This window comes from Salvelinus namaycush, chromosome 16 (genome assembly GCF_016432855.1).
Source record: "Salvelinus namaycush isolate Seneca chromosome 16, SaNama_1.0, whole genome shotgun sequence".
Classification (NCBI taxonomy): domain Eukaryota; kingdom Metazoa; phylum Chordata; class Actinopteri; order Salmoniformes; family Salmonidae; genus Salvelinus; species Salvelinus namaycush.
Genome location: NC_052322.1, coordinates 3763040 through 3835128, shown reverse-complemented (window position 1 = coordinate 3835128; position 72089 = coordinate 3763040). Strand labels below are relative to the sequence as shown.

At 43.9% G+C, this 72089-nt stretch overlaps 1 protein-coding gene across 1 annotated transcript; it reads right to left on the bottom strand.

Annotated features, from left to right (window-relative positions):
* Positions 1–27653: 27653 nt before the first annotated feature.
* On the bottom strand, positions 27654–67741 carry LOC120060582 (calpain-15-like). The gene is made up of 11 exons (XM_039009954.1): positions 66089–67741; positions 51864–52072; positions 43988–44171; positions 41904–42127; positions 39585–39710; positions 39191–39343; positions 33584–33745; positions 33228–33460; positions 32662–32825; positions 32124–32302; positions 27654–27831 (listed from the first exon to the last, which is right to left on the bottom strand). Exons 1-11 carry the CDS (start codon positions 67739–67741, stop codon positions 27654–27656), a joined length of 3465 nt encoding a protein of 1154 aa, XP_038865882.1.
* Positions 67742–72089: the final 4348 nt, after the last annotated feature.

The following is a 72089-nucleotide window of genomic DNA, read 5'->3' as shown; positions in this document are numbered from 1 at the left end:
GTCAACATCAATGATGTAATGGAAATTACAAAAATAATAAGAACTAACTTTAAACTCCATCCTATCCAATGGTGTAGTGTAAGAGTAACATAAAGTAGGATATTTTATCCAGGCTGGTATGCAGAATACTAATGAATCATTAAGTGATCTTGCGAGACGGCTGCACTACACCCCTGATCCTATCCCATCTCCATCATCTGGAAGAGGAAAAAGAAGAGAAGAAAGGTAAGAGATTATTCAAAGTATATTCACAATATTCAGAGACCTAAATTAAATAAATAGTTGCAAAGATTGGTCCATTAACAACCAAGTCAAAGTAATATTTGCTGTTGAAATCATACTCTTCTCTTGGGGCACCCGGCAGGCCCTCAACCCTGACTTCTTCCCTTTTGTGCAGGGTAACAGGGAACGTCAGCTCCTCAAACTGTCACGCCCTGATCTGTTTCACCTGTCTCTGTGACTGTCTCCACCCACCTCCAGGTGTCACCCGTTTTCCACATTAGTCCCTGGGTATTTATTCCGGTGTTCCCTGTTTGTCTGTTGCCAGTTCGTCTTGTCAAGTCAACCAGAGGGGTTTTTCTGATCTCTTTTTGCTAGTCCTCCCGGTTTTGACCCTTGCCTGCCTTGACTCTCAACATGCCTGCCCGACCATACTGCCTGCCCTGACCTCGAGCCTGCCTGCCACTCTGTACCTCCTGGACTCTGACCTTGTTTATGATCTTTTGCCTGCCCACGACTATTCTCTTGCCTGCCCCTTGGATTATAATAAATATGTGAGACTCAAACCATCTGCCTCCTGGATCTGCATTTGGGTCTCGCCCTGTGCCATGGCAGACTGGCCATGTACGAACTGGCCATTGGCAGACAGAGCAGACTTGGACCAGCTCCGCCACGCTGTCTCCCTGCAGTGAGCCACCACTGGGAGGCATGAGGAGCTACTACTGGACCTTTTGGAAGGGCTTCCTTCCCTGACGGAACGCCACGACCAAGGGTTCAAGGTTATTTTGGAGCAAATCTGGGAGTTAGCTCATAGGCAGCCCACCACCTCTGAGACCCTCCCCCCAACCACCCAGTAACCTTTTTACTATTAGTGGTGGGTTTGTACAGCCTACCCCGGCTCCCCGAGAACCCTGCCTAACACCTCGGAGAGATATTCTGTGGATCCAGGAACCTTGCTGGGGTTTTCTTTCTGTGCTCCCTCAGTTTTGAGCTGCAGCCATCCTCGTTCCCTTTGGATCGGTCGACGATGGCGTATATTATTATGCTAATGTCGGGAAGGGCGCTCTCCTGGGCTACGGCAGTTTTGGAGCAACAATCCGCTATTTGTCGTGATCTGGAAGACTTCATGGCAGAGGTGAGGAATGTTTTCGATTCTCCGGTATCCGGGAGAGAGGAGGCCCGAAAACTACTTGAATTACGTCAAGACTCCCGTAGTGTGGCAGACTACTCTGTAGACTTTCCCACGTTGGCCACCGAGAGTGCCTGGAATCCGCAATCCCTATTTGATACCTTCCTTCACGGATTATCAGAGGTGATAAAAGATGAGCTAGCTGCTCAGGAGTTACCGGTGGACCTCGATTCCCTCATCGCCCTAACCATTAGGATTGATAGATGTCTATGGGAATGCAGGAGTGAGAGGAAGTCTGGCCTAGGTCACACTCGTCCATCCGCCCTAGAAATGGGTTGGACCACTGACCGGGCCCTCTCCTCCACCTGGAGGTTAATGGCTCTGAACCGAGAAAATGTGATTGTTATAGTTACACCATTATTGGAACATTGCAATGGGTGCTCTAACAAAACAAACATGTCAAGGGCATTCTTTCATTGACAGGAGGTGGGAAAAGGGATGCTAGATGTTAACACAGCACCTTTAACATGGCATAATGTGACTTTATACAAGCCTCTTTGACTTAAGACTTACCGGAACACCTCAGTTTCTTTCTTCACAAGGATGGTGCCCTGGTCCATCCTGATGTATTGGCTAATTGTGTAGCTTTTTCCCTCCAACGTAGGGCTGGCGTCTTCAAATATAGTTGCCTTCAACCCCTCCCCATTGGTAACTGGGCTGCACATTGTTGTGTCCTTGTACAGTCCCACAGTGACATTCCCATCTGCCAGAAAACCATAAGTGACGGCTCGACACACTTGGGCTTAAGGGCTTCTCGTAGGGTCTAGATGAGTGTGCCATCCGGATGTGAAAATACTGCCCCCTACCCAAGAGAGGTTAAGTACTGCAATGCATCTCCTCCTCATGGACTGACCATATTTGCCAGTTCTTGCTGTGAGATGTTACCTCACTCTTCCACTAAGGCACCTGCAAGTTCCCGGACATTTCTGGGGGGAATGGCCCTAGCCCTCACCCTCCGATCCAACAGGTCCCAGACGTGCTCAATGAGATTGAGATCCAGGCTCTTCGCTGGCCATGGCAGAACACTGCCATTCCTGACTTGCAGGAAATCACGAACGAGCAGTATGGCTGGTGGCATTGTCATGCTGGAGGGTCATGTCAGGATGAGCCTGCAGGAAGGGTACCACATGAGGGAGGAGGATGTCTTCCCTGTAATGCACAGTGATGAGACTGAGCTTGTTGTCATTGCAGGCAGTCTAACGATGCTATGACACACCGCCCCAGACCATGACGGACCCTCCACCTCCAAATCGATCCCGCTCCAGAGTACAGGCCTCGGTGTAACGCTAATTTCTTCGATAAACACGAATCCGACCACGACCCCTCGTGAGACACTGTGACTCATCACAGAAGAGCATTTTTTGCAAGTTCTGTCTGGTCCAGCGACGGTGGGTTTGTGCCCATAGGCGACGTTGTTGCCGGTGATGTCTGGTGAGGACCTGCCTTACAACAGGCCTACGAGACCTCGGTCTAGCCTCTCTCAGCCTATTGTGGACAGGCTGAGCACTGATGGTGGGATTGTGCGATCCTGGTGTAACTCGGGCAGTTGTTGTTGCCATCCTGTACCTGTCCCGCAGGTGTGATGTTCTGATGTACCGATCTTGTGCAGGTGTTGTTACACATGGTCTGCCACTGCGAGGACGATCAGCTGTCCATCCTGTCTCCCTGTAGCGCTGTCTTAGGTGTCTCACAGTACGGACATTGCAATGTATTGCCCTGGCCACATCTGCAGTCCTCATGCCTCCTTGTAGCATGCCTAAGGCACGTTCATGCAGATGAGCAGGGACCCTGGGCATCTTTCTTTTGGTGTTTTTCAGAGTCAGTAGAAAGGCCTCTAGTGTCCTAAGTTTTCATAACTGTGACCTTAATTGTCTAATTGCCTAGTGTCTTAACGACCGTTCCACAGGTGCATGTTCATTATTTATGGTTCATTGAACAAGCCCTATACAATGAAGATCTGTGAAGTTATTTGGATTTTTTACGAATTATCTTTTAAAGACAGGGTCCTGAAAAAGGGACGTTTCTTTTTTTTGCTGAGTTTATTTGAAAACTATCATGTTTATCTCATAGGAAGGAAAAAGGTTCTCTCTGCTTTTAGAAATCTTGCTCTATTAAATATTGGCCTGCACTAATATATATATATATATAGTTGACGTCGGAAGTTTACATACACTTAGATTGGAGTCACTAAAACTCGTTTTTCAACCACTCCACAAATTTCTTGTTAAACTATAGTTTTGGCAAGTCGGTTAGGACCTCTACTTGGTGCATGACACAAGTCATTTTTCCAACAATTGTTTACAGACAGATTATTTCACTTATAATTCACTGTATCACAATTCCAGTAGGTCAGAAGTTTACATTTCTGGAAAATTCCAGAAAATTGTCATGGCTTTAGAAGCTTCTGATAGGCTAATTGACATAATTTGAGTCAATTGGAGGTGTACTTGTGGATGTATTTCAAGGCCTACATTCAAACTCAGTGCCTCTTTGCTTGACATCATGGGAAAATCAAAACAAATCAGCCAAGACCTCAGAAAAACAATTGTAGACCTCCAAGTCTGGTTCATCCTTGGGAGCAATTTCCAAACGCCTGTAGGTACTACGTTCATCTGCACAAACAATAGTATGCAAGTATAAACACCATGGGACCACGCAGCCGACTTACCGCTCAGGAAGGAGACGCGTTCTGTCTCCTAGAGATGAACATACTTTGGTGCGAAAAGTGCAAATCAATCCCAGAACAACAGCAAAGGACCTTGTGGAGATGCTGGAGGAAATAGGTACAAAAATATCTATATCCACAGTTAAACGAGTCCTATATCGACATAACCTGAAAGGCCGCTCAGCAAGGAAGAAGCCACTGCTCCAAAACCGCCATAAAAAAGCCAGACTACGGTTTGCAACTGCACATGTGAACAAATATGGTACTTTTTGGAGAAATGTCCTCTGGTCTGATGAAACAAAAATAGAACTGTTTGGCCATAATGACCATCGTTATGTTTGGAGGAAAAAGGGGGAGGCTTGCAAGCCGAAGAACACCATCCCAACCGTGAAGCACGGGGGTGGCAGCATCATGTTGTGGGGGGCTTTGCTGCAGGAGGGACTGGTGCACTTCACAAAATAGATGGCATCATGAGGAGGGAAAATGATGTGGATATATTGAAGCAACATCTCAAGACATCAGTCAGGAAGTTAAAGCTTGGTCACAAATGGGTCTTCCAAATGGACAATGACCCCAAGCATACTTCCAAAGTTGTGGCAAAATGGCTTAAGGACAACAAAGTCAATGTATTGGAGTGGCCATCACAAAGCCCTGACCTCAGGGGCAGATCTGAAAAAGCGTGTGTGAGCAAGGAGGCCTACAAACCTGACTCAGTTACACCAGCTCTGTCAGGAAGAATGGACCAAAATTCACCCAACTTATTGTGGGAAGCTTGTGGAAGGCTACACAAAACATTTAACCCAAGTTAAACAATTTAAAGGGAAATCTACCAAATACTAATTGAGGGTATGTTAACTTCTGACCCACTTGGAATGTGATGAAAGAAATAAAAGCGGAAATAAAATCATTCTCTACTATTATTCTGACATTTCACATTCTTAAAATAAAGTGGTGATGCCAACTGACCTAAGAGGGAATTTTTACAAGAATTAAATGTCGAATAGTTTTTCAGTCTTTAAATGTATTTGGCTCAGGTGTATGTAAACTTCCGACTTCAACTGTATATATAAACCAAAGTCATGCTATTTGTCCATAAAACCTATTTTGTGTGTTTCCACAGAGTAAGTGTTGTAGATCCCACTGAACTTTGCCTAGCAGTGACACAGCAGCAACTACCATCCTGGCCAAGGAGATTGCAGTCCTTAGATCAAACCCTTTGGCTCCCTGTCTCCCAACATATTGATTACAAGATCCTCCTCCTGACCTACAATGCTCTTCACCACCATCCCCCTCCTTAGCTCTCTGACCTTTGTCTTGGCTACCAACTTCCACACTCACTCCGTTCTGCTACAGCAGGCCACCTTGTCGCTCCTAGGTCCACAGAGCTTTGGTGACTGGGCCTTCTCCAGCGTTGCTCTATATTTTTTTAAAATCTTTTTTTGTGAAGGTAATGGATTTGATCCAGTGGGTTGGATCTAAGGACTGCAAACACCCCTGCTCACTCACTCATACACTGACACGTCACCCTTTTCCCATTTAAGCTTGACCACCTTCACCTTGTTCAAGTTTTGGTTTCTTTGTGTGTGTCAACTTTGGGTCGTTGAAAAATGCCTTTTTAAGTACCCATATATAATATTTATTACAATCTCTGCTTTAGACTGGCGTTTGTCTTCGAGGATGCTGACAACCTGGGTCTCTGAAGAATCACCACATTAAGCATTATCCTCTTAACATTATGATGATATCCTGGCCTTAAGATGACTTTTCCTTTTCAGGCTCCTTTGACAATTTCATGTTCAATGTGGTAATTCTTTGGACTGGTGGCTTCAATGTCCTCCTTCCTCCGACAGGGGGGACATCTTTTCTCTGTCATGATGATGGTGCCGACCTGTAAGCGAGAGGGAGATATTAAAGAAACAACTGAGTGTCGTCTCATCAATATTAGAAATCAACAAGTGTCCAGTAACAATTGTCTTTCAAGTTTCTCTTGTTACCTACCTTTAATGAGCAATAAATGATCTCATTCTTTATCTCATGGTATAATAGTACATTGTTGAACAGAAGTGTCACATTGCAGCATATACTCTTGGGAAACACTTGCATTTTCAAATCAGAACATTTGAATAGATATTGCAATTGAAATTACTGTGATGAGCTCTATTATCAAAATGTCACCATAGTTGATACATGCTCACCAACAGTAACAATGTCCTTCCCTCCACCAGCAGTGGAGGTAGATCGCCCTGGTTGAGCTGTGCAGGGTGTTGCTTGCCTTCTAAAGTACTTTGGTAATGCCCCTGAGGTTCTAGGGATATTACAGCGTGATTTATGTTAGCTAGCCACATTGTCATGCACATCAGGACTACTACATTGTTTTATTCATGTCTTTGTGTATATGGCGACATCTAGTGGACTGAAGTGCCTAGCAGGCAAGTTCAACAACAAATAGTACCTAATGGAGAATTCAGTAATGCATTATGCAAGCAGTACCTTTTCTGTCTTTTATCATCAACTTAAACTACGCAGCAGGAAAAAAGGACTCAATTATCTTTACTTTTATTTAAGTATCAAAAGTAAAAGTATAAATCATTTCACATTCCTTACATTAAGCAAACCAGACAGCACGGTTTTCTTGTTTAAAATTTTACAGATAGCCAGGGGCACACTTCAATACTCGGACATAATTTACAAAGCATTTGTTTAGTGAGTCTGCCAGATCAGAGGCAGTAGGGATGACCAGGAAGGTAATCTTGATAAGTGCGTGAATTGGACCATTTTCCTGTCCTGCTAAGCATTTGAAATGCAACAAGTACTTTTGGGTCTCAAAATGTATGGAGTAAAATTGACATTATTTTATTTAGGAATGTAGTGGAGTAAAAGATGTCATAAATATAAACAGTAAAGTGTAGATACCCCCAAAAAAACAACTTAAGTAGTACATTAAAGTAATTTACTTAAGATCTTTACACCACTGCGTAAATGCCAGTCAGTGTTCGTCTTGCTGCTGTCATGACGTTGGCCTGGGGGTAGGTTTATGACAGTCATAAATACCTCTCCCCCCCTTTTTCCTCTCTCTACCCTACTGATGTGACATTTGAAAATCCCTTGGTTAACATAGAGATTCTGGGAACATCAGAAGGTGGGGGGAAATGAACCATGTTTTGGTAATCCGACCAGTTTAACATATGGGTTGGTACTTAATGAATATGGTGTCAGTTCGGTTGTCATCTGAGACATTCTCATCAATGACAGGATGACATAAACTCTACAGTGGAAATTCTACACAGAGTTATCAGATTCACATGGAATTGTTGGGCAATTTAAATGTTTGAATATAAAATTATTGGTGAAAAGATGAAATGTAATTTTAGCTTCCAAATGAGAGATTTGGGTTTTCATAAGGTTAGGGCTCTGCTCAATCAGTGGCCCGCCCCTGTGAAGAGACATGGGTGATAAAACTATGAAGACACACCCTTCTCCCTCCACTATATAAAGCCTTGACGAAAATGTAACCTCCTGTTCCAAGTACGCGAGGTCTGCAGCCTCTGCGTTAAAAGGGCAAATAACTTGCTGTTCCGGGTACATTAGGATGACGATCCGATGTCAGAATGGTTCAGATAATAACTACAGAACTAAGCCAACCTCAGCGTGAGCTTTGGTTGCGAATGGTATGAACTTTGAACTCTTATTCACTACAGAAGTGATACCTCCTAGCCGTTGAGTTAGCAACAGCAGCTGCAAACGTGGGCTAGGGAAGAACAGACAGAGTATCCCGTCTACCACAAAACGACGTTACTACAACGTAATCCAATTTACCAGCAGAGACTTTCTTCAAAGGACTCTGTTGGGCAACACGGCCTTCCATCTACCACCAACCTACCGAAGCGCAGCTCAGAGTAAATATTTATTGCATTTTCCTTTTCCAAATGGGCGGTAATTTAGAATGCATAAGATTCTGTATTTACGATAGAGTAGCTGCCTACGGCCCGATAGAGACATCGCTTCTCCCTTTGTTCTTCAGTCTTCCCGCTCTTTCACTCAAACCCAACCCATTTTCCTTTGTGTAACCAGCTGTCATATCTGCTCCGTCCGCTAGGGACGTTTTCATTTATGACATAATTTGTAATCAAGGTATGATTCATTCTGTGTATATGTAATTCTGTGTGATTAGTTAGGTATTTAGTAAATAAATAATTAAACCCAATTTTGTATTGCTGATTCAACTTGTTAGCCAGGGTTCGTGAAGATAACCAAGAATTTACAACTTTCAGATGAGACTGAAATAAGGTGACGATTAATATTGACTGCTATTGATGTAAAATATTACTAGGTCTTTAAGAGTTTATTCGGAAGATAACAGCTCTATAAATATTATTTTGTGGTGCCCCGACTTTCTAGTTAATTACATTAACATGATTAGCTCAATCAGGTAATATTAATTACAGAGAAAGGATTTTATAGAATAGCATGCTATATCACTTAATCCGGCAGAGCCAAAGACACGACACTGCCATCAAACTGAATGAAGAGGATCATAATAATGAAAATATGGGTAATACTATTACAATAATATCATGTAAACTATGATATAAATAAATACAAATCTAGAGGCACATTTTTTATGGTGTTACATATGGAAAAAGTATAGCATATAGGCCAATGCATATACTGTATGTTTGCAAAGGCAGCCCACAGAAAATGTTTTGAGACTGCAATTAAGCAGAAGGCAGTAAAATCCTAAGGGGCAGGCAACAATGACTGAAAATGTTTGTCTGTACTAAGGTAACTTTTTTTAAACAAAAGTTATAAATTATCTTTACCATTTAACATGCAATCACTTCCCTTTAGTGGTGTTATGGTAGAACTTGCCTCAAAAGTCATATTATATCATGTTAATCACCAATGGCGGAAAACTGACTAAAAGGATATTTTGTGAGTAAAATACACAAAATCGTGTCAACTATTATTGAAAAAGATCCCTCATGGTTGAAATTCTCCAAATTATACCGCCATTCTGTCCTTTAGTAGTTGTATGGTAGAAATTGCCTCAAAAGTCATGTTATATCATGTTAACAAGTGGTTGAAAACTTTTGGAAATTATGTTTTGCTGTTAAAACTTGTCAAATTGATGTCCTCAAATATTGAAAAAGATCTCCAAGGTTGAAATTCTCCAAAAGACATTTCCTTTCAGTCTTGTTGTAAGTCTCTCCAAGATGGCGTAGCAGTCAGACGTCTTTGTCCTTTGTCTTGCCGTGTCCCATGTGTATATATCTTTTTAGATATTTTTCTTCGTATATATTTTTATATTTTTCTAAACCTCAACTTCAAAATACTCTCCTGCAACCCGCCTCACCCAATGTGGTGTGGATCTGTTTTTTCTAAAGTATTTTTATTTACCTTGGAACCGGAATCCCCCAACAGAAGCTAGCCAGCTCACTAGCTACTAGCTAGTAGTAAGCTAACCACTGCTAGCGGTCATCAACTAACCTTTAGCTCGGAAAGCTCTCGCCAGTTTGTGCAACACGACTCAAACCAGAGCATACCGGACCTATTTTCTCTCCATATCCCTGGATTCCTACCGCAAGCTCTGAACCTTTTCACCTGGAACATCGCAGCTAGCTAGCTGCAATCCGAGTGACAACTCCTGGCTAACTTATGTCCCGAAGCAAGCACCAATTAGCCTGGAGCTAGCCCATGCTAGGCCCATTCTCCCGGGTAGCTGAAGAGGCCCATCAGCCACTCCTGGGCTACAATACCCGGACCCCTTCTACTGCCGGTACGGGGCACGGAACTCCGCTGATCCTTCACGACTGGACTACCAACGTAATCTGCTCAAGGGGGTACTCAACTGGCCTCTACGTCGTGACGTCCCCTGAATGTCCATCTGCTAGCCGCGGCCCGCTAGCTGTCTAGAGAATATTGGACTGTTAGCTGAATAGATCCACTGGCAAATTTCTTGGGCCACTGTACCTATTTTGCCAATTGGACTTGGACCCCTCCGCTACTCGGAACCCTAATAATCCATCACGACTGGTCTATCGATGTCACCGCACGAGGAGGCTAAAACAGACTTTCCTCCACCGCGACATCCCTCCAAGGCCCTTCTGCTAGCTTGCTAGCCCCGGCCTGCTAGCTGTCTGAATTGCCGTGACTCCAGCCAGCCCAACCACTCACTGGACCCCAATGATCACTTGGCTACGCATGCCTCTGCCTAATATCAATATGCCTTGTCCATTACTGTCCTTGTTAGTGATTACTGTCTTATTTCACTGTAGAGCCTCTAGCCCTGCTCAATATGCCTTAACCAACCATTTAGTTCCACCTCCCACATATGCGGTGACATCACCTGGTTGAAAGAACTCTAGAGACAATATCTCTCTCATCATTACTCAATGCCTAGGTTTACCTCCAATGTACTCACATCCTACCTACCATGTCTGTACATTATGCCTTGAATCTATTCTATCGCACCCAGAAACCTGCTCTTTTACTCTCTGTTCCGGACGTACTAGTTCTGATAGCCTTTGGCCGTACCCTTATCCTACTCCTCCTCTGTTCCTCTGGTTATGTAGAGGTTAATCCAGGCCCTGCAGTGCCTAGCTCCACTCCTACTCCCCAGGTGCTCTCATTTTTTGACTTCTGTAACTGTAAAAGCCTTGGTTTCATGCATGTTAACATTAGAAGCCTCCTCCCCAAGTTTGTTTTATTCACTGCTTTAGCACACTCTGTCAACCCGGATGTCCTAGCCGTGTCTGAATCCTAGCTTAGGAAGACCACCAAAAACCCTGACATTTCCATCCCTAACTATAAAAAGGTAAGTGTATGTGTGGCCGGTGGACATGGACATGGAGGGGTTGAAAAGGGATCCAATATAACATTTTTTAAAAGGGGGGATAATACATCAAAGGCAAATGTATTAGCCAGGGATCAGACCCCAATTCATATCAGATGGGATCAAATTCCATGTCAAACAAAGTCAATTCATGAATTGAATGAAACGTGTCTTACAGCCATTTTACACTGTTGTGCTACCCAATCCGAAGGACCACTTCTGACCACTGAGGCACAGATCCCCTATTTTTAGAATGGAGCATTTGGCCTGCCATGTATGGGGAGAGTTGAGGGAGGGGCAGAGGTAGGGAGGTTCAGGAAGCATGGCCCATGAAACACACATTACAATGTATTTAATATAATAAAGCCTTGAATAAGGCCTACTTTTTCAACTTGAAATATCAGTAGAAAATATATAGTTCTGTTCGATATGTTATTGGAAACAGATCCAGATGAGAATGTTTTCTAAAAGCATGCACATAATGGAATGGCATATTCCTTTTAGTATGAAAAATATTACAGCTTATAAGTAAACATGTTAACTGTGACAATAGAGTTACGAGACACATAAAATCATCATGGCCTTGACCACATCTGAATCAGTCACTCGTGTGACTATTGTCCTGGTCCGCAATAGTCATTGTAAAACCCATGGGGACGTTCAGTGTATACATTTTGGGATAACAGCAACACGAGGCAGGAGAGAGACCATGGACACATGATAGGCTACCCGGTAATTATCTATCAATAAATTATCCATCAATAAAATCAATTACCTCTTGGTATCGGTCATTCTAACCCTTGAAGTGTAAACACACGTTGCTGAATGACTCTTCTTGCGGAGTTTGCTTGAGTCGCAGACTCCTTTGAGTCGCTATGGAGTTTTTTTTTTTTTTAATGATTATTATAATTTTTTTACCTTTATTTTTCTAGGCAAGTCAGTTAAGAACAAATTCGTATTTACAATGACGGCCTGCCAGGGAGCAGTGGGTTAACTGCCTTGTTCAGGGGCAGAATGACAGGTTTTTACATTGTCAGCTCAGGGATTCGATTCAACAACCTTTCAGTTACTGGCCCAACGCTCTAACCACTAGGCTACATGCCACCCTACTGTCGATGCTTCAAAATGTAAATTCTTAAACCCTTACGTGTACCTATGTTAGCTCTCTGTTGTTGCGTGCCTTTCGTGTGCCTTTCGTTTGATTACATTTTTATAATAAACATGTAATCAAATACAAACACAGACTGTTTCCTTGTTGAGATTCAATTGACACGTGTATTAGCGCTGATTAGGAAACAGGTGGTTGCATTTGATTAAGGATTTATTAAACAATATGGATTTCGGCAAACAAAGAAAGTCACGTAACAACAGTGGACAGACATAGGTACATGGTAAAGGTTAATCAAAATGTGCATTTTTAAAGTATCGACTGCATAGTGACTCGAAGGAGCCAGAACTGGAATCTGCGCTCAAATCCGTGGATGAAATCATCGTGGAGTTGAGGTACCTGGAAAGATTTTTTATGTGCTTTACATAATCTCCAGTTTAGATATTATTTTTTCTGTAGGCCTAAATACCCTTAGTGAACCTTTTTAAAATAGCCATTTTAAAATTGTACTTTATCAGACAGATAGGATTTTTGACCGTATACAAGAGTGCATTTACGATTTTAATCCACTAGAGAGAGATGTAGATCTATTCAAGATTGAGTCAATGTGATGGAATGGATACCACATATGCACTCCTCATTTTCGACACAGAATGATTCATAATTCAACTTCAGATAACAATGGGCAATTTTCACACTTTTGGAACGTTCACTTATTTGTGTAAGATGTTTATAGTATAAAAAAAAACATGCATAAATGTTTTAAGTTTCACTATTCAGACGCAAATAACATAACATGTAGGCTTTAATAGCAAACAAAGTGAATGATTAAGTATTAAAACTAAATACACAGGCACCACAAAGGTACAGAGCTTCATTAGTTTATCATACACAAAAGATACAATGGAGATGAACACTATGAGATGGGAACAGGGGCATCGTTCCCCCATTATTTTATTTTTATGTGGGGTCTCTGCGTCAGGCTCCATCTTTGCCATGATGATGTCACTATTTACTCCTTTATTAGCTGTCAACCTGACCTCTCTCTATTTTTCTCTGGGGAGAGCAGGGGACCATGGGAACAACAGGCACTTCTTCCGGTTGGATCTGTAGCTGGTCGATATGTCAACCATTACTCCGTTCTACCTCACTGTGCTTTGGATGTGGAACAAGACTATCTGTTTACAGAGACGTTTCACGGCCAGGAGCATGGATAATGGAGGAGCCACTGTTTCACAACCCACTTATCGGGACCAGAGTGGTGACCTCTGCCAGCTTGCTGGCCAGGCTTGTGAGAGCAGGGCTCACTGAGGGGTGACCTCTAAGAAATGGCTGGGTGGAAATCTGCCGGCGACATGGCTTCCGCCATAAAGTCCACCAGGCTGCTGCAGCAGGTGGTTTAATGGGTACTTGCTGCACTGCCAGGATCGTTCAGAGAGCTGCTGAGGAGTAGGCAGAGACTGATGGCGCCAAAGAGGATGGCTGACATTTTACATGCTCCTAACCAACTGTGCTATTTTGTTATTTTTTTTGCATTGTTTGTAACTTATTAAAACATTTATTTTGCACATAAAGTTGTTGCTACCATCTCTTATGACCGGAAAAAACTTCTGGACATCAGAACAGCGACTACTCACCTTGAACTGGAAGAAGTTTTTTACTTTAACGAGTTCGACGAGAAGGATATACTGCTTTCCTGGGAACAAGCCCAAATCCCCGTCATTTGCGTGAAGAAAAGACGGAACAAAAAAACAGGTCGGGCTGCCTTCTGAGAATCCGTAGGGGAACGAGTAAACTCCCACTGCCATTCGTTCTACTGGCAGCATGCAATCATTGAAAAATACAATTGATGACCTACGATTACGATTATCCTACCAACGGGACATTAAAAACTGTAATATCTTATGTTTCACCGAGTCGTGGCGACGACACGGATAATATAGAGCAGGCGGGATTTTCCATGCACTGGCAGAACAGAGAAGAAGTTACGACTGGTAAGACGAGGGGTGGGAGTGTGAGTCTATTTGTCAATAACAGCTGGTGCGCGATGTCCAATATTCAAGAAGTCTCGAGGTATAGATCGCCAGAGGTAGAGTATCTTATGATAAGCTGTAGACCACACCATCTACCAAGAGAGTTCTCATCTATATTATTCGTAGCCGTCTATTTACCACAACAGATCAATGCTGGCACTAAGACTGCACTCAACCAACTCTTTAAGGCAATAAGCAAACAAGAAAATGCTCATCCAGAAGTGGCGCTCTTAGTGGCAGGGAACTTTAATGCAGATAAACTTAAATCAGTTTTGCCAAATTTTTACCAGCATGTTACATGTGCCATCAGATGAAGAAAAAAAAACTCTAAACCACCTTTACTCCACATATACAAAATCTCTCCCCCACTCTTCATTTGGCAAATCTGACCATAATTCCATTCTCCTGATTCCTGATTATAAGCAAAAACTAAAGCAGGAAGTAGCAGTGACTTGCTCAATACGGAAGTGGTCAGATGATGTGGATGCTACGCTACAGGACTGTTTTGCTAGCACAGACTGGAATATGTTCCAGGATTTATCCAATGGCATTGAGGAGTATACCACCTCAGTCATCGGGTTCATCAACAAGTGCATCGACGACATCGTCCCCATAGTGACCATACGTACAGAACATATCCCAACCAGAAGCCATGGATTACAGGCAACATCCGCATCGAGCAAAAGGATAGAGCTGCCGCTTTCAAGGAGCGGGACACTAATCCGGACGCTTATAAGAAATCCCGCTATGCCCTCCGACAAACCATCAAACAAGCAAAGCGTCAATACAGGATTAAGATGGAATCCTACTACAATGGCTCTGACGCTCGTCGGATGTGGCAGGGCTTGAAAACTATTACGGACTACAAAGGGAAACGCAGACGCGAGCTGCCCTGTGACGTGAGCCAACCAGACGAGCTAAATGCCTTTTATGCTCGCTTTGAGGCAAGCAACACTGAAGCATGCACGAGAGCACCAGCTGTTCTGGATGACTGTGATAACGCTCTCTGTACCCGATGTGAGCAAGACCTTAAAAAAGGTCAACATTCACAAAGCTTCGGGGCCAGACGGATTACCAGGACGTGTACTCAAAGCATGCGCGGACCAACTGGCAAGTGTCTTCACTGACATTTTCAACCTCTCCCTGACCGACTCTGTATTACCTACATGTTACAAGCAGACACCATAGTCCCTGTGCTCAAGGAAGTGGAGGTAACCTGCCTAAATGATTACCTCCCGTAGCACTCACGTCAGTAGTTATGAAGTGGTTTGAAAGGCTGGTCATGGCTCACATTAACAGCATCCTCCCGGATACCCTAGACCCACTCCAATTCACATACCGCCCCAACAGATCCACAGATGGCGCAATCTCAAATCGCATTCCACACTGCCCTTTCCCAACTGGACAAAAGGGTTACATATGTGACTGCTGTTCATTGACTACAGCTCAGCGTTCAACACCATAGGGCTCACGAAGATCATCACTAAGCTAAGGACCCTGGGACTAAACACCTCCTTCTGCAACTAGATCCTGGACTTCCTGATGGATGGCCCCCAGGTGGTAAGGATATGCAACAGCACGTGTGCCACACTGATCCTCAACACAGGGGCTCCTCATGTGTGTGTACTTAGTCCCTTCCTGTACTCCCTATTCACCCACGACTGCGTGGCCAAACACGACTCCACCACCATCATTAAGTTTGTTGACGACACAACAGTGGTAGGCCTGATCACCAACAACGATGAGACAGCCTATAGGGAGGAGGTCAGAGAACTGGCAGTGCGGTGCCAGGACAACAACCTCTTCCTCAATGTGATCAAGACAAAGGAGCTGATCATGGACTACAGGAAAAGGCGAGCCGAACAGGCCCCCATTAACATCGTCAGGGCTGTAGTGGAGCGGGTCGAGAGTTTCAAGTTCCTTGGTGTCCACATCACCAACGAACTATCATGGTCTAAACACACCAAGACAGTCGTGAAGAGGGCACTACAAAACATTTTCCCCATCAGGAGACTGAAAAGATTTGGCATGGGTCCCCAGATCCTCAAAAAGTTCTACAGCTGCACCATTGAGAGCATCCTGACCGGTTGCATCACCGCCTGATATGCCAACTGCTCGTCATCTGGCCATAAGGCGCTACAGAGGGTGGTGCGTGCGGCCCAGTACATCACTGGGGCCAAGCTTCCTGCCATCCAGGACATACAGTTGAAGTCGGAAGTTTACATACACACATACACATCTCCTTTGTGCATGACACAACTCATTTTTCCAACAATTGTTTACAGGCAGATTATTTCACTTAATCACAATTCCAGTGCATCAGAAGTTTACATACACTAAGCTGACTGCCTTTAAACAGCTCGTAAAATTCCAGAAAATGATGTCATGGCTTTAGAAGCTTCTGATCGGCTAATTGACATCATTTGAGTGAATTGGAGGTGTACCTGTGGATGTATTTCAAAGCCTACCTTCAAACTCGGTTTGCAACTGCGCACGGGGACAAAGATTGTACTTTTTTGAGAAATGTCCTCTGGTCTAATGCTGGAGGAAACAGGTACAAAAGTATCTATATCCACAGTAAAATGAGTCCTATCGACATAACCTGAAAGGCCGCTCAGCAAGGAAGAAGCCACTGCTCCAAAACCGCCATCAAAAAACCAGACTACGGTTTGCAACTGCACATGGGGACAAAGATCGTACTTTTAGGAAAAATGCCCTCTGGTCTGATGAAAGAAAAATAGAACTGTTTGGTCATAATGACCCTCGATATGTATGGAGTTAAAAGTAGGAGGCTTGCAAGCCGAAGAACACCATCCCAACCGTGTGAAGCATGGGGGTGGCAGCATCATGTTGTGGGGGTGCTTTTCTGCAGGAGGGACTGGTGCACTTCACAAAATAGATGGCATCATGAGGATGGAAAATTATGTGGATATATTGAAGCAACATCTCAAGACATCAGTGATGAAGTTAAAGCTTGGTCGCAAATGGGTCTTCCAAATGGACAATGACCCCAAGCATACTTCCAAAGTTGTGGCAAAATGGCTTAAAGACAACAAAGTCAAGGTATTGGAGTGGCCATCACAAAGCCCTGACCTCAATCCTATAGAAAATGTGTGGGCAGAACTGAAAAAGTGTGTGCTAGGAAGGAGGTCTATAAACCTGACTCAGTTACACCAGCTCTGTCAGGAGGAATGGGCCAAAATTCACCCAACTTGTTGTAGAAGGCTACCTGAAACGTTTGACCCAAGTTAATCAATTGAAAGGCACTGCACCAAATACGAATTGAGTGTATGTCAACTTCTGACCCACTGGGAATGTGATGAAATAAATAAAAGCGGAAATAAATCATTCTCTCTACTATTATTCTGACATTTCACATTCTTAAAATAAAGTGGTGATCTTAACTGACATAAGACAGGGAATTTTTACTAGGATTTGAATGTCAAGAATTGTGATAAACTGAGTTTAAATGTATTTGGCTAAGGTGTATGTAAACTTCCGACTTCAACTATATATAATAGGCGGTGTCAGAGGAAAGCCCATAACCTTTGTCAGAGATTCCAATCACCCAAGCCATAGACTGTTTTCTCTGCTCCCGCATGGCAAGCGGTACCGGAGCGCCAAGTCTAGGACCAAAAGGCTCCTTAACAGCTTCAACCCCCAAGCCAAACAAATGCTGAACAATTAATCAAATGGCCACCGGAATATTTACATTGACCCCTCCCCTCCATTTGTTTTGTACATTGCTGCTACTCACTGTTTATTATCTATATATAGTCACTTCACCTCTACCTACATGTACAAATTACCTCAACTGACATGTACCCCCGCACACTGACACAGTATCGTTAACCCCTGTATATAGCCTCGTTATTGTGATTTTATTGTGTTACTTTTCATAATTTTTTACTTTTGTTTTTTGGTAAATATTTTCTTCACTCTTTTTGAACCGTATTGTTGGTTAAGGGCTGGTAAGTAACCATTTCACGTTAAGGTCTACACTTGTTGTATTCGGCACATGTGACAAATACATTTTGATTTGATTTTGACTCGATTGTCTAACCCTGAATGACACTGACCTACCTACCTCCTTTCACCATAAGGCGTGGAAGACCAGGAAACATGAGTGGTGTACAGCTCCATACCTCAGTGCTCTTAGCTAGCTCGGCAAATAGCCTTCCCGTCGACTGAGCCGTCCGCATGGTCCTAAAACCAACCTACCAATCACGCTAAACTTCATTTGCCTTCTAATCGGGATTCGATTGTTTTTAGTAGCCAGTCAAATTAATTCAGAAATTATTGCACTCACACAAATACGCTTCCTCCCCACACAGATCTCTCTTCTCCCTCTCACACCAATTTTTCAGTTTACTCTCCATAATGGTTGTCACTAGTTCAAACAGCCACAAAGTCATAATTATAGCTAAACCCTGCCCATTTCTACAATTTCTTCTTAAAATCAGATTGTAATCCTAACCTTAAATGCCTAATCCTAACCTTAAATTAAGACCAAAAAGCATTTTTGTTGTTGCCAGTTTTTACTTTGTGGCTGTGACATCTGACTTTGTGTCTGTGATATCTAGTGGAAACCCTCCAAAATCCAACTTGCTCTCTCAACTGCTGACTATCATCACAGATGATCCATTATATTGACCAGACACTTGTGGCTGCTCTAACAATGAAAATAATGGGAAGGCAGTTGGCTATATCGTTAAAAAAAACATTTAAACCAAAATTTGCTTTTTGGTTTTAAGGTTAGGCATAAGGTTGGCAGTGTGGTTAAGGTTAGGGGTAGAATCACATTTGAAGAAGATCAATTGTAGAAATAGGCTTAAAGGTTTATGAATTTGTGGCTGTGGTAACTACGTAGTGACGATCAGGCACGCCGATATAAAATGTTTTTTTCTCAAAGTTGCCTGGGATGTTACGTGTCCTACTTATATCAGTACACTCATAACAACCTAATCATTACGAAACTTCTATTCAATCAAATTAGCCACACTTAGAAGATAAGGCATGCATTTTTTTGTTAATAACCAAATTTGACACTCATTGACCTCCATGCAAAAACTGCCACCGGCTGGAGAAGACGGATTTTGGTCTGTTATCCCTCTCGCTTCGCCTCGTCCTGTCTGCCATGATTTTATAACAGGGGAAAATTCTAGCTAATGAACCCAGTAGCAGCAGTCTACTGAAACACAGTTGGTCAGGCTCTCTTACTGGATTTTTGACCACAGAAGATGAAAGGGGTCGTTGAAAGGTGAACAATCGCTGACAATACAGAGGTAAGTTCGATTGCGTTTAAGTAGAGAAACCAACCAACTAGCTAGCTTATCAACTATGATTTCAAAGTTGAAATTGAAGTAGGTAGATATTTATTAAAGCAGGCTATTGATTAGGCAAGCTAGGTTAACGTCAGCTAGCTAGGAAGCGAACTAGGTAACGTTTAACTGGATAAAACCTGTGGTTTAACCAAAGATGGTTTTGTTTGCTATACCGTCTTTGGTTTAACTAAGAGCATTATAGCTAAGTCAACGAGGGGTTTAGTAGAGGAATACTACTGGGAAAGAGTGGCAGAGGAAGGGGGAGGTATTGTGAAAATATACAGGGAAGGCAGTCACTGTGGTAGAGGGCCGTGATTGAGGAGGGGGAGCCAAGAGAGGTCAGGCTCTGACCCAAATAATAGCCAATGTGTAAACTGGTAACTGCATACTTTGAGATAGTCATATTGAAATACAGATTTGATCACTTTTACTGTGTCAGTTTTTGTGCAGTATTTTGTGTATGCCAGTGACCCAAAATCTCAAATAATCTATTTTAAATTCAGGCTGTAGCACAACAAAATGTGGATAAAGTCAAGGGGTGGGTCTACTTTCTGAAGGCACTGTAAACTGAAGGGCGGTAACTGGGTCTCCCCTATCCTATTCTTTCCTATTCGGATGCACTGATGACAGAGTTCACCTAACAGGATGGCAATACCCTGGTAATGGAAACCCTGGAGAACAGAGCTCCATTAGGGAACAGCAGGAGATACCTCAGAAATGACGCGACCAGCCTGTGGCCCTTGACGCCAAATCCCAACTGCAACAATGAGTCAATCCCCCCTTGGCCACTTGCATTAGCGTGTGTAACATATTGCAGGGTGTGTACTGTCAATATCAATATAAGGGTGTATTGTCAGTCTCTAGACCCACCTGAAAAGGTTTACATGACTGTATAACAATCTATACACTAAATATATACATAGAATTACAGGGATGCCAAAAATATAGAGCATCAATTTATAAAGATTTTGTATTTTATTTTTGTGGAGTGCATTCTATATAGTATTTATTACAGAGTACATAACATGCATAAAACTTATGTTGTAAGTTATTCTGTAAAATACAAATCACCTTTATCTATAATAATCACATTGTAATAACAAAGTTATATTTCTACACAGTATTAGAAAATACATTTACATTATGCCGTGCAATATACTGTATATTTTGATATTTATTGCTCTCTTAGAAAAGTTTGATATAGAATGAGGCTTACAGAAGCTTGGTGAACATGAGAGGGTACACCCTGAGAGTCTTGAAACTCTATATTTGACAGGACTGGCTCCAAAGGCACTACAGAAATGAATTAAAGGCTAAATTAACTTGACATGCTCTGGAGTATACGTCTACCCACATACTGGCTATACCGTGTAGGCCTGTGTAACTTTGAACTGTATAGAGGTACAGAAGTTCATTACTGGAACTTCACATACACTGCTTCACACTTCTTTGAAACTGTATCTTAGTCAGAATAAGGCATATTCATATGCAAAAAAATGCATTGCATAATTAATTCAAAAGGATCAAGGCACAAGGCGAAACAGTGTTTATTCATCCAAAGGGGTAGGCAAGAGAACGGTCGTGGACAGGCAAAAAGGTCAAAACCAGATCAGAGTCCAGGAGGTACAGAGTGGCAGACAGGCTCGTGGTCAAGACAGCCAGAATGGTAAGGCAGGCGGGTACAAAGTCCAGAAACCGGCAAGGGTCAAAACCGGGAGGACTAGAAAAAAGAGAATGCAAAAAGCAGGTAGAATGGGGAAAATGCTGGTTGACTTGGAAACATACAAGACGAACTGGCAGAGAGACAGGAAACACAGGGATAAATACACAGGGGAAAATAAGCGACATCTGGAGGGGGTGAAGACAATAACAGGAACAGGTGAAACAGATCAGGGTGTGACAAAACTAGATTTTTCCACCCTGAAAAAACCCTGGTCCTATCTTTAATTGAGCCAAATTGAAATAACTCAGTATATTAGTATTTTTCATATCTACAGGGCACAAGGAGAGCAAAGCATATTACATTTCCCACAAGAAGAAGTTTTATTTCTCAAGTGACCACGAAGTTGATACCATAGTCTAAAATCACTACAGACAGGCTGTCCATTCTAAATCACTAAACACATTACTGTCCTGAACCACTATGCAGACAAATTATAACAATGCTGGGAAACTTGTAAACCAACCAAAATGTACAATACCTGGTCAGGTCTGTTTCAGAGGAAAGTGGTCTAGACTTTTCTTCTTCACTTGGTCTCTTTCTAGTCTCTTCCTCACTCGAGACTGCTCCTCAGGTTAGGTGGTGGTTGTGCAACGCTACCACCAAACAGTGGGGCCGGTAGTGAAAACCTATTCCCCTCCGAGCTGGGCTGGGGGGCAAGGCAAAGCGCTGAAGCCTGAGCTTTGAGGTTCAGTGACAAACAGGGGTGGAGGTTGGGAGGGGTAGACGGTAAGAGGGTGGTTAGGGGGTTAAGTGGTTTGGGAAGGGGTTCCCGGGTGACATATGATCTCGTGTTCATGGTTATCAAGGCACATTCCTCTGCCCCAGTCTCACATGCTGAGGTGCTTTCTAGTGGACAAAGGAAGAAGAGTAGGGCAACTGATTCTGACGAGCAAAGTGCACATGTCTTCGAACTGTGGCCAGTAAAAACAGAGAATAATATTGACATATGGTTGTATGCTATAAATGTACTGCAGCCAAATGTACAATGCATGCAGACATTTTGACTACATGTACTCTCTGACTGAACAGTAGAGTAGTTAGAAGAGAAAGCTGATACATAAGTAGAGGGACATATTAAGGAACTAACAGTTGTATTTTTTTTTTTTTAATAGTTTTTATTTATTTGGTCCATCGGAACCTGAGATGAAAAATTAAACATACATCGTTTTTTTTAAAGATATAGATTTCTCCTCAAAATCAATAAAATACTCTATACAGTATATAACATTCCTGCCCAAATAAGAAGAGTTCCATTTTTTGTTACAGCAATATGTTGGATTAAAACGGTCGGTTCACTGTATCAGTTGGTGTGGATTATAGCGTTGAAGTCTGTGCAGTTTACAACGAAAGAACCAGATAGATAGACAGAGACTGTGAATCGTCAAAGGGTCGGTATTTCCACATAGTCCACACCACTGGCCATAGCCTATAGAGAACACCAGGGTCACCCCTTCTGCAAGGAAGAGTCACTACGACCACAACTCAACACGAGGTGAATAGAATGATCCAATGGAACAACACAGAGACCGAGAGAGAAAAAGCGAGAGAGCGAGAGAACACGAACAATAAAAACATTTATCAACAACAAAAAACATGTAAGCACACAACATGTAAAGTGAAGTCACAGAGCTTCATGACGCTGACATTTGAGGTGCCTTTGATTTCAGGCATTTTTCAGTGCAGGTTTCAGTTTCTGACAAAAGCCAGTCCCACTCGGCTAAAATATATAAACATTCATTTTTCTGTCACCTATCAATCAATCAATGGATGTTCACAATGGCTGTACTCGTCATATCCACAGATTACGCACTCATGCATGTACAGTATGTATCCCATCTTACTTGCACACGTTTTACATTTGCGATACAGCAGGTTCTCTTGTGCTTTGATCAAATCCTTTCTTACTATAATAAATGAACACACAGAATGGAAATCTACACGGCTGAAATCACAGAGAGCGAACCAACATGATCCTGAAAGTGTTCTGGTACATGTTAGAATTTGACTAAAACAGTGGACTACTTGAACTATAGTATGGTCATAATGCCTACAGTACTGACAATGTCATGAGTATGCTATTTAGGCAACTAGTTGGCTATGCAACAAGTTAGAAGTAGTTTTATTGCACGAGACAGCATGTATCATGATGACGTTGTCAGGCTATTTATTTGCCATGACTGGTGTCAAAACAGCCATATTATTAAATCATGGTGAAGACTTGGTCAGCTCAAGATCTTATTCCATAATTCCATTATTTCCTGGGACACTACATTCGAACACATGCAAAGTTTATAGAAATCATTACCCCCCCCCCCCCCGTGTTTTAGAATTTCGCCTCTTTCAACCTCTGGCAGGAGAAGGAACAAGTGAATTGTTTCAGCTTAAAATGTGGGATTTGTGTTGTGAAGTCTGATAGCCTGGTTAAACCAGAGTGAACACTGTACAGTGTCAAACAGGCTAGAAGTCTGATGACTACAGCGTAAAACATGAATAATAGTTGTGACATCACATAGTCTCACATCCCTCACTGCTCCCTGTGCATCCTGGGAATTATGGCACACAACGCACCAAGATTGCCGGAGAGGGAAGAAAACACTACATTCCGCCATTGCATCACCATTTTGCAGGGGCCTCTTCAGTGTATGTGTGTGTGTGTGAGAGAGAGAGAGAGAGAGAGAGAGAGAAAGTGTGTGTCTGTGCTTGTGTCTTTGTGTGTGTGTGTGTGTGTGCACGTGTGTGCATGTCCAATAAAACATCTAATTTGTTATTAAAAAGCAACATCTGTTCTCTAATGTGTTGGCGCGTCCCTTAGGGACAGCAGTGCAGATGCTCTGTTATCGGAGGTTGACGCACCAACCTAACTAAATGCTCAAACAACTCCCCCAACGCTAAAACAAACTCACTTCCTCTTCAAGATCCTGTTCATTAGAACGGGCAATGAAAAACGGAAATGATCATTCCTTATTGGACAAGTCCAGGTAGTCCCTCCCCGTTTCAGTACATTTTCTTCCATCTGATGCCTACTAATTATATATGTATGTTAGTACGTCTTCTCCTTAAACTGGAGACTACTAACAATTCAGGAAGACCTACAATGGAGACTTTAAATATGACAATGATCCATTGACCTCCACAGTTGTATTTTCCCAACGGGACTTTAAACTAGCTTTGTGTATCTGAAGAGTTGGATGTTAATGCCGGAGCGAGACTTGATGTACATGTACCAAATGTGAGCAGACAGGCGGACTGAATCTGCAAAGTCAATCAACCTCGGGGAGACAGAGCAGGAGATTGGGAAAATGATCTTGCCTCCTCCGACATTGATTGCTTAACCGAGGGAGAAAGTAAGACGAGGAAGAAAGAGAGAAAATAGGAGGCTAAGAGGTTACATTTCCTCTTTTCCACGACACCCAGATAGACTCAATTTGCTGATCTGTACCATAAGCTCTCTCTCTACCTCTCTTCCCCTGTACTCAAAACTAACAGCTAACACGGATGAAAAGCAGCTACCTTCCCAAACCCGTCGCCTCATCCGGAGTGACGGATGGCATGGATAACGAACGGCAGTGTGTCTGAGTTAAAATAGCGAGGTCCCAACAACTTGAAGATTCTAGCTATGCTATATGTACTGTACAGCTAACTGTATGTGGAAAACTGTATATGAAACACATTGATTCTGTAAAATGTCAAATCAAAGTCCAGCTTTTATATGAAGTGGATGGGATTTGCCTTGCGTTTGAGAAATAATAACGGAGCATTTCAACAGCAGAGAAACTGGGGAGGGCTCGGACAGATGACCGTCAGACAGACAGACAGGAAACAGAGAGATGGGACACAAGATGGCTTGTTAAACGATTCAAGCACACATACAAAATACAGTGAAAATAAAAATAAAAAAGAGACTGGCAACGACAACATGGCTTCTAAAAAATGTAAATGATTGTGGTAAAATTGGTAGTCGGGTATGGCTCACGTAGTACCAGAGTGTAGAATAGAGGATCAGAATTGTACCCCCGTCCCCATCCTGTTGATAGTTGTCAGCTCCACAGGTGCAGGGTGCAGGAGGCAGGACAGGAGCCTGGGGGAGAGAGCACCTAACCCTCTACCTCCCTCCCTCCATCCCAAACCAAACCGCACACAGCAGAGCCTATTGGGAGTAGGACACAGTTTCCCCTAGGTATAGACGCTGATCTAAGGTACATTTTTGCAGTTCTTCCGCCAATGGTAAAGGTTAGGCTATAAGGAGGGGAAGCTGATCCGAGATCAGCTCAAGGCAACTTCTACCTTGAGTATGGTGAGTTGGGTCCATAGACCAAGAACAGTGGGTTCAGGTGGTCAGGTCATGTAGTGGTTAGCCCCAAGGTGGCTCAGTAGCTACATCACTCCACCCTCACCTCTGAATGACATTTAACCTTTGAGATGTGGGGTCAACAGTCAGTCTTCCTGGGCATTCGTTGACATCTGTTGGGGGTTAGGGAAGGAACAGGCGCAGTTCTGGTCTGGTTAGGGTGTCTGTCTGTGTAAAATACAGTTGAAGTCGGAGGTTTACATACACTTAGGTTGGAGTCATTAAAACTAGTTTTTCAACCACTCCACAAATTTCTTGTTAACAAACTATAGTTTTGGCAAGTCGGTTAGGACATCAACTTTGTGCATGACACAAGTCATTTTTCCATCAATTGTTTACAGACAGATTATTTCACTTATAATTCACTGTATCACAATTCCAGTGGGTCAGAAGTTTACATACACTAAGTTGACTGTGCCTTTAAACAGCTTAGAAAATTCCAGAAAATGGTCATGGCTTTAGAAGCTTCTGATAGGCTAATTGACATAATTTGAGTCAATTGGAGGTGTACCTATGGATGTATTACAAGACCTACCTTCAAACTCAGTGCCTCTTTGCTTTACATCATGGGAAAATCAAAAGAAATCGGCCAAGACCTCATAAAAAAATTGCAGACCTCCACAAGTCTGGTTGATCCTTGTGAGCAATTTCCAAACGCCTGAAGGTACCACGTTCATCTGTACAAACAATAGTACCAAGTATAAACACCATGGGACCACGCAGCCGTCATACCGCTCAGGAGGGACAAGCGTTCTGTCTCCTAGAGATGAACGTACTTTGATGTGAAAAGTGCAAATCAATCCCAGTACAACAGCAAAGGACCGTGTGAAGATGCTGGATGAAACAGGTACAAAAGTATCTATATCCACAGTAAAACGAGTCCTATTGACATAACCTGAAAGGCCGCTCAGCAAGGAAGAAGCCACTGCTCCAAAACCGCCATAAAAAAGCCAGACTACGGTTTGCAACTTTTATGAAAAATGTTCTCGGTTCTGATGAAACAAAAATAGAACTGTTTGACCATAATGACCATCGTCAAGCCGAAGAACACCATCCCAAACGTGTGAAGCACAGGGGTGGCAGCATCATGTTGTGGGGGTGCTTTGCTGCAGGAGGGTCTGGTGCTCTTCAGAAAATAGATGGCATCACGAGGGAGGAAAATTATGTGGATATATTGAAGCAACATCTCAAGACATCAGTCAGGAAGTTAAAGTTTGGTCGCAAATGGGTCTTCCAAATGGACAATGACCACAAGCATAATTCCAAAGTTGTGGCAAAATGGCTTAAGGACAACAAAGTCAAGGTATTGGAGTGGCCATCACAAAGCCCTGACCTCAATCCCATAGAAAATGTGTGGGCAGAACTGAAAAAGCGTGTGCGAGGACAGAGGCTTACAAACCTGATTCAGTTACACCAGCTCTGTCAGGAGGAATGGGCCAAAATTCACCCAACTTATTGTGGGAAGCTTGTGGAAGGCTACACAAAACATTTGACCCAAGTTAAACAATTTAAAGGCAATGCTACCAAATACTAATTGAATGTATGTAAACTTCTGACCCACTGGGAAGGTGAAATAAAAGCTGAAATAAATAATTCTCTCAACTATTATTCTGACATTCACATTCTTAAAATAAAGTGGTGATCCTAACTGACCTAAGACAGGGAATTTTTACTAGGATTAAATGTCAGGAATTGTGAAAAACTGAGTTTAAATGTATTTGGCTAAGGTGTATGTAAACTTCCGACTTCAACTGTAACTGGTCCATAGTCAGACATACAGTACAGCGTTGTAGTTGACAAGGCTAGATATATCGTTCTTCATTGTTGGTTGGAGGTTGAAGGATCTCAGGCTCAGGACCCCTCTAGTCACCCAGAAATGCCGATTTAACCTGGGAGGTGTCCCTCATCCCCCATCACATCCAAAATGGCACATCAATCCACCCCCTTCTCCTAATTCCCAACTGGATCCAGGTGCGTTTGGCAGGGTTGAGTCCTCATCCTTCAGGGATCGAGGAATTAGAGGAAAAGGTAGAGGAGGAAAACCACCCGTATTCTGTCCAGTCATCCTCCCCAGCCATGTCTCCACAATTACTCCCTCTCTCCAAATGTTATGTGTGTATTCCAGCTTGATACAGCCCCCTCTTTCCGCACGTGTTCACGTATGTGTGTCATTAGCTTGTGTATGTGTGTGAGAGGGGGGGGGGGGCCGTGGTCATAGGGGCCGTGGCCGGTGCAGGCCGTCAATGTCGGGGGTGAGCTGGGGGCTGTGCGTGGCCTTGGTGGGGGTCCAGTCCCCTAGGGATGCCTGTGCGGCCTTGCGGTGGGCCAGCCGGTGGGTGATGGAGAAGCCTGCATTACCCTCCAACTGGGATAGCACCACCAGCACCTGCCTGCAGGGGGAGACACAGTCAGAAAACACGGTCAGGAAACATGGTCATGCATGACCGTCTTCAACAGGAAGATGTGGTATATGAATAGTGGAGAATATGACCGGGAGAGAACATTGGCCAGAAAACATTGCAATCATTCCGTGAACAGTGAGGTGGTATATAACGAAGTATGGATTCTAAAAATGTATTTCTAAGGAATGTAGAAAACTATAGCCTACTCATTTTTAGGAGGTACAGTTCTTTGGAAAGATAACTGCCTCGTGCTTCTCCGCCCATGCATAGCCAGCCTACTCTATTTCATTGAGACCACACATATACTAGGTGTACTTGATGTCACGCGCCCAACTAAGAGAAGAGAGGTAGGCTACTTAACTTGAAGCAGTGAATTCGGAGTGTGTGAATGTGACAAAAATGTGTTTTTAATACAATCGGTAGGCTAACGCATACAAAGCAGAAAGATGACTATTTTCAAACAATCTGCAGGACAACTAAAATATTTTAATCTCAAAAATTGTCTGATCTGACCTCCCGCTCCCAACGCCGACCACACCGCAACGACCTCTGTCGGGAAAGAAGGTCTACACCTGGGGCCTCATTTATAACCATACATTTACCACTAAATATCCGCGTGCACCATTTCTGAAAACACTGCACACGCACAGAAATATCCGATTTATAAACTTGGCGAACCCCATACAGTACATACCCATGTATCCATATAAATTAGACCTGCACGCGTGAACGAGCATTAGATCTCCGCCAGAAAACGCCCATCATTCACCTTTTATGGTGTATAGTTTGAAAGTATTGGAATTAGACCAAGACAGTATCTAAAGGAAATAGCAATGGCAAACTTGATCAAATGTCTTTGGAGGTCATGGCAGAATGTTTTCTTTTGCAGTGTCCATTTCTGAAAGACAAAAAACAATTGCAAATTGTTGTGGACCTGTAAACAGATTCTTTGAATGCAATAATGTTTTGCATCCATTTTTTCCCGAACCTAAATATGCCTCACTGCCCGCGAATTCTGAAACATTGTCTACTCTAAAAGAAAAAGATAAATACAGTAGGCCTACTTACAGTGGTAGCCTACACACTTCAATGAAACATATCAACTGTCTGTTCACCAGCTAAATTCTACTGTATGTTATAAACTGTGCTCCCTGTCGGATGCATAGAGCAAAAACGTGAAAATATAATAGCCGAACTAATAGTACCAATTAATTGAGAGATGCGCATGGTAATTTGGTGTATGGCTACTATGGGAATATCAACTCATGGCCAGAAAAGGAGAGGAATTTATTCTGCAATGGTTATGATATACAGTGGGGAGAACAAGTATTTGACACACTGCCGATTTTGCAGGTTTTCCTACTTACAAAGCATGTAGAGGTCTGTAATTTTTTATCATAGGTACACTTCAACTGTGAGAGACGGACTCTAAAACAAAAATCAAGAAAATCACATGGTGTTCAGAGCATCGTTTGGCAGTGGCAACAAGTTGACCCTGGGCCGGCTGCTGGCCCACAGCAAGCGGGCCGTTAAGAAGTTTGTGGGCTGTGAAGTGATGCTGGAGCCGGGCGAGTACGCCATGGTGTGCTGCGCCTTTAACCACTGGCAGATGAATATCAGCGGAGTGGGGCTGCCCACACACAACTTCTTAACGGCCCGCTTGCTGTGGGCCAGCAGCCGGCCCAGGGTCAACTTGTTGCCACTGCCAAACGATGCTCTGAACACCATGATACACAGGTCCAACAGGTGGCTGTCTAACCCCAAGAACACCATCCCAACCGTGAAGCATGGAGGTGGAAACATCATTCTTTGGGGATGATTTTCTGCAAAGGGGACAGGACGACTGCACCGTATTGAGGGGAGGATGGATGGGGCCTTGTATCACGAGATCTTGGCCAACAACCTCCTTCCCTCAGTAAGAGCATTGAAGATGGGTCGTGGCTGGGTCTTCCAGCATGACAACGACCCGAAACACACAGCCAGGTCAACTAAGGAGTGGCTCCGTAAGAAGCATCTCAAGGTCCTGGAGTGGCCTAGCCAGTCTCCAGACCTGAACCCAATAGAAAATCTTTGGAGGGAGCTGAAAGTCCGTATTGCCCAGCGACAGCCCCGAAACCTGAAGGATCTGGAGAAGGTCTGTATGGAGGAGTGGGCCAAAATCCCTGCTGCAGTGTGTGCAAACCTGGTCAAAAACTACAGGAAACGTATGATCTCTGTAATTGCAAACAAAGGTTTCTGTACCAAATATTAAGTTCTGCTTTTCTGATGTATCAAATACTTATGTCATGCAATAAAATGCAAATTAATTACTTAAAAATCATACAATGTGATTTTCTGGATTTTTGATTTTAGATTCCGTCTCTCACAGTTGAAGTGTACCTATGATAAAAATTACAGACCTCTACATGCTTTGTAAGTAGGAAAACCTGCAAAATCGGCAGTGTATCCAATAGTTTTTCTCCCCACTGTATGTATTATGTTCATAAATGAAATATTGCTTATGCTAGAAATTAACTTGACAGTACTCATATGTAGCCTACAAACATCAATGGAAAAGGTGAACCGTCTGTTCTACCATTAAACTGCGCTTAAGATCGGATCGCATAGAGCAAAAAAGACTACTTGAAATAGATTATCTATTTACTACTGTGAAGTGGGTCGAATGGGAGATGGGACGAATGCTAACCTATCCTAACTTGTGTGCCTATAGGCTATTTTGTGAGTAGCCTATGAAACCATCACAGTCCGAAAAGGTGAGGAATTTATTCTGCAATGATCATGGACATGAAATAAATAGTAGGAAATATGCCTATTTCAAATGATTTTAGAATTCAAAGATAAATCGATTTGCTTTTCTCAATAATGACGAATGATTGAATCTTGTAATTTAGCTAGGCCTACCTGTTCTTTTGTTATCAATAAGAGTGTCATCTTATATTCCCCATTTACACAAGGACACTTTTTTTGCCTTCTTGCAATGAAATACTTCAACCACGAGAAACTGTGCGTACCCATAGTCTAAAGTTTGCGGGAGGATAAACACATTCTCACGTCAAGTTAGTTTTATATAAATGCCGACTTTTGTGTGAAAACTGGTGCACGCATGTTTTGGGTCCACTTCTGATTTCATTGATCCTTTTCATATTTCCGATAGGCCTAGTTTGGGTGAGTTAAAATTATATACTTCAGTGGTGGTACTGGCTTTATGTCTAAAGATGGCTGTAACATCGCACAACCTTCAATACTTATGGGATGAAGATGTAACATTCTGGCGAATTAATGATGTTATTTCTGAGGAAGAAAAAGGCTACAGACAGATCATGTTTCCCATCCGATCCTGCAACCTCCGCTGCACAGGCCCACAGGTAGGCCATATGATCCTGTTTGCTCTGGACTGACAACGTGACATGATATTCCTAGTTGAAATTGACTGCTAACATCAATGACTTTCTACTCAAAATGCAGGTGTAAAACGCTGTTTATTTTTTCTCTATCTTGCTTTTTGAAAATGGTTTACCATTTATGGCTGCTACATTTGGGCAGCGATTGCATGCGCGTGATCGCCCTGTGCACGTGTGCGGGGGTCGCAAGCTTTGAACCACTCCTTTTTGGGGGGTTTCGGGTCAGAAAGCTTGAAAACCACTGAGCTAATGACCCGATTGCAGATTTGATGTACAGCTATAGGATCAGATGCAGCGCAAACATCACATTGTAGGGAGAGAGGATTACCATAAATGAATATGCAGCTCCAAAAATTGTTTGGTGATCAAGAATTTGAACTGTTTACTTTGCTAGTTCACCAGCAATGGGGCATCAAGCAACAATTACTAGCACAGGCCTACTGATCATTTGGTATGTCAAAATTGCTTGAAATTGATCATTTACTTATGATACTTGCATTTTGAATTTGTTGTTAAAATTTATTATTATATAATCAAAATGTGTTGTCGACAAAATAATGAAAAGGGCCGTCTTGTAGCCTCAATACATAGACACAGATTTGTAGTTGAATAAGTCATTGCCTGTAGCCTATAGTTTTTTAACTTGACTTGAAAAAAACTTGTGACTCGACTCGATCTTAGAATGCACGACTTGGACTTGACTCGAGACTCGACCGGTTGTACTTGGGACTCGACTTGAGACTTGGACCTTGTGACTTGAGACTTGCTTATGACTCGAATCATAGTGACTTGGTCCCACCTCTGCCTACTAGCACCTGTGTAAGCTTACATTCTAAAAATGCCTATATGAACAATGTACTGTGTGGTGTACAGTAGTACCTGTGTAGAGGCGGTACACTGTCGATGGTCTTGAGGCTGCCGCGGGTGGACACTACATTGAAGCTGTCTGTACAGTCACATGACACGTGGAGGTAGTACTTGGGGTGGCGGTTCTCCACCACCACGATCAGTCCCGCCCAGCCGTGGGTCAGGTAGTAGCATGTCATCCCCTCGCGACCCTGCAGAGACATACAGAGACAGAGAGACAGGCACGCACACAGGAACACAGAGGCAGACACACACAAAAAAAATGCAGACAGACAGAAACAAAGATACGGACAGTAACACAAACAGACAGACACAAATACATTGTAAATAGTACATACATAAGATGCCATTTGAGTTACACATAAGCCTGTGACACAGTCTCTCTCTATTAAATCCACCTACTATGTTTAGGTAATGCCCGTTTCTGATTTCTATAACTGGACGTGTTTCGTCTCCAGTAGTGAAATGCCCTCTTTGCCGTCGCTGTGCGAGTGTGAGTGTGTGTCTGTTACAGAGTATGTGTATGTGGTGTATGCTACTCCCTCCTCACCTCGTGTCTCTCTCCCTTGTTCTCGGTCAGTAGGATGATGGCGTCGGCCAGCGTGGTAGCGGTAGCCTCCACCTGCTCCACCATCACCTGACGGGAGCTGTAGATGGCCAGAATGTAGCCTGGGAAGTCTTGGCTGGGACGCCGTGCACTTGTGGGGCTCGACACTAAAAGAAGACGCGAGAAGATTCCATTTTGTTTCCCATTGTGATTGGCTAGGTTCAATCCACAAGCTAGCAGGTTAACTACAGGTGTAAGCATTAGCACTTATGGAATGGACAACATAGCTAGTTTTTGACAATACATGGTCCTTGGGAGTCTATAATAGATGAATCAGTTCATAGGCATATTCTCCCTATTCGGAACGTCTATGTTGATTTTGAATATGTGTGTGTGAATGTTTGTGTATGTGAAAATGGAAATGTATGCGAGAACACAAATTTGTGTGTGTGTGCGTTAGCTTGTGTGAACCTAGTGTGGGCAGTACTCCTCCACCATCCATTCATGCTAATCTGTAGAGGGATATACTGTATGTATGTGTGTTTGTGTATGTGTGTGTGTGTGTGTACCTGGTGTGGGCAGCCCCACTCCGTTGATATTCATCTGCCAGTGGTTAAAGGCGCAGCACACCATGGCGTACTCGCCCGGCTCCAGCATCACTTCACAGCCCACAAACTTCTTAACGGCCCGCTTGCTGTGGGCCAGCAGCCGGCCCAGGGTCAACTTGTTGCCACTGCCAAACGATGCCCTGAACACCATGATACACAGGTCCAACAGGTGGCTGTCTGCTGTGTCCGACCGCCTAGAGGACGGAGGGAAATAGAAATTCAGAAGTTTAAAATATGTAATTTTCATTCCAACAGGTGCCTGTCGAGAAAGAGAAAAAGAGAGAGAGAGAGTAGAGAAAGAGAGAGAGCGAGAGTACCTGCTGCCCTCCTGGAAGAGGGCGAACTCCAGCGCGGTCCTCTCCAGAACGGTCAGGGCCGTGACCGTAACAGGACCAAAGGCTCTGCTGGGGAAACAGCCCTGTAACCGCACCTCCTGCCAATCCGAATGGATCTTACAGATGTCCACCGAGTCAAAGTACCTGTGGGGAGAAACAAAAAAAATACACTGTTAGACAGGATTAGAATCTCTGAGTAACAGAGTCAGTTCAATCCTGACCAGGACGTGATCTTACAACCTTATGCACACACTCGTCGCTCAAAGCCAATTGCGCTGTTGTTAATGGCGCCAGAGGGGATGGCTGCCGTTTTACTGGCTCCTAACCAATTGTGCTATTTTGTGTTTTTTCCCCGCATTGTTTGTAACTTAGTTTGTACAGAATGTTGCTGCTACCGTGTCTTATGACCGAAAAGAGCTTCTGGATATCAGAACAGAGACAAAGATTTTTTCTTTAATGAGTATGATGCAAAGGATATACTGTTTCTCCCGGACCAGGCCCAAATCCACGTCACTTGCATGAAGAAAAGAAGGAGGTACTGTGGGCGCAGATCCGGGTCCCTTGTGAGAATTCATCGGCGCGTGGGTGACCCGCGTCTACCATCCGTTCTATTGGCAAACGTGCATTCACTGGAGAATAAACTGGATGAGCTTTGTTTGAGACTATCCTACCAACGGGACATTAAAAACTGTAATATCTTACGTTTCACTGAGTCGTGGCTGAACGACGACACGGATAATATACAGTTGGCTGTGTTTTTCGTGCATCGGCAGGACAAAACAGCTACGTCTGGTAAGACGAGGGGTGGTGGTGTGTGTCTATCCCTCTCTCTGGTTTCAAAGCTGAAAGTAAGTGCAAGGGCACATGTGGAGAGATTTTGATCTCTTTCACCTCCTTCCCTCTTATCCCTCACTTCTTCTGGGAAAACGAAAAAGAAAAGCAGACAGATGACTGACTAAGAGGAAAATAGGGAGAGATACCTCCTCCTCTTCTAAATCATTGTTCTCTTCTGGACATCTGAAAAAATCTGATGTATGACCTGTTGGGCACTGAAACGTGCACTCATGGCTTCAGCAAAGAGAGAACTGGGGGGACTGTCATCTGCAGCACCTATATAGCCTTTGACTGCATTCTCCATTAGTAAACAATAAATATTTATTTGGTCTGAAATTGTTTTTATTTTGTCTGTGAACTTGAGTCGTGTGTTGGGGTCGTGGAGGGGTCGTGGAGGGGAGATGCTGCACATGCACAAGAAAGTTTTAGTTTTGTCTGAGTTCAATCAGTAGCACAGAGTCTCAATTTCTCATTGTGTGTGTGTGTGTGTGTCTTTGTGGTTTTTGTGGTGTGTAAATGATTTTATAACTGCCGGGTCAAAAATGACCCTAAGCCAATCTTTATACCCTGGTGGTGTACAGCTTTCATGGAAATATGAACAAAGGCGATGTTTCACTTTTTCTAATGTTGGGGTCACTCTAGGAAAAGATGTCAAATTTCAAGTTGAAAAAATATAATTTAGGGGGTTTTGTCTGCTGTTTAACATAGTGGGTCATTTTTTACCCTTAAGACAACACAAAGGTTAATCCTATCAGTCCCGAAAGCCCAGCAAAAAACGGGTTTTCATTTATCTGCATGTCCAGCCTTTACAGTTGAAGTCGGAAGTTTACATACACTTAGGTTGGAGTCATTAAAACTCATTTTTCAACCACTCCACACATTTCTTGACAGCAAACTATAGTTTTGGCAAGTCGGTTAGGACATCTACATTGTGCATGACACAAGTCATTTTTCCAACAATTGTTTACAGATAGATTATTTCACTTACAACTCACTGTATCACAATTCCAGTGGGTCAGAAGTTAACATACACTAAGTTGACTGTGCCATTAAACAGCTTGGAAATTTCCAGAAAATTATGTCATGGCTTTAGAAGCTTCTGATAGGCGAATTGACATCATTTGAGTCAAATGGAGGTGTACCTGTGGATGTATTTCAAGGCCTACTTTCAAACTCAGTGCCTCTTTGCTTGACATCATGGGAAAATCAAAAGAAATCAGCCAAGACCTCAGAAAAAACATTGTAGACCTCCACAAGTCTGGTTCATCCTTGGGAGCAATTTCCAAATGCCTGAAGGTACCATGTTCATCTGTACAAACAATAGTATGCAAGTATAAACACCATGGGACCACACAGCCATCATACCGCTCAGTATGGAGACGCGTTCTGTCTCTTAGAGATGAACGTACTTTGGTGCGAAAAGTGCAAATCAATCCCAGAACAACAGCAAAGGACCTTGTGAAGATTCTGGAGGAAACAGGTACACAAATATCTATATCTACAGTAAAACGAGTCCTATATCGACATAACCTGAAAGGCTGTTTAGTAAGGAAGAAGCCACTGCTCCAAAACCGCCATAAAAAAGCCAGACTACAGTTTGCAACTGCACACGGGGACAAAGACCGTACATCTTGGAGGAATGTCCTCTGGTCTGATGAAACAAAAATAGAACTGTTTGGCCATAATGACCATTGTTATGATTGGAGGAGGGGAGGCTTGCAAGCCGAAGAACACCATCCCAACCGTGAAGCACAGGGGTGGCAGCATCATGTTATGGGGGTGCTTTGCTGCAGGAGATACTGGTGCACTTCACAAAATAGATGGCATTGTGAGAAAGGAAAATTATGTGGATATATTGAAGCAACAGCACAAGACATCAGTCAGGAAGTTAAAGCTTGGTCGCAAATGGGTCTTCTAAATGGACAATGATACTTCCAAAGTTGTGGCAAAATGGCCTAAGGACAACAATGTCAAGGTATTGGAGTGGCCATCACAAAGCCATGACTTCAATCCTATAGAACATTTGTGGGCAGAACTGGAAAAGCGTGTGTGAGCAAGGAGGCCTACAAACCTGACTCAGTTACACTAGCTCTGTCAGGAGGAATAGGCCAAAATGCACGCAACTTATTGTGGGAAGCTTATGGAAGGCTACCCGAAACGTTTGACGCAAGTTAAACAATTTAAAGGCAATGCTACCAAGTACTAATTGAGTGTATGTCAACTTCTGACCCACTGGGAATGTGATGAAGGAAATAAAAGCTGAAATAAATCATTCTCTCTACTATTATTCTGACATTTCAAATTCTTAAAATAGAGTGGTGATCCTAACTGACCTAAGACAGGGAATTTTTACTTAGATTAAATGTCAGGAATTGTGAAAAACTGAGTTTAAATGTATTTGGCTAAGGTGTATGTAAACTTCCGACTTCAACTGTATATTTACCTCTCTTATCCTACCTCATTTGCACATGCTGTATGTCACGCCCTGACCGTAGAGAGCTTTTTAATGTCTCTATTTTGGTTTGGTCAGGGTGTGATTTGGGTGGGCATTCTATGTTCCGTTTTATATGATTTTTATTTCTGTGTGTTTGGCCGGGTGTGGTTCTCAATCAGAGGCAGCTGTCTATCGTTGTCTCTGATTGAGAACCATACTTAGGTTGCCTTTTCCCAAATATATATGTGGGTAGTTGTTTTCTGTTTTGTGTCTTCACCAGACAGAACTGTTTTCGTGTTGTTCTATTTTTGGTTATTTTGTCTGTGTTCAGTTTTAATAAAAAAAGCATGAATACTTACCACGCTGCGCTTTGGTCCACACCTTCTTCAACAGACGACCGTTACACTGTATATAGATTTTCCTACTGTATTATTGATTGTATGTTTGTTTATTCCATGTGTAACTCTGTGTTGTTGTATGTGTCGAACTGCTTTGCTTGATCTTGGCCAGGTCGCAGTTGCAAATGAGAACTTGTTCTCAACTAGCCTACCTGGTTAAATAAAGGTGAAATAAAAATAAATAAATAAATCAATTTAGCCTGACAATTACATTTTTTTTATCATTTTCTTTTCATGACCAGGGCCAAGTAAAACACAAAACAATTTGACATGAACAGTTGCATTGATGAGTTTTATTGACAAAGCAAATCCCTGATCAAAATGAATTTATATGAATGCTGTAAGTACAGAAACTGTTTGCTCAGTGGGAAATGAATATCCAACTAGTCAGTGACAACTGTGCAGAGTTTGGTGTTTGTGACAGCAACTAGGTGTGTTTACTACAGTATTATAGAGTCTATGGAACTAGGAACATAAGCATTTCGCTACACCCACAATAACATCTGCTAAATATGTGCATGTGACCAATAACATTTGATTTGATGTCCTTGGATTTCCTATTATCTGTCACGCCCTGACCTTAGAGAGCCTTTTTATGTCTCTAGTTGGTTTGGTCAGGGTGTGATTTGGGGTGGGCATTCTATGTTTCGTTTTCTACGTTTCTTTATTTCTATGTTTTGGCTGGGTATGGTTCTCAATCAGGGACAGCTGTCTATCGTTGTCTCTGATTGAGAACCATACTTAGGTAGCCCTTTTCCCTCCTTTCAGTGTGGGAGGTTATCTTTGTTAGTGGCACTTAGCCCTGTAAGCTTCACGGTTGTTTTTCGTTTGTTATTTTGTTGGCGACATTTTAAATAAAAAGAGAAATGTACGCTCACCACGCTGCACTTTGGTCCACTTCTTTTGACGGCCGTGACATTATCTTCTATGTTGAAGAACCCCTTACCTTCCAATTACTTTTGTGTAGCTTGTGAGCGTCATGTTACATGTGCGTGTTCGTGAGAGTCTCAGCTTTTCATATATGGCTTGGAATAGTTCTAGCTCAAATTATTCGGACTCCATAGACCCAGGCCGGGGCCCTTTGGGATCTGCCCTCGTCTCACAAACACTGATCTACCTCAGTTCTCGTTAATCACACAGACGAATGGTTGGTACCAACGGACGCAGAAGAAAAAGACAAATCCAGTGGTACAGTGTGTTTCAAAAGGGGTTAGAAGTCCAAATTGCGCCGGGGTCGATGTGGGACTCATTGAGTTAAACGCTGCGAGGACTTCACCTTGCTTGTCCGCCATTTATTCGTCTGTCAAGTACTCTTTACCTTGCTGTATGCTGAGCAGAGTTACTGGGTTCTCTCTCTCTCTCTCTTCTTTCAGATACAGTATATAGACAGACTCTAGATTCCATTGCTCATTTACTTAACGGAGAAGATGAATTTAACAAAGACAGGCAGACAGACAGCACAGAGCATTGGGCCTTGTACCCTACGTTGCAACGTTCCCTTAATTGACAGAAAGGAAAACAAGCTGAGAGTCAGGAAGGGAGGTGCATCCTTGTTGCAGCATTCACTTGTTGGACTACCAGGTACTAAGTTTAACTCATGCTACTCAACAAGCTAGCTAACCACACCAAAAAAACTAAATCAACCAACCAAATAAAACAAAAACACTTGGCATTAACAAGGCAAGCAGGACAGGAGTGGGTCAGTGCCTCTCAGTTTAAGTCTTACCTACTAATGATTATCTGCTGAGCCAGCTAATTAACTACCAATTCGTCCATTACCTGAAATACCGTCTAATTGACTCTTGTTAATGGCACTTGTTGGTTTTAGTGAGAGCACACCCAGTGGGTCTCCAACATCGTAGTCACCCATCCCTGACCTCGTCCTAGGTCCTTGGGTGATTGGCACATTAAGACGGGACCTACTTGATGAAGTCTCCGTACTCCATCCAGAAGACGCCCTCGCTGCTGCCGTGGGCCATGAGCTCGTGGCGGAGGAGCTGCGGCCAATCAGGCCACTCGTCTGACCAGCTGCCGTTCCACGAGAAGCGACCCCACGGGTTCCTCAACCGCAGAAGTCTGAGAGGGAGAGCGAGAGCATGTCGTCAGCTGAAGCAATTAAAAGGAACGCAATTGGGAAGGACGGAAGGACCCTTATCAGGGTTTGAAAAAAAAAAAACGTAAAGGATAACAATAACGGGATTACCCGAAAAAGAAAGATACATGGCCCTTTTCAACAATAACGTATTAGCCCCACCCCCTTATCACGTGTGACCAATTAGCCACACCCCGTCCCACCAATAACCCAATCAGCTCTCACCTGTAGCCCTGTACGTCCCGCACGTCCAGGATAGAGTAGGCATGGCGAGGGCGGAGGCCCAACGACTCATACACCACATCATCCACCTTCATGTTCCCTCCTCCGCATGATGCCCCCATCAGAAACCTACCCACCACACACACAACATAGATAGAGACGCATTCGAATAAGTCAGAGTCCATTTCCATCACCTTAAACTTGGGGCAGTTGCCAAAGTGGACCCAGATATAAGCCTACTCTTGGACTAAAAAAGTATTCTCCATTGAACATGCTTGTTAGTCAAGGAGTAAGCTTAATCAGGGCCCATTCAATAAGCCTCTTCATGTCTTTTCAAATGAATGATTTGTTATTGACCGAGACCAGGGATGGGCAACTCTTTTATAGGCACGCGGACCAATAAAACACCGACCGGCATGGCGCCCATAATTAGAATTTATTAGGGATCCCCATTAGCTGTTGCCAAGGCAGCAGTTACTCTTCCTGGGGTCCAAACACATTAAGGCACTTACATTTCCTATAGAACATCATATAACATTATTACACCACTCCATATCTACAATACAAAATGCATAATACCACCATACAACAACATTACAATGTACGTGTGTGTAAAGTGCATGTGCTAGCAGTTGTGTGCGTATGCGTGTCTGTACCTTTGTGTGTGTCTCTTTAGGTGTATTTTTCCCCTGATTCTACTGCTTGCATCAGTTACCTGATGTGGAATAGAGTTCCATGTAGTCATGGCTCTATGTAGTACTGTGCGCCTCCCATAGTCTGATAAAGAGACCTCTGTTGGCATCTTCTGTGGGGCATGGGTGTCCGAGCCGTGTGCTAGTAGTTTAAACAGATAGCTTGGTGCATTCAGCTTGTCAACCCTTCTTAAAAAAACAAGTAGTGATGAAGTCAATCTCTCTTCCACTTTGAGCCATGAGAGATTGACATGCATATCATTAATGTTAGCTCCCCGTGTACTGTTAAGGGCCAAGCGTGCTGCCCTGTTCTGAGCCAATGACCACACGACTGAACAGTAGTCCAGGTGCAAAAAAACTAGGGCCTGTAGGACCTGCTTTGTTGATAGTGTTGTTAAGAAGGCAGAGCAGTGCTTTATTATGGACAGACTTCTCCCCATCATAGCTACTGTTGTATCAATATGTTTTGACACCAAGCAGTTTAGTCACCTCAACTTGCTCAATTTCCACATTATTCATTACAATATTTAGTTGAGGTTTAGGGTTTAGTGAATGATTTGTCCCAAATACAATGCTTTTAGTTTTTGAAATATTTAGGACTAACATATTCTTTCCCACCCATTGCAGTCATTTCAGTCGCTGTAGAAGCTGACGTGTAGTGTTGAGTCATCCGCACACATAGACACACACATAGACACACTTTTTGGCTTTACTCAAAGCCAGTGGTATGTCGTTAGTAAAGATTGAAAAAAGTAAAGGCCCTAGACAGCTGCCCTGGGGAATTCCTGATTCTACCTGGATTATGTTGGAGAGGCTTCCATTAAAGAACACCCTCTGTGTTTTGTTAGACAGGTAACTCTTTATCCACAAAATAGCAGAGGGTGTAAAGCCATAATACATACGTTTTTCCAGCAGCAGACTACGATCTAAGTTCCAGCAGACTAAGTCTAACAAAACTGCCCTGACAATCTTTTTATTATCAATTTCTCTCAGCCAATCATCAGTCATTTGTGCTGTGCTTTTGAACGTCCTTCCCTACTGGTAACTGATTGGTATACTATTTGAACCAATAAAGGGGGCTTTACTATTCTTGGGTAGCGGAATTACTTTTGCTTCCCTCCAGGCCTGAGGGCACACACTTTATATTAGGCTTAAATTGAAGATATGGAAAATAGGAGTGGCAATTTCGTCAACTATTATCCGTTGTAATTTTCGATCCAGGTTGTCAGACCCCTGTGTCTTGTCATTGTTGACAATAACGATCATTTGTTCACCTCTTCCACACTCACTTTACGGAATTCAAAAGTACAATGCTTATCTTTCATAATTTGGTCAGATACACTTGGACGTGTAGTGTCATTGATAATCAGTTACATAAAAAAACTGCAAACATTTGCCTTCATCCTATGGCAAAATGTGTAGAATTGCAGGAAATGTGCTTTAAAACTGCGTAATTTTTCTCTCCATGGGGGGGAGTATGGATATGGGTACACAGACACACAAGCCACTACAGCCCCCCATGATGAGTTCCGAGTAATTACTTCTTTCCTTGTCCCATTTGTGCACATCATGATACATCTCAGAGAATGATTGACTTTCTCCAAAGACAAATCTCCTCTATTCCACTCACCCGGCCTCCTTGGAACTGAGCATCTTGGCCCAGATGAGGTCCGTGTCGATGGGCTCCTCGCGGGGGTTGGTGGAGCTGACCTGCAGCATGAGGGAGTCGCACGGTGCCCCTGTCAGCGTGGCCAGGCCCTCGATGGCGCGCCCTGCCTGCAGGGCAAAGTAGGAGCCGTGGAGCTTGGCAAGGGCCTTCTCTATCAGGGCCACCCAGAGTTGCTTACGCTGGGCCTGGGAAGGGAGAGAGAAAGGAGCGAGGGAAGGAGAAAGGAAGAAGGAAAGAGAAAGAGAAGAAAATAGGGATAGTAAGAGGGAGAGGGGGATATAGGTGGATAAGAAGGGAGGATGGAGAAAGGAAGGTGATAGAGGGAGGGTGGAGAAAGGGAGGGAGAAAGGTGTGAAGGGGATAGAGGGAAGTGCATGATGGAGAAAGGGAGGGACAGAACAGTAGGAAAGGGGATAGACGGAAGGAGAGAGAAGATAGAGGGAGAGAGAGAGAAACAGAGAGAGCAAGAGAGAGGGAGAGAGAGAAGGATAGATAGAAGGAAGGATTGGGATAGAAGGAGAGAGTAGGATGAGATAGAGAGAGAGTAGGATGGAGAAAGGGTGGGAAGGGGATAGAGAGAGAGAGAGAGAGAGAGAGAGAGAGAGAGAGAGAGAGAGAGAGAGAGAGAGAGAGAGAGAGAGAGAGAGAGAGAGAGAAAGGGAAGAGGTCAAATGTTTGTGTAATGAATGAACATACAGGGAAGAAAACATTCAGAGTTCATTTTAGCTGTGAAGGTCTATTCCATTTCTGTAGCCTTAGGTCCTGAAAAACTGTTCAAATGTCATTAAATAGAGAGAAATGATCTTCTCCAATAACAATAATAAGACCTTCAGTGGTTCATTAAGTGTCCCTACATTTACATTTTAGTCATTTAGCAGACGCTCCTATCCAGACTGCATTCATTTTAAGATTGATAGGTGGTTGTCCCACCTAGCTCAGTCATACACTATCATTCAACAGTTTGGGGTCACTTAGAAATACCCTTGTTTTTGAAAAAGCTATTTTTTGGTCCATTAAAATGACATCAAATTGATCAGAAATACAGTGTAGACATTGTTAATGTTGTAAATGACTATTGTAGCTGGAAACGGCTGATTTTTAATGTAATATCTACATAGGCGTACAGAGGCCCATTATCAGCAACCATCACTTCTGTGCTCCAATGGCACGTTGTGTTAGCTAATCCAAGTTTATCATTTTAAAAGGCTAATTGATCATTAGAAAACCATTTTGCAATTATGTTAGCACAGCTGAAAACTGTTGTTCTGATTAAAGAAGCAATACAACTGATTAAAGAAGCAATAAAACGCCTATGTAGATATTCCATAAAAAAATCTGCCATTTCCAGCTACAATAGTCATTTACAACATTAACAATGTCTACACTGCATTTCTGATCAATTTGATGTTATTTGAATGGATGAAAAATGTGCTTTTCTTTCAAAAACAAGGACTTTTCTTAGTGACCCCAAACTTTTGAACGGTAGCGTAGCTACTTTATTGAAGAAATAATGACGTACTATCAGGAAAAAAGTAAAGTGTGAGTGTTAGTTTACGAGGGGGGTGACGTGGGATTATTTAAGATGCTCTTTGAAGAGGTAGGGTTTCCCCTCTCTTCATTATTTCCTCTAGGACATTTCTGAGAAGCTCTGTCTCCACCACAGGTGATATTTGAAAACCTTGGAATGAACTGAACGAGTGTGTGCGTGTGTGTGTTTACTCACCAGTTGGAATATCAGGTTGCTATATTCACTGCATAACAGTGTGTGTGTGTGTGTATGACTAATGACAGTGTTTGAAAATGTGTGTGTGTGTGTGTGTGTGTGTGTTTTCACTCAACCATAAAAGTATTAGGTTGCTATAGTCACTGCATGACAATTCACTGCATGATCATTTGTTTGTGTGTGTGTGTATGCGAGTTTGAGAGAGACAGAGAGAGTGAGTGACTAGACAAGATATAGTTATGTGTGTGTATACAGTGTGTCTGCGTGCATACTATATCCATACGCATGAGTGTGTGTGGTGTGGTGTACCCCCCCCCCTCACCTGGGAGAAGAGCAGGTATCCATACTCGTCGCAGGGCAGCATGTCGTCCACTAGGACGGTTATCCAGGTACCATCCTTACACAGCCTGACCTGGTAAGCCCCCTCCTGGCAGATGCCCCTGGTGATCATCACCCTCTCCACCAGCTCTGGACGCTCTGCCAGCACCGCCAACGCACTAAGGAACCTACAGGGCGGGCAATAAGATAGACAGTCAATTAAACTAGGTGATAGGAGAAAAAAATCTATCCAGTATCGCAATATCATTTCCCCCCGATATTATAAATCGATTCTATGACTCCGTTTAATGTTAAAAAGCACTAGTCGGCTGTACCTGTGCCAAAACTCCAATATTTCTCCTTCTATAGCTTGATCTCCATCTTCTTCTCAAATGGTGAGCCAACATGTTTTCAGCACTTTTCTTTTCATGACTGATCAAAACTCGTTTTCTCATGGCTCTCTATGGTCCCTCTGCAGCAAATATATAGTGAGCAATATGTTTGCAATACACATATAAATCAGAATGTATGGAATCGCAATACATAGCGTGTCGTGATAAAATCGTATGGCGAGGTCCCTGGCAAATTCCCAGCCCTACAATCATTCAATCAGTCAGTCATTCAATTATTAAATTAATCAGTTAGAAAGTTCATAAATATCAAGTAATTCTGCAAATTGTATTCATAGCTATTTGTAGTGGAGGTAAGCTGGTCTCACCTTCTGTACATCACCTTCCGTGACAGAACCACTGACCTTTTATGGTCTAGTCATGTGGTACTGATGGTGGACTTAACAGCAACTGTAAAGGGCAAGTGGAGGCGACAGCAGCCAGAAAAACCTCTACATGTCGGAAGACAACAGTCTGAGGAAGCAGACTAGAGCAGGCCTGGGCAAAGGTCGATTCAACGCGGCCCGCGGAATCAAGCTCAGATCACATAAAGAATTTGCGATAGTAAAGTTTTGAAAAACGTATTTGTTATTCAAATTAAAAGCCCAATGAATACTCGCCTTTGTGTAATGATTCAACTCCCACCGCTTGTGGGACATTTATTTTGAAGGCACGTATAAATAACAACGGCACGAGGACAGAGTGACTGACAGGCTGACACACACGTCACAGTTACAAATAGTAGCTAGCTAGAAAAAGCGCTAAAATTAGTTGTTCAAAGATTTCACAGAAAAGGAAAGTAGACAATGAATGTAGGGTGTTCCAGCAAGAGTGGACATTGAAATATTTATTTATTGAGGCATCAGGGAAAGCTGTGTGCTTAGTGTGCAAAGAGAGGATGACTGTCTTGAAAGACTACAACTTGTCCCGATACTTCTAGACGAAGCGTGCAGAGAAATATAGGAATATGTCTTCTGAGCAGAGGGCAAGTGCATCGAAAGAGTTGCTTTCTCAGCTGCAAAAGCAGCAAGGACTTTTCACAAAACTGCATTCAGCAAACAATGGAATTGCAAGAGCTGTCCCATGTACTGTCCCACAAGATTGCTAAACATAGCAAGCCATTCTGAGGGTGAATTCATTAAATAATGTTTAATTGACTCTGCAGCAATACTTTGCCCCGACAAGAAAGAGCTGTTTGAAAAGGTTTCCCTGTCAAGACGAACAGTGACACGGCGTGTTGAGGACATCGCAGAGAATATGGAACACCAGTTGAAAGACAAGGTAAAGGATTTCCCCTATTTCTCCTTGGCCCTGGATGAGAGCAGAGAGGCACGTGACACAGCGCAGTTGTTGATATTCTTACGAGGCATAACCCCAGACGTTGAAATGACAGAGGAGCTTGCTTCAGTGCAATCAATGAAGAGCACAATCACAGGGACATATTTATTGGAGGAGGTTAATAAGTGTGTGGCAAAGCTGGGACTGAATTTTGAAAAGTTATCCAGTGTGACCACTGATCGGTGCCCAAACTCGACAGGAAAAAACATTGGCCTTTTGAAAAGGATACAAGATCAAGTAGCTGAACGATTATTTTCCTGCATTGCATTATTCATCAGGAGGTGCTCTGTAAATGTGTTCTGAAAATGAGCCATGTTGTGGATACAGTCACTAAAGTGGTAAACTTCATAAGAGCAAAATCTTTAAACCACAGGCAGTTTGTCTCACTGTTGGAGGAGACAGAGTCGGGTCATGCAGATCTCCCCTACCACACAAACGTGAGATGGCTGAGTTTGGGGAAGGTGCTTAAAAGGGTGTGGGACCTGAAGTCGGAGATTGCTGAGTTTTTGCAAATGAAAGGAAAATATGTGGATTTCCCTCAACTGCAAGATAAAGAATGGTTGGCTGATTTTGCCTTCACCGTGGACATCATGGCCCTCATGAATGAACTGAATTCCAAACTACAAGGGAAGGGCCTTTTTGCATATCAGACGTACAGCCTTGTCAAAGCCTTCAAGGGACAATTACTCCTCCTTTTCCGCCAAGTAGAAGTCAACAATCTCACCCACCTTCCGACACTACTAGTCTGTTCTCTATCAGATGACCAGCAGTAGAAGTATACATCGCTGCTGCGTGCTTTGAACGGTGAGTGTTCTCGTCGTTTTGAGGAATTCAAAGTGTCGGAAAATGACATGCTGTTGGTTTCCTCTCCTTTCACCTTCAATGTGGATAACGCTCCCACTGACCTGCAACTTGAGCTTATCAATCTTCAGTCTGATGCAGTGATTGGAGAACTATTCAAAACAATGTCACTGACGAGGTTCTATGCATCTCTCGATGAACAACATTTTCATGCTCAAAAAGATGTTTGTACTGTTTGGGTCGACCTATGTATGTGAACAGACATTTTCAGGGATGAAATATAACAAGTCAAGGCACAGATCATCTCTTACTGACTCTCACCTCTCAGCAATCCTGAGCATAGCAACGTCAGAAACTATACCTGACTTCACTGCTCTAGTCAATGCCCATCAGTGACTTCACTCTTCACACTGATTGAGTAGTTTAAATGTCATGTTTAGCTCTCTCTCTTTCTTGTGCTTTTGTGCATACCCGTTAACAAGAGCTCTGTCCGTGGTGCTGAATGCACAGTGTACTTTTCCCTCCGTGTAGTTCACTTCATGTTTAATAATGAAAATACCTACCAAAAGGAGAACATGGACGTGGTTTATTTCTGTGCATGTTAAAAAAGTAAAATAAGTAGCATATCTGGACGTGATTTACAGTAGATATATCTGTCAACACAGTCATACACGATGTACAATTCTGTAATATGATTCTGGCCCGGGATGGCAAAAATATATTCTAATGTGGCCATCCATGGAAAATAATTGCCTGCTCTAGACGGAGGTTCGGGGAAGCTGAAAATCTCTTTGCAAATCTCTCCTTCCTAGTGCAAAGCTCCATTTATTTGAGGCCTTACTCAACACCTTACTGAACAAGCACCTCGCCACATGACCTGAGATGTTTGTGAGAGAATTTGTGTGTGTGTGTGTGTGTATAGGGATGACGACAAGGCCCAAGGACAACCAAAACAAGTACATGGAGAGAACTGTCTGTGTCCAGACCTACATTCCTCTGAATAATCCCCCAGTCAGGTGATGTATCAGTACATCTGGCCGCCTCACCCCTCCTCTCTCTCTTTCTCTCTCTTTCTCTCCCCAGTTCTTTCTTGGTTTATTCTCTCTGTCTCTATCTATCTCTCTCTCCTTTAAACCTTGGCCTACAATGGTCGTGCCCGAGGAAATCTAATTAACATAATACAAACAAATCCCCATAAAAATCGGTCTTTTTAAACTAGACGCAGTATGCAGGTACAGAGGACACAGAGCGGGTAGCCTCGTGAGGATCCGCAGAAGGCGAGTGGGAAAGCTGCCGTTACCGTTAATATTACTCGCTAACGTGCAATCATTGGACAATAAATTAGACGAGGTACGATCACGAATATCCTACCAACGGGACATCAAAAACTGTAATATCCTATGTTTCACGGAATCGTGGCTGAATGATGACATGGATATTCAGCTAGCGGGATATATGCTGCACCGGCAAGATAGAACAGCACACTCTGGTAAGACGAGGGGGGGCGGTCTGAATGTTTGTAAACAACAGCTGGTGCACGAAATCTGAGGAAGTCTCTAGACTTTGCTCGCCTGAAGTAGAGTATATTGTGATAAATTGCAGGCCACACTACTTGCCTAGAGAGTTTTCAGCTATACTTTTCGTGGCTGTTTATTTACCACCACAGACAGATGCTGGCACTAAGACCACACTCAGTCAGCTGTATAAGGAAATAAGCAAACAGGAAACCACTCACCCAGAGGCGGTGCTCCTAGTGGCCGGAGACTTTAATGCAGGGAAACTTAAATCAGTTCTACCAAATTTCTATCAACATGTTAAATGTGCAACCAAAGGGAAAAAAATTCTACATCACCTGTACTCCACACACAGAGACGCGTATAAAGCTCTCCCTCGCCCTCCATTTGGTAAATCCAACCACAACTCTATCCTCATCATTCCTGCTTACAGCAAAAATGAATGCAGGAAGCACCAGTGACTCGGTCTATAAAAAAGTGGTCAGATGAAGCAGATGTTAAACTACAGGACTGTTTTGCTATCACAGACTGGAACATGCTCCGGGATTCTTCCAATGGCATTGAGGAGTACACCACATCAGTCACTGGCTTTATCAATAAGTGCATCGAGGATGTCGTCCCCACAGTGACTGTAAATACATACCCCAACCAGAAGCCATGGATTACAGGCAACATTCACACTGAGCTAAAGGGTAGAGCTGCCGCTTTCAAGGTGCGGGACTCTAACCCGGAAGCTTATAAGAAATCCTGCTATGCGCTGCGACGAACCATCAAACAGGCAAAGCGTCAATACAGGGCTAAGATTGAATCATACAACACCGTCTTATGTGGCAGGGCTAGCAAATTATTACAGACTACAAAGGGAAGCACAGCCGCGAGCTGCCCAGTGACACGAGCCTACCAGACGAGCTAAATCACTTCTATGCTCGCTTCGAAGCAAATCAACACTGAGGCATGCATGAGAACACCAGCTGTTCCGGACGACTGTGTGATCACGCTCTCCGTAGCCGACGTGAGTATGACCTTTAAACAGGTCAACATTCACAAGGCCGCAGGGCCAGACGGATTACCAGGACGTGTGCTCCGGACATGTGCTGACCAACTGGCAGGTGTCTTCACTGACATTTTCAACATGTCCCTGATTGAATCTGTAATACCAACATGTTTCAAGCAGACCACCATAGTCCCTGTGCCCAAGAACACAAAGGCAACCTGCCTAAATGACTACAGACCCGTAGCACTCACGTCCGTAGCCATGAAGTGCTTTGAAAGGCTGGTAATGGCTCACATCAACACCATTATCCCAGAAACCCTAGACCCACTCCAATTTGCATACCGCCCAAAAAGATCCACAGATGATGCAATCTCTATTGCACTCCACACTGCCCTTTCCCACCTGGACAAAAGGAACACCTATGTGAGAATGCTATTCATTGACTACAGCTCAGCGTTCAACACCATAGTACCCTCAAAGCTCGTCACTAAGCTAAGGATCCTGGGACTAAACACCTCCCTCTGCAACTGGATCCTGGACTTCCTGACGGGCCGCCCCCAGGTGGTGAGGGTAGGTAGCAACACATCTGCCACGCTGATCCTCAACACTGGAGCCCCCCAGGGGTGAGTGCTCAGTCCCCCCCTGTTCACCCACGACTGTATGGCCAGGCACGACTCCAACACCATCATTAAGTTTGCAGACGACACAACAGTGGTAGGCCTGATCACAGACAATGACGAGACAGCCTATAGGGAGGAGGTCAGAGACCTGACCATGTGGTGCCAGAATAACAACCTATCCCTCAACGTAACCAAGACTAAAGAGATGATTATGGACTACTGGAAAAGGAGGACCGAGCATGCCCCCATTCTCATTGACGGGGCTGTAGTGGAGCAGGTTGAGAGCTTCAAGTTCCTTGGTGTCCACATCACCAACAAACTAGAAGGTGATTGACCGTCATCTTGACCTTCTTCCATTTTCTAATAATTGCGCCAACAGTTGTTGCCTTCTCACCAAGCTGCTTGCCTATTGTCCTGTAGCCCATCCCAGCCTTGTGCAGGTCTACAATTTTATCCCTGATGTCCTTACACAGCTCTCTGGTCTTGGCCATTGTGGAGCGGTTGGAGTCTGTTTGATTGAGTGTGTGGACAGGTGTCTTTTATACAGGTAACGAGTTCAAACAGGTGCAGTTAATACAGGTAATTAGTGGAGAACAGGAGGGCTTCTTAAAGAAAAACTAACAGGTCTGTGAGAGCCGGAATTCTTACTGGTTGGTAGGTGATCAAATACTTATGTCATGCAATAAAATGCAAATTAATTACTTAAAAATCATACAATGTGATTTTCTGGATTTTTGTTTTAGATTCCGTCTCTCACAGTTGAAGTGTACCTATGATAAGAAGTACAGACCTCTACATGCCTTGTAAGTAGGAAAACCTGCAAAATCGGCAGTGTATCAAATAATTGTTCTCCCCACTGTATGCATAGTCACTGTAACTATACATTCATGTATATACTACCTCAATTGGCCCGACCAACCAGTGCTCCTGCATATTGGCTAACCGGGCTACCCTATCTGCATTGTGTCCCGCCACCCACCACCCCCTCTTTTACGTTACTGCTACTCTCTGTTTATCATATATGCATAGTCACTTTAACTATACATTCATGTACATACTACCTCAATCAGCCCGACTGACCGGTGTCTGTATGTAGCCTCGCTACTTTTATAACATCGCTACTGTATATAGCTTCGCTGCTGTTATTTTTCACTGTCTTTTTACTGTTGCTTTTATTTCTTTACTTACCTATTGTTCATCTAATACCTGTTTTGCACTGTTGGTTAGAGCCTGTCAGTAAGCAGTTCACTGTAAGGTCCTGTTGTATTCGGCGCACGTGACAAATAAACTTTGATTTGATATAGATGTGTTTTTTTGCATATGCGGTGAAAGGTGGCAGAGCTAGAGGGGTGTTAGTCAGACAATGACACATCCCGAAATTCGGTCTTCTCACAAAAATGTCTGTAGCGTCCGAACGGTGTAGCCTACAAACTATTGTGACCACTCTCGCTGAGACTCTCATGAACACCATGGTTTTGCTCTCCGTTTTTCACTAGGACACACACACAAGACTCACCTGAAGGTCCCCGGTACCAATTTAAAAAAATTATGGAAGTATTTATGGAGATAGTTAGTGCCTAAAATAAGGGGACAAATACATGTAAAACAAACAAAAAAAATGTTTCCTGATCTTTCTTATACTGTATCTCAGATATAGGGCAGACCTTAGGGTCTTAAAATTTTAAATCAAATGATCCTTGGAATGCCCATCTTAAAACAATTCCCCCCCGGCTTAGACTCTAGAGGGTTAAACTCCCCCTCTCCCTCTCCCTCTTTACATCTCTCTCCCCCCCTCCCACCTTCTCTATCTGCTTTAGGCCCAGAGAGTACATCTATAGTCACTGCTCAATGATAAACTACACGGGCCACCAATGTGCTTGTTCATTCTTGCTGTTATTCCCCCTGACCTTTAAGACAAGCGATGAGAGATCACCTCTCATATGCAGAGTGGAGTTGGTTTATTCATTCAGAAACACATTAGGAATAGCCCAGGGAGGACTGAGACAAACACGGTGTCCAAGAAGCACAGCAGGCACACTGAACACGCATGCCACGTGGATACACTTCTACACACAAGCCACAGACACACAAGCATGAACACACGCTGCTTAAGGTAGATTGTACACTGTTTGGTACCCACACAGACACGTGCACGCGGACGCACGCACACATAGCTGAGCTACAGATACTAAGACACTGTACATGTTCAGTGACGACAACTCACCAACAGTTTCCCAGCAGGCCTTGCAGGATGTCCGAAGGCCGCGGGGTGCGGAAGACGGACCATTTGACACCCCGGTCCTTGAAGTTGTTGCAGTTGATCTCGTGGGGGCGGAGCCACTTTTTGATTCGCTGCTGGACGCTGTCACCCTCGGGGAAGCCCACGGAACACGGGCCTGGGGGGAAGCTGTCGTCCACGAAGTTCACCACGTTCTAAAAGAACGAGAGATATAAAACTCTGAGACAGAGGATTCATAACAGTCCAGCTGAGAAACACTCAAAGATCAGTAGTGTCTGATGAAGTAAGTTACTGCCCTGGCATGAAACATTTGCTTGGAGAGGAGAAGGCTGAACAAGGGTAACATCATACTGGCATCAAGACTAGTCGAGACAAGACTAAGTCACCACACTGAGAGAAACCGTGTATGTTGGCTGCACTCTGGAAATCCCACAATATATTGGAAATACAGTATGTGTGAACTAACAACACGTCAAATAGCCTAAACATGACACTATCAGGGATCTAAGGTTAGGCCTATAAGCCATTACAGCCCCTAGCCTACAGTTTTCTGTCTGATGTCTGTGTTAAACGAATGATGATTAATTTGGAGCCCTGCAGGCCACTGCAGGAGTCACAGGATGCTGAGACAAGCACAAAGACAACCACCAGCACTGAGTGTTCATGTGGCTAAAGGAGCCTCCCCCTGCTGCACACACATAAAGACGCACACGCTGCATGGAATGTGCTGTGCTATCATATATCAAAACGCATCTCCCGAGATCAACAAGACGGCACACTGAACTACACCGTGACGCTTCGAAACACGGACCCGCGCTCCCCGTGAAGAACTTTCAAGCGCTCACTCGGGCTAAACATTGCTTCGCTGAAACACACCAAAAATGTCTACTTCAACATAAACGTAAGGGATCCCTGTTCAACATAACAGTTTGCATTTTTGGCTAACTGACCTACAGTACACACCCTGTGTGTCACACTATGTCACTGCCAAAACCCTGCTCGACAAACCCGAGAGGACACATACAAAGACTAGTCTATCCTATTTCCTCTGCTCACTGGTGGCAGCAGTTGGATCCCGTATCCTGAACCAGTGGAAAGTACTGTAAGCACCCCCGGCGTTGCACAGTCGGTGGAGGGAAATTCATTCGTCGCCCAACACAAAAGCCACTTCTGTCGCCCTCGACACTGTGCCAGACATCGGCAGCAGCACTTTGGCCCCTGTCCCCATTTCCCATCATGCTCCAGCAGATTTAGCCCCCCCGGGGGCTGTCAGTGACTCAGTGGCTCAGTGGCTCTGTAGTTCAGAGGTATACACCGCCTTGTTTGTTGTTGGGCTTAGCCAGCAACCGATAAAGTTTTCTTTGCTTCACAGCAGTTGGGAGAGCTTTCAGCTTTGGCCCTACAGACCTGCAAATAGAGAGGCCTTTTGTACTTTAGTTCCAAACACCACTCGCCGACAGCTCCGGACCTCACAGAGACGGTAGGGTATAAGAAATTGGATAAACATGTATGAGGAGCGTGTTCACTTTCTGCACACGTCGAAATCAAAGGCAAAACGAGGACGAAGAACACGAGTCATCATGACCCGTGTAAGAAATAGGACAGACTGCCACAGCAAGCAAGCCAGACAGACAAGACACAAGCAGTCACATGCAGCGTTAGTGTCCCTTCACCTATTCTCGCCAGGTCCAGCTGTCTGAGGCCTGTTGTGAGGGCCACAGCGTAACACAGTGCTGGACTGCCTGACTGTCTCCAATAGAACTGTGTTGGGTAATTCTCAAGGCTGGGCCAATGCCTGAGAGCACTCACAGTTCATGGCTAGACTATTCCGGCTAACAAAGCAAACAGCACTCCAGCTGTCTGAGTCTCTATAGAAACCTGAATCAGTACTGGGACGTTTGAATGCAGAGGGGGAGTGACTGGCACTCACTGCAACCCAGTTCGACGCTACAGCCAACCTATTGATCGTGGTAACAGTAGCGACGGATGGCTATTGAGCCGACGTGACAGTGGCACACCGCCATCACATAAAAAGAGCACCGATAACCGGCGTCATTTACAGTGGCTTATTGTAAAACACGAGCCGCTATGACCAGTTAAATCGTGTGACGGTTGAAATTTGTCCAAGTGGAAAGTGGTGGTGCGCCTTGTCGCTGTTGCTTTCAGTTCAAATCCACATGTATGCCTACTGTGTGAATTGTGCTGTTATAAAGCCTGGGCTATTTCATGGAAAACAGAAGGGACAAGAGGAACATATGATGTTGTTAACAGGAAACAATTCATATGTTCAGTTTACTCTGCACGCTCCAAAAGTTGTTGGTGGTAGCCGAGAAACAATGTTTTCACCACACAGGGCTTTACAGGTTAGAGAGACTGCCAACCTGCATCAGTGTCGTTCCTCTGTATTAAATTGTACAGTGGATGGGCACACTTGGGGCTATTTCTTTATTGCTTAAAACCTCAAGTGGAAGACCATGGAGGGATATTGTCTATGTGGATTGTTGCCTTAGTTTAAGGACAATCTATCTCAACACCATCTTTGCTGCACTCTCATATAGCTTCCGATCTTGATCTCCTTGTCTGTGACTGGAATGGCTAGACAGGAGATATGCCTCCACAGCATTGTACTCATCGAAGCTCTCTTCTCTTTGACCAAGAAGGACACAAGACCACGTCAGGAAATCCAAGACGAACCGCTACATCCTGTATCTATAGAGTGGCTTTGGAGTGGCCTGTGGCGCTCTGTGCATGCCAACTTCTGAGTGGTAGCCCTATCGTCTATATACCGGAGGAAGTATTTTATCATCTTGTGTTAGGCTGAGGCAGTCATGACGCACCCCAGGGGAGATAGATGCACTGCATGGGGGGGGGACAGAGTGTGCTTAGCCGACTTCACCCTCCATAAACTGAGATGTGCCGCTCGATGCTCCCCGCTGATTACATTCGCTTTAGGGAAGTGGATAATTGCTGTTACTCTACTCCCCCGTTTCTAAAAATAGAATGGCCCGTGTTCACCTTGCGTGTGCACATGGGTAGTGCCACAGCCACAGAGGAAAGGGGGGGGGGGGGGGAGTTATGGTGCACGGGAGAATAGAAGTGAGAGGAGGAAGAGGAGGGTTATGATATTGGAAGTGAGGGATGAGAAAGAACATATGAAGGATTACAGTTTAAGTCGGAAGTTTACATACACCTTAGCCAAATACATTTAAACTCAGTTTTTCACAATTCCTGACATTTAATCCTAGTAAAAATTCCCTGTCTTAGGTCAGTTAAAATAAAGTGGTGATCCTAAGAATGTGAATGTCAGAATAATAGTAGAGAGAATGATTAATTTCAGCTTTTATTTCTTTCATCACATTCCCAGTTGGTCAGAAGTTTACATATACTCAATTAGTACTTGGTAGCATTGCCTTTAAATTGTTTAACTTGGGTCAAACATGTCGGGTAGACTTCCACAAGCTTTTCACAATAAGTTGGGTGAATTTTGGCCCATTCCTCCTGACAGAGCCGGTGTAACTGAGTCAGGTTTGTAGGCCTCCTTCCTCGCACACGCTTTTTTCAGTTCTGCCCACAAACGTTCTATAGGTTTGAGGTCAGGGCTTTGTGATGGCCACTCCAATACCTTGACTTTGTTGTCCTTGTGCCATTTGCTGTGCCATTTTGCCACAGCTTTGGAAGTATGCTTGGGGTCATTGTCCAGTTGGAAGACCCATTTGCGACCAAGCTTTAACCTCCTGACTGATGTCTTGAGATGTTGCTTCAATATGTCCACATAATTTTCCCTCCTCATGATGCCATGTATTTTCTGAAGTGCACCAGTCCCTCCTGCAGCAAAGCACGCTCACAACATGATGCTGCCACCCCTGTGCTTCACGGTTGGGATGGTGTCCTTCAGCTTGTAAGCCTCCCCCTTTTCCCTCCAAACATAACGATGGTCAATATGGCCAAACAGTTTTATTTTTGTTTCATCAGAGGACATTTCTCCAAAAAGTACAATCTTTGTCCCCATGTGCAGTTGCAAACTGTAGTCTGGCTTTTTTATGGCGGTTTTGGAGCAGTGGCTTCTTCCTTGCAGAGTGGCCTTTCAGGTTATGTCGATATAAGACTTGTTTTACTGTGGATATAGATACTTTTGTACCTGTTTCCTCCAGCATCTTCACAAGGTCCTTTGCTGTTGTTCTGGGATTGATTTGCACTTTTCGCACCAAAGTACGTTCATCTCTAGGAGACAGAACGCTTCTCCTTCCTGAGCGGTATGACAGCTGCGTGGTCCCATGGTGTTTATACTTACGTACTATTGTTTGTACAGATGAACGTGGTACCTTCAGGCATTTGGAAATTGCTCCCAAGGATGAACCAGACTTGTGGAGGTCTACAATTTTTATTTTGAGGTCTTGGCTGATTTCTTTAGATTGTCGCATGATGTCAAGCAAAGAGGCACTGATTTTGAAGGTAGGCCTTGATATACATCCACAGGTACACCTCCAATTGACTCAAATTATGCCAATTAGCCTATCAGAAGCTTCTAAAGCCATGACATCATTTTCTGGAATTTTCCAAGCTGTTTAAAGGCACAGTCAACTTAGTGTATGTAAACTTCTGACCCACTGGAATTGTGATACAGTGAATTATAAATGAAATAATCTGTCTGTAAACAATTGTTGGAAAAATGACTTGTGTCATGCACAAAGTAGATGTCCTAACCGACTTGCCAAAACTATAGTTTGTTAACGATACATTTGTGGAGTGGTTGAAAAATGAGTTTTAATGACTCCAACCTAAGTGTATGGTAACGTCCGACTTCAACTGTACATTTAGCCTAATTGTTCCAGAGGAAGAGAGGATCTCTCTAACATCCTTCCTCTATAGCCTGCTTCCCACACACGCTTCCAAAGGTGAACCTGCAACTCACAGAGTAGCATTTGACATGAATAATGCAAGGTCGAGCCAACGTTTTGCCATGATGAACACGATACCCTCCACATGGAATGAAATGTGTGAGCGACTATGTTGCAGTTTCAATCCCCCCCCATGACGATTTAGGCCTAGGTAAACTTGTAAACACTTCATGCCGCATTCATGATGGAATTCTGTGGCTTTTTTCAATGCCGATTTAACGATGTCGACAGCCCCCTCCTGTACTCTCTTTTCACCCATTACTGCGTGGCCATGCACGCCTCCAACTCAATCGTCAAGTTTGCAGACGACACAAAGGTAGTGGGCTTGATTACCAACAACGACGAGACAGCCTACAGGGAGGAGATGAGGGCACTCGGAGTGTGGTGTCAGGAAAACAACCTCTCACTCAACGTCAACAAAGGAGATGATTATGGACTTCAGGAAAAAACAGAGGGAGCACCCCCCCATCCACAGACGGAACATTAGTGGAGAAGGAGGAAAGTTTTAAGCTCCTCGGCGTACACTTCACAGACAAACTGAAATGGTCCACCCACACAGACAGTGTGGTGAAGAAGGCGCAACAGCACCTCTTCAACCTCAGGAGGCTGAAGAAATTTGGCTTGTCACCTAAAACCCTCACAAACTTTTACAGATGCACAATCGAGAGCATCCTGTCGGGCTGTATCACCGCCTGGTAAGGCAACTGCACCGCTCTCAAGAGCAAGGCTCTCCAGAGGGTGGTGCGGTCTGCACAACGCATCACCGGGGGCAAACTACCTGCCCTCCAGGACACCTACAGCACCCGATATCACAGGAAGGCCAAAAAGATCATCAAGGACAACAACCACCCGAGCCACTGCCTGTTCACCCCGCTACCATCCAGAAGTTGGGGTCAGTACAGGTGCATCAAAGCTGGGACCGAGAGACTGAAAAACAGCTTCTATCTCAAGGCCATTAGACTGTTAAACAGCCATCACTAACACAGAGAGGCTGCTGCCTACATACGGACTCAAATCATTGCCCACTTATAGAAATGGATCACTAGCCACTTTAAATAATGCCACTTCAATAATGTTTACATATCTTACATTACTCATCTCATATGTATATACTGTATTTCATACCATCTATTGCATCTCGCCTATGCCGCTCGGCCATCGCTCAGCCATATATTTACATGTACATATTCTTATTCCTTCCCTTTACATTTGTGTGTATAAGGTAGTTGCTGTGGAATTGTTAGATTACTTGTTATAAATTACTGCACTGTCGGAATTAGAAGCACAAGCATTTCGCTACACTCGCATTAACATCTGCTAACCATGTGTATGTGACCAATACCATTTGATTTGATTTGGTAAAAAGTTAAAAAGTGAGCTAGTAACAGATGCTGCCATCTTCCCTCTCCCCCTCTTTTGTGGGGGTCGTTCCATGTCATTTCATCAGCCATGACACCTACCATCTCAGATTGTTCTGAAGTCCTTTCTGTAGTTGGAAATATATAAGATTAGCATTCCTGAAACATTATTTTGTTGAAATATAATTTGAGCTGAGTAATTAAGCTAAATGATCGCACACAAATTGGGCATTTTAATTCATAGGATTCATTTAATATAGTACCTGACAATTGACTTGGAGCAAACTTTTTTTTATTTTTAACACTAGCTAGGTTTCCATCGAAATGGCGACATATTATCATGTGAATATTCTAAAATCTGCATTTTAAGTATCGATCATCATGTCACCAGGATCAGACACTCAATATGTATTGGAAAGGAGCATCAAGATCACTGTGCACTTTCACCACCCTGTGAAGTTCATAAGTTATTTCATTTGTAGCCTAATAAACACTGCAATAAACTGTATGGTTTTCCCGAGTCATAGTGGGAGGATCACACACCATATCGTCGCGGGACTCCAAGTTTACTTTGATATGATGGTTATTATATCAATATTTGTGCATAAATGTGTTTCCACAATCATTTCTTGCGCAATACATTTTACCAACACAAAAAGATCCCACCATGTCAAACCAAAAAATTATCTGTCAGCATTTATAAAATTGTATCAAAAGTCCTGTTTCCATCACAGGTGTCTTGATTTTTGTATTTTTTTTTTTACACAGTGTTTCTGGATGGAAACGTGGTTAGTGAGTAAGACATCCACAGAAATGGTCAAAAGCCACATATGGACCCCAAAACCAGTTCTCTGACAAAGAGTATGAAGCTGCGGCTCTGAGTTTAGTTTTTTCATGCTATGTAATGTATTCTCAGTGAATTTGGTGTTGTTTTTTTCCCTCCTGTTCAAAGAAATTAGTCATCGAAGTTGATAGGTTTATGTGCCATCCTAAACTCAGCAAAACAAGAAACGTCCTCTCACTGTCAACTGCGTTTATTTTCAGCAAACTTAACATGTGTAAATATTTGTATGAACATAACAAGATTCAACAACTGAGACATGAACTGAACATGTTCCACAGACATGTGACTAACCGAAATGGAATAATGTGTCCCGGAACAAAGGGGGGGGTCAAAATCAAAAGTTACAGTCAGTATCTGGTGACGCCACCAGCTGCATTAAGTACTGCAGTGCATCTCCTCCTCATGGACTGCACCAGATTTGCCAGATTTGAGATTGACTGCAATGACAACAAGCTCAGTCCGATGATGCTGTGACACACCACCCCAGACCATGACGAACCCTCCACCTCCAAATCGATCCCACTCCAGAGTACAGGCCTCGGTGTAACGTTCATTCCTTTGACAATAAACGCGAATCCGACCATCACCCCTGGTGAGACAAAACTGCGACTCGTCAGTGAATAACACTTTTTGCCAGTCCTGTCTGGTCCAGTCTGGTCCATATTGAAAATTATATACATAAAAGGGCATGGGTGACAAAAACAGTACACTAGGATTCACAGGACACGTTTCCAATAGGACAGTTAAGCAAAATCAATAATTACAAAGAGGCCATTTTACTTTTATATTCTCTTCAGTCTCGGGACATTAAACTGGGTTTGTGCCCATAGGCGACGTTGTTGCCGGTGATGTCTGGTGAGGATCTGCCTTACAACAGGCCTACAAGCCCTCAGTCCAGCCTCTCTCAGCCTATTGCGGACAGTCTGAGCACTGATGGAGGGATTGTGCGTTCCTGGTGTAACTCAGGCAGTTGTTGTTGCCATCCTGTACCTGTCCTGCAGGTGTGATGTCCGGATGTACCGATCCTGTGCAGGTGTTACACGTATTCTGCCACTTAGAGGACGATGAGCTGTCCGTCCTGTCTCCCTGTAGCGCTGTCTAAGGCGTCTCACAGTACGGACATTGCAATTTATTGCCCCGGCCACATCTGCAGTACTCATGCCTCCTTGCAGCATGCCTAAGGCATGTTCACGCAGATGAGCCGGGACCCTGGGCATCTTTCTTTTGGTGTTTTTCAGAGTCAGTAGAAAGGCCTCTTTAGTGTCCTAAGTTTTCATAACTGTGACCTTAATTGCCTACCGTCTGTAAGCGGTTAGTGTCGTAACGACTGTTCCACAGGTGCATGTTCATTAATTGTTTATGGTTCACTGAACAAGCATGGGCAACAGTGTTTAAACCCTTTACAATGAAGATCTGTGAAGTTATTTGGATTTTTATGAATTATCTTTGAAAGACAGGGTTCTGAAAAAGGGACGTTTCTTTTCTAGCTGAGTTTACATCCTGATATTACCAGGTTCTGACTACTAGATGGGGCTGTTCCTGCTATTATTTTTTTATGATCTCACCCTCCCCTCAAGTTTCAAGGGATAGTTCACCCAAATTACAAAATGCCAAATTGGTTTCCTTAGCCTGTAAGCAGTTTATGGACCAGGTATGACAGCAACCCATCCAAAGATGGAACCTATATTCGTATTTTCACGCTTCACATCCAAATCATCGATAAGTAACAATACTTAAAAAAAAAAAAACTTTAGGACAGTGGTATTCAAAGTCGTCTCCCCGACCCCCCCCCCCCCCAAAAAAAAATTTGTATATATTGTATGGGACAATATACAAAAGTTTGAGAAAGATCATTTGAAAAATACAATTTTATTGAGTAAATGTATTTATTGGTTGCAATGAATTGAAGGTTATTTATTGATTTGAAAATTAAGTTTGTCATTAGATTTTGCGTGGGGTTGCGAGAAATTATAGGAGAAAAAAATAAATAAAAATCGGGTCCCCAGAAATTCAGGAGGAAAAAAATGGGGTGCCCACTGAAAAAGTTCCAATACCACTTCTTTAGGACAGGTTTGGACATGAAGTGTCAAAATGCTAATATAGGTTCCATTGACTTGCATTGGATTTGTGCAACAAATCCTAAAATGTGTGTATTTGAAAAAGTGGACAACAAAACCAAAGCATGGATTGCTGTCATACCTTGTTCATAGACTGCTTAAACCAATATGATATTTTGTATTTGATTATTTAAAATAAATCACCTAATTGCAGGAACAGCACCATCTAGTGGTCAGACAGAGAATAGATACTATATACTCGTTGTTGGGGTGGGTTTGGCGTGGGGTGTGGGGGTCGGTGGGTCGCTTTTTACCATTTCTTTGGATTCCTCGTGTCTAACTTATTGTTAAAAAAAAATTGTGCCAAATCATGTGTTAGGTACTATATTTATTGAAAATTATGAATCCTATACATTAAAAAAATGGCTGCAATCAATTACACTGAACATAAATATAAATGCAACATGGAACAATTTCAATGACTTTACTGAGTTACAGTTCATATAAGGATATCAGTCAATTGAAAAAAATCATTAGGCCCTAATCTATGAATTTCAGATGACTGGGAATACAGATATGCATCTGTTGGTCACAGATCAATCAATCAAATGTATTTATAAAGCCCTTCTTACATCAGTTGATGTCACAAAGTGCTGTACAGAAACCCAGCCTAAAACCCCAAACAGCAAGCAATGCAGGTGCAGAAGCATGGTGGCGAGGAAAAACTCCCTAGAAAGATACTTTAAAAAAATAGGGCATAGAAGTTGCTGGATATTGGCGGGAACTGGTACACGCTGCTGTACATGTCGATCCAGCTAATCTGGTGAGTATGCAGGCCATGGAAGAACTGGTACATTTTCAGCTTCCAGGAATTGTGTACAGATCCTTGTGACATGGGGCCGTGCATTATCATGCTGAAACATGAGGTGATGGCGGCGGATGAATGGCACGACAATGGGCCTCAGGATCTTGTCACGGGATCTCTGTGCATTCAAATTGCCATCGATAAAATGCAATTGTGTTCGTTGTCCGTAGCTTATGCCTGCTCATACCATAACCCCACTGCCACAATGGGGCACTCTGTTTACAATGTTGACATCAGCAAACCACTCGCCCACACGACGCCATACGTCTGTCATCTTCCCGGTAGAGTTGTAACCGGGATTCATCCGTGAAGAGCAAACTCCTCCAGTGTGCCAGTGGCCATCGAAGGTGAGCTTTTGCCCACTGAAGTTGGTTACAAAGCCAAACTGCAGTCAGGTCAAGACCCTGGTGAGGACAACGACCACACAGATGAGCTTCCTTGAGACGGTTTCTGACAGTTTGTAAAGAAATTCTTTGGTTGTGCAAACCAACAGTTTCATTAGTTGTCCGGGTGACTGGTCTCAGACGATTCCACAGGTGGAGGTCCTGGGCTGACGTGGTTACATGTGGTCTGCGGGTGTGAGTCTAGTTGGAGGCACTGCCACATTCTCTAAAACAACGTTGGAGGTGGCTTATGGTAGAGAAATTAAAATTAAAATCTCTGGCAATAGCTCTGGTGGACATTCCTGCAGTCAGAATGCCAATTGCACACTCCCTCAAAACTTGAGACATCTGTGGCATTGTGTTGTGTTATAAAACTGCACATCTTAGAGATGCCTTTTAATGTCCCCCAGCACAAGGTGCATCTGTGTAATGACCATGCTGTTTAATCAGCTTCTTGATATGCCACACCTGTCAGATGGATGATCTTGGCAAAGGAGAAATGCTCACTAACAGGGATGTAAACAAATTTGTACATTTGTTTACATCATTTGAGAGAAATAAGCTTTTTGTGAGTATGGATTACTTGGATATTTTATTTCAGCTCATGAAACATGAGACCAACACTTTACATGTTGCATTTATATTTTTGTTCAGTATACTAAAAGGCCCAACGAGTCGTTTTGGGTCAGTGCTCGTGCATAAGCACTTTGATTGGTCGGATTTAGTCACACAAGATACTGACTGGTTCTTTGACTGGTTCACCCCTGCCTTTATAAAAAATGTTTTACCGCCTTTCTCTCCCAATTTCGACGTCTCATCGCTGCAACTGCCCAATGGGCTCGGGAGAGGCGAACGTCGAGTAATGCATGGTCCGAAACATGACCCACCAAACCACGCTGCTTAACACCCGCCCACTTAACTCGGAAGCCAGCTGCACCAATGTGTTGGATGAAACACCGTTCAACTGACGACCGCTGTCAGCCTGCGGGCACCCGGCCCACCACAAGGAGTCGCTAGAGCACGATGAGCCAAGTAAAGCCCCCCGGCCAAACCCTCCCCTAACCCGGACGACACTGGGCCAAGTGTGCGCCGCCCTAAGGGACTCCCGCTGTGTCACGGCCGGTTGTGACACAGCCTGGGATCAAACCCGGGTTTGTAATGACACCTTAGTGCCTTAGACCGCTGCGCCACCTGGGAGGCCTCCCCCTACGTTTTTTAAAAGGTATCTGTGACCAACATCTGTTTACCCCGTCATGTGAAATCCATTGTTTTGGGCCTAATGAATTGATTTCAACTGACTGATTTCCTCATATGAACTGTAATTCAGTAAAATCATTGAAATTGTTGCGTGTTGCATTTATATTTTTGCTCAGTATTGTTAGGTTCTAAATAACAGAGTAAGACAATTGACGGACACTATAAAAGTTAATTCCCCCAAAGGATCAAACATCTGAACAGACAAAGAACATATTCACACACTCACTGATATTTAACCCTTTCTCATGTGCTGAGCCCCTCCTTACACATCTGAACGGCCAATACCCCTTTGTTGCTATCCAGAACATTAGTGATATATGTTCTTCCTCACTTCATCTAACCTGACCTCTGCCCGAATTCCTCACTCCTCCCCAACTCACGGGCTGTCATGGTGACTTGTACCAGACTGTGTCTCTTCTCCTCCCATAGGATCCCCGATGGCTAACAATAACACATCCTGACATAATGTAAACGTTACACATTACCCTTTCTCCCTCAGTGAAATGAATAAGTAGATTTCATGATTTCAACGTTTAAGAAATCAGAACCCCTCAGTATATTTAACAATGGGTGGTGGGGAAAAGGGACGCCAATCTACATTAGGATATTTTAATCTGGAGATTAGGTTGTAATTAGGTTTTCTCCATTTAAGAAAATACCTTGATTCATTTTTCCAGAATGACATTTATGTTGACCCCTTGATAAACGGTCAATCCTCCTGTAATAGTTCATTAAACATGTTATATCAAAGTTTAGTTAGACAAATTGAAATTGAAATGCAATTGAACTGACCAATGTTGACTTGCATGCGACCATCTCACCATTCTAAAAACCTCACCTCCAAATTAAAAACTAATTATGATTTATGTTTCCTTGTGTGAATTGAAGACTGAAACCGACTGGTAGTGTCTATGTGAGAGAAAGTAGAGTCAGAGAGACATAAAGTCTTATGCGGATCAGAAAGTGTACCAGGGGCAGCATGGTGTAATAGGTTGAAGTTGCCCCTAGATGCTGACCTAGGGGAAACTTCACTCTAGCACAGGTCTAGGAAGTTAGGACAGTGTAGGTAAGTGCTACGCTAACTTAGGTCAACATCAGTAACAGGACACAGATGAAGTCTGACTAAATTAGGCTAAATGGGCTTACATTTGGGTAGCTCACTTAAACACCAGCCTGGACGTGATCGACAGATCCTTTATGGGCTTTATAACCCCCTCATCGCAATGTTATGTTGTTGCAGCGGTAGCTTATATGCACTTATTGCAACAATAAATATGATCCACACAAGACTCTGGGCTTGCGAGTAACTTCCTCATCGACAAACAGAACACCTTCCCTTTGGAGCATTTTTAGGACAAACAACAAATAATTGGAATCCATTATGAGACGAGCAAGCTCATCTGACTTGGAGCTTTCCTCTGGTTTCAGAATGACTTCCCTCTGACGGGAGGGATTATTTGGGATAAACAGAGAACCCAGTTCCCCCTTAGAAATGTACTAACGAGCAGACGAGCGCAAACAGAAACAACAACAACAGCATCAGCAGCCTATAAGGGTCTCTTGGTAGCATCTTTAAAAATGAGGCTGATCGCAGTAGCGGGTTGATCGCTGGAAGCATGGTAAAGAAGCCGGGGTATTAGTATTTCTCTGCCATTGTAATCCTTAGGCGAGCCGCCTAAGCGTTTTTTCGGGTCGCCTAAGTTAAAAAATATAAATGATGATTCACGTCTCATTGCGTGAACTAAAGATTGAAAACGACTGGTAGTTTTTATTTTCTGTGTGGAAAAACGCTTTCAGTGTAAACTTAAATGAGTAAAACCAGATATAAAGTATGTAGAAAAGATAATGGACCTATATATTTTGTAATGATATAACCTTTGAGAACTAACAATCACTATAATAAAAGCAAAACACTTAGGGATAATTGAAAATGCCAAAAACAATTCATTTAGCAGTATTCATTTTGTTACTATGTTTGAGCAAAAGAACACAGCATTATCCATGGAAAAATGCAAATAATAATTGCAGGAAACTATCTTTAAAACTGCTAAATTCTCTGTACATGTACATCGACCTGCCTCACGCTCACAGAAAAAGGAGATAGGCTCCTGCACTGTGAGCTGTTCCGGCTCGCACAAGCCAAGGCTCGTTACTTAATTACTGTCACGCCTACCACCTAAGCCCCTTTTCCATCCAGAAAAAACCCTGTGCTGTATGGCATTTCAGTGTTGCAGTGTGACGCATGTAAAACAACCCTAACGGATTCACTCTTCATGGCACAATGAAACATGCTGTTTGGGAAGCTTCTTGACTATTCATCTCCATTGAAAGAGATGCTGATGTGTCAGTGGTGAGCTCTTAAGAAACAAAATGGCTACCAGGCACCACCCAGCAGGTAAATAATGGTGTTCTGTACTTGGAAACTGATTTAAGTTGCTAGCGTATTATGTCAGTTGTCTTGACCCATGCTCTTTAGTAAGAAAACGATTAGCTTTTGAAAATCATAAACACAATCAATTTCCCAACGTCATGTTTCCAGATGGCTTACCTCTCGACAGAAGGTAGTGATGTTCTCCCAGAGTTCCTTGGCTTCGCCCTCGTCGTTGCGCCGTCTCGCCTCCACGTGCATGCTCTCCCTCCTCCTAAGCGGCTTGGCCACCTTGCGCAGTGTCAGGTACTGCTGAGGCGTGTGGCATGCCGCGCAGTTCTTCGATTTGGTGTCGTTGAGCAGCGTACACGCCGGACAGCCCCACTGCTTCTCCTGCAGCAGTGTGCACGAGGAAGAGAAGGACGAGGATGAGGGAGAAGAGGAGGAGGTGTTGGTGGCCGAGGGCGAGGGGTAGACCCGGGCCTGTTTTCTGGCTTTGTGTCCAGAAGACAATGTGGAGGAGGCTGAGGAGCAGTAGCAGGGGCCGGTGAGCCTGCAGTGCGGGCAGCAGTGAGAACTAGGCTCCTGGAAGCCGTGCAGTTTGGAGGAGCAGCAGGCCGAGCACTTGGTCATCCCGGTGGGGTTGCGTAGGGTACACTTGGAGCAGGCCCAGGTGCTGGAGTCCGGACTGGAGGGGTTTGCTGGCGTGAAGCGCACCGACTCGCAGCCCACCAGGTCGATGAGGTCGGCGCCGGCCCGCGACGAGTGGCATGCCTCGCACTTGGACGAGTCGCTCAGGTTGGGCAGGGAGCATCCATGGCACTTCCAGGTGGGTGGCGATGTGACGGGGGTGTGGGAGGTGTGATAAGGAAGGGGGTGGGTGCCGTCATCTTCCTCCAGGATGCTGTGGCGCTTGTTGGGGAAGGAGGGCTCCTGGGGCTGGGCGTGCTTGGGCTTGGCAGGGCAGAGGGCAGGGCAGTGCTGGGGCAGCACGCAGGCCGTGGAGGGAGAAGTTGGGCTTGGGGCATTGGGGTTAGGATTGGGCGGACGCCCCGGTGGGGGCACCTCTCTCCTGCTGCGGGGCACCGGGTTGTTCTGGAGAGAGGAGAAGGGCGTGAAAGGGGAGGAGCGTGGCGGTGGGGGCAAGTGGCTGTGGGGGGGCTCCTGGGGTTCGCAGGGGGCGGCTGCAGTGGGTGAGTCATCCGTCAAGTCAATGAGGAGCGGGGGGACAGGGGCCACGTGGACGGGAAACCCTAGCACGGGCGTGCGCACTTCGGGCACCACCAACGCCTCAGGGGGGATCTTGGGCAGCGACAGTTTCCTTGGTCCCCCGCAGGCCGAACACGACAGTGCAACAGGAGTATTATGAAGTGTGCATCGCGGGCACGCCCAGCCCAAGTGTTGGTGTTGCTGCCCCTCGGGTCCACCCGGGCCCCCCACCTCCCCGTTGCTCTCTGACCTCCTCAGAGCCTCCTCCTTGGACGGCTGCTGCCCGCGGGGCTCCAGGAGAACCGTGGGAGTCATGACAGGCGTGGGAGTCTCCGGCGGCACGAGGCCATTGGCGATGGTGGCCATGGTTGTGGTCGGTGTGGGGGTGCTTGGCGAGGGTCCAAAGCCACAGATGGTGCAGGCGCCGGAGCCCTGGGGGTTGTTGAGGGTGCAGCGGGGGCAGGCCCAGCGTTGCTGCTCTTCGGTGCTGCTCAGCCTCAGGATCTGGTTTAGGTCAGGCTTCTGGCGAGGCGCCTCACAGATGGAGCAGCGCGGCGCCGCCCCCGCGTTCAGGAAGGTGCATCGGCCGCAAGACCATTCGCTGCCTTGCACCGCCGCCGCCATGGAGCCCGGGGAGTGAGAGTGGCTGTATGAAGGTGGGGGGGGGGAGAGATATAAGGAGCAGACGGTAAAAAGAAGATTTGAGATAAGTAGTAGAAAAAAGAAGAGAGAGTAGCGAGAGAGAGAGAGCGCGAGAGAGAGATAAAGAGGGGAAGAGAGAGGAGACAGAGATTAGCCAGTGCAGTGGAATCAAATCTCCCTCCTGGGGGCATTGAGGTCAGTAAATCCATACACAATGCCCCTGTGATGAAAGGAGCCAGACAGAGACAGAAACAGCAGAAGAAGCTGCTGCTTCTGTTGCAGGAGAACACAGAGTGAATCCTCTCACAACCATATACAAACCCTCTCACAACCATCCACCTGACTGACACTTATTGGAATGGAGAAACACCGGGACCTTCTAATCTAACCCCTTCTATCATCCTCCCTCTGGCCAATTCTAATGGAGAAGACAGAAGGGGAGGGCCAAATAGAGTGAGTTAGAATCAAAGCACTACATTTATTTAAATAGGCACTGACGGTTGTGTTCCCATCTTGGATTGGGGCTTTGGCCTTCCTGGTGTGTTTAGGCCTATTCTGAAAGAAAGTGCTGATTTTCAAAACTAGAATAACTAGCATGTGTTCTAACTAGGATGTGTTCCAACTAGGAACAGGAAGTGTGTGTTCCAACTAGGAACAGGAAGTGTGTGTTCCAACTAGGAACAGGAAGTGTGTGTTCCAACTAGGAACAGGAAGTGTGTGTTCCATCTAGGAACAGGAAGTGTGTGTTCCATCTAGGAACAGGAAGTGTGTGTTCCATCTAGGAACAGGAAGTGTGTGTTCCATCTAGGAACAGGAAGTGTGTGTTCCATCTAGGAACAGGAAGTGTGTGTTCCATCTAGGAACAGGAAGTGTGTGTTCCATCTAGGAACAGGAAGTGTGTGTTCCATCTAGGAACAGGAAGTGTGTGTTCCATCTAGGAACAGGAAGTGTGTGTTCCAACTAGGAACAGGAAGTGTGTGTTCCATCTAGGAACAGGAAGTGTGTGTTCCAACTAGGAACAGGAAGTGTGTGTTCCAACTAGGAACAGGAAGTGTGTGTTTCAACAACAAAAAATCTAGCTAGGATGTGTTCAAACTAGGATGTGTTTTTAACTAGGATTTGTTCTAACTAGATGTGTTCATACAGTCCTAGGGGACTGGCGCGGTTGACCAACTCTAGAGTGTGCCAGGCTGATGGAGGCGAGGGACCGGGATGCCCCTGGGGACACTCGACACGGGGTGTTGTTCGAGCCGGAGCCCATAAATGTCATCGTCAATCAAAGCACTCATGTGTGAACACGGACATGGGGAGGGAAATGGATCAGGTGCTACGAGCTAGCACCACTAGCACCGACTCCGGCAATCGCTAGCCAGGGTACATCTGTCACTATTAATAATAGAGCGTTATACAATTTCAACGTGTGTTACAGTGGTGCTACACAGTAGGAAATACATCCATCTCGGGCTTTGTCCGTGTAAAAGTGTCGTAGAATTGACTGGATTCTACATTCTTTCGCATTTCTGATGAAACATAGCCTATTTTTAAGAGTGGTGGTAGATAAATAACAGAGTATGTCCGTTCCGTTCATTGTAAAGGCATATGGAGCAGAACTGACTACATCCTAAGAGGTGTGTATCTCCCTTTTAATATGATTCGGTGCGCTCTTTTGAAAAGCATTGTGAGTCTATATTCCTTATGCCTTGTGCTGTGTGCTTCTACGTAGTGCGGGAATATGAGAAGCCTTCTCTCTAAGATTGACGGCGATTGGACTGGCCCGGGTAAGTCCCACTGCTCCACTGGAGCACCATGTGTCCCGGCCAGCTAATTGCCCTTAGTTCAACTCCATTAAACCCTTTCAGGCAAGAACACAGCTACAACCGAAGAGGTCCTTTAATAGACCAAGACATATCTCTCTACTTCTGTTCTAGCCATGGGTCCCAGAGGTGAAGTGAAGGGTCACGTTGATCTGCGGAGGAGGTGAGAGAGGAGGAGTGACAAGAGGGAGGAGTGCAAATGCTGCTGTCTTGCTGTGTATGTGTGTGTGAGATTGAGAGAGAAAGAGAGCGATACAGCAGGTATAAAAAGAGCCAATAATGAGCTACTGTCGCCTGCCATTGAACATCTGACTGACATGTTGTGATACCACCACCTGCATCTTACAAAATAGCATTGAGCTACACTACCTGTCAAAAGTTTTAGAACACCTACTCATTCAAGGGTTTTTCTTTGTTTGTACAATTTTCTACATTGTAGAATAATAGCTAAGACATCAACACTATGAAATAACACATATGGAATCATGTAGTAAACCAAAAGTGCTAAACAAATAAAAATGTATTTTATATTTGAGATTCTTCAAATAGCCACCCTTTGCCTTGATGACAGCTTTGCACACTCTTGGCATTCTCTCAACCAGCTTCATGAGGTAGTCACATAGAATGCATTTAAATTAACAGGTGTGCCTTGTTAAAAGTACATTTGTGGAATTTCATACCTTAATGCGTTTGAGCCAATCAGTTGTGTTGTGACAAAGTTGGGGTGGTATATAGAAGACAGCCCTATTTGGTAAAAGATCAAGTCCATATTATGACAAGTACAACTCAAATAAGCAAAGAGAAACAACAGTCCATCATTAATTTAAGACATGAAGGTCAGTCAATCTGGAACATTTCAATAACTGGAAGTTTCTTCAAGTGCAGTCGCAAAAACCCCCATCAAGTGCTATGATGAAACTGGCTCTCATGAGGACCGCCACAGGAAAGGAAGACCCAGAGTTACCTCTGCTGCAGAGGATAAGTTCATTAGAGTTAACTTCACCTCAGATTGCAGCCCAAATAAATTCTTCACAGAGTTCAAGTAACAGACACATCAACAGTTCAGAGGAGACTGCGTGAAATCAGGCCTTCATGGTCGAATTGCTGCAAAGAAACCACTACATCAATAATAAGAAGAGACTTGCTTGGGCCAAGAAACACGAGCAAAGGACATTAGACCGGTGAAAATCTGTCATTTGGTCTGATGAGTCCAAATTTGCGAGTTTTGGTTCCAATCGCTGCGTCTTTGTGAGACGCAGAGCAGGTGAACGGATGATCTCTGCATGTGTGGTTCCCACCGTGAAGCATGGAGGAGGAGGTGTGATGGTGCTTTGCTGGTGACACTGTCTATGATTTATTTAGAATTTAAGGCACACTTAGCCAACACGGCTACCACAGATGACCTGTCCTCCAGAATCACCCAACCTCAACCCAATTGGGATGGTTTGTAATGAGTTGGACCGCAGAGTGATGAGAAAGCAGCCAAGTGCTCAGCATATGTGGGAATTCCTTAAGACTGCTGGAAAAGCATTCCTTATGAAGCTGGTTGAGAGAACGCCAAGAGTGTGCAAAGCTGTCAATACAAAGGGTGGCTACTTTGAAGAATCTCAAATATATTTTGATTTGTTTAACACTTTTGGTTACTACATGATTCCATGTGTTATTTCATAGTTTTGATGTCTTCACACAAATAACTGGTACTGTATATTATATATATTGTGAGGGAATTGTGAGGGATCAGCCAGATCAGGTGGTCCGACTGCGCCCTCCCCTGGATGTGGGCCGCAGTACAGCCACTACTGATGAGCTCACCTGAGGCCAATTGACTGATTTTTGTACCTGACTGAAGGGGCAGAGGGGGAGGAGTGATGAGCCGGAGTCTATTCTTTCAGAGACGCAGAGTCACGTCTCTGCGTCTCATTTCGTGCTGTCCCGCCTAGGATTTCGTCAGTGAATAGGTACGGCCCTTTCACAATATATACATACACAGTCGTGGCCAAAAATATTGGCAACCTTGCACTTTTTTTCAAGTAACTCACAATTTTCCCGAAAAATAAGTTGAAATTGAACAAAGTATTTGGTCTCCGCAATTCTTTATTTCACTGTTAATATTACAGAACCTTTGTTTTTGATTCAGAAGTTAATATATACAGTTAAAATCATAAAATAAACAAATGGCATTGACAAAATTGACACCCTAGACTTAATATTTGGTAGCACAGCCTTTGGTCAAAATAACTGCAATCAAGCGCTTCATATAACCATCAATGAGCTTCCTGCACCTCTGTACTGGCAGTTTGGCCTACTCCTCTACTCCTCCAGTTCTCCCAGATTAGAAGGGTGCTGTTGGGGTGGGATTTAGATCTGCTGGCCACTTCTGGGTGTGTTTGGCGTCATTGTCCTGCTGGAAGAGAGACCCAGCTTTCTGACACTGGGTATGACATTGCACTCCAAAATACCTTGGTATTCTCCTGATTTCATGATGTCATGCACACGTTCAAGGCCACCAGTGCCAG

Bases quoted from the DNA above. Each gene is read 5' to 3' on its own strand.
- LOC120060582 (XM_039009954.1), bottom strand. From the start codon at position 67,741: ATGGCGGCGGCGGTGCAAGGCAGCGAATGGTCTTGCGGCCGATGCACC. The intron at 39,344-39,584 runs GTGAGAGCTGAT...TCTCCCTCTCAG, and splicing joins CGGGACGTACAGGGCTACAG to ACTTCTGCGGTTGAGGAACC. The intron at 32,303-32,661 runs GTGAGGAGGGAG...ATGTCTCTGCAG, and splicing joins ACAAGGGAGAGAGACACGAG to GGTCGCGAGGGGATGACATG.